Raw genomic sequence first — 54,481 nt, forward strand, 5'->3', positions numbered from 1 at the left:
TGTCTTGATGGACATCCCAAATGCACTGTAGAATGTGAAATTTACCAACTGTAGGATGTGTATTCTCCGGTTCCTAATTGTAACATTTTTAAATGTCAGTTATATATTGATTGTGATGTTCAAATCAGTATTCTTACTAGTTTGGTTTTTTGTTGTTTTGATTTTGGGGGGTGTCTTTTTTTGTTGTTTTTGTTCAGTTCTGTCAATTACTGAGTGATAAGTGGTAAAATCTCCAACTAAAATTTGGATTTGCTCATTTCTTTCTGACAATTTTTGCTTCTTACAATCTGAAGCTCTGTTATTATGTGAATACACATTTACAATTGTTGTATTTTGATGAATGGATTCTTTCATCAATGTTAAATGTCCCTTTTATTTGATGTTAATTTAACCACAGTAGTTTTCTTATGCTTATTGTTTGCCTGGTACATCTTTTTCAGCCCTTTTATTTTTAACCTGTGTCTTTATGCTTAAAGTATGTCTCTTGTAAAAAGCACTTAGCTGGATTTTGCTTCTAATCTACTCTGACATGTTTGTGTTATAACTGAAGTGTTTAGCCGATTGATATTCAGTGTAATTATTGATGTGTTTGGATTTAAACATTCCATCTTGCCCTTTATTTTCTATTTTTTCCATTTCTTCTCTGTTCCTTTCTTATTCTTTTCCTGACTGAATTTGGATTGAGTACTTGTTAGCATTCAGTCTCCTCTTTTGGCTTTTTAGCTGTACTTCTGTTTTCAGTGGTTAATCTTAGTGTTTATAATACATTATCTTTACTTTGAACCAACCTTTTTTTATTTTATATCATTTCATCTAAAATGTAAGAATCATTTTTAAAGTCTTTTGTTTACCTACATATACCATATCCAACAGGCTTTATTATTTCCAGATTTGCACTTTTTCATAGAATATCAAATGTCACATTTTAATTTTTATATGGTAGCTTTCTAATATTTTTAATTTCTTGTTAATAAAAATAGATAATGTGGGTTCACAGTGGTGGCATAAGAGGGATAATTGAGAGTGAGATAGTAGAATGAACTGGCCTTGACAAAGTGCCAGCATACAATGCAAAATCTTTTATAGGAATTTTTGTTAATAGCAAAAAAAGTTTTACAGAACTTACAATATAAGTTGTATGTACTTTTAGTGTCCACTGGTCGAGAAAACACACATAAAGATAAAAGACTCCTTGCACTAGTGAAGCTACACCTGAGGTAGAACTTCCTTGCCAGGGCATTTAAAAATGTCTAGGCGTTTTAGATTGTTACAATGGGGAGGTGGGAATCTACCATGTCTAGTGTAGAATTTTCCTGCCCAAAATGCTCATAGCACCCAGATGAGAGATATTAGAAGAATCTGGCCATGCTTTGGAGCATTAATTATTTTGACTTTTTTATTTTGAGAGAAGATTAAGGAACACATATGAAATTTTCGAATTCTTGATTTCCCCCCCCATCAAACCTATTTCTGACCCACTCATCATCCTCCATCATAGTGACACCATCATGCATACAATTGTTCGTTAAAAGTGTCATTTCTATCCTCCCCTCTGACATCCAATTCATTATTAAATTCTTTGACCATCCTTTAAAAATATACCCCTAATCTTCCCATCTCTCTTCCACCATTGTCACACTAGTCTGGACAGCAACCTCCTAACTCCCTGGGAACATATTTCCACGTGGCAGCCAGAGTGATCTTTTAAAAGCAAAACTCAAATAATTTTACTTCCTTACTTTAAAATCTCCAAAGGTGTCTCACTGCACTTAAAATGAAATTCAGACTCTATGCTGGCTCAGAAAGTGATCTGTGATGTGGCTCCTGCCTGCCCCTCTGGTCTCATGCCACTCCCCCACTCATCCACTGTGCGGCCACCTCACTGCCTTTCCTTTTGTCACTCAGAGTTGCAAAGTTCATCCATGTCTCAGGGACTTTGCACAACTGTTCTCTCTGCCCCAAATGTTCATCATGAGGAGGCTGCTGAAACAATTCAGAATCTCTAAGAGTTAGGACTACTAAGTGGTTACATTAAAAAATAAGTAAACTAAAAAACTCAAATACACTAAAGTTTGAGAAGCAGTGAGCTGAACTTTTTTTCTTTATATCTGTAAGCAAGTTATGAATTTAATGAATGTAGAGAAGAAAAGTATCTGAGTAAACAATTATTTTTCTTGTTTCCCTTAGAAAAATTTCTTTCACGTTTAGTGCATGTATTGGTTAGGATAAGGACCATACTGCTGTAACAGGGACACCCAACAACAGTAAAGAGGCTTAAAAGAGAAGAAGTGTAATATCTTGAGAAGAGAGTTCCAGTTGGCAGCCAGCCCTGTTCATGTCACCACTCAGAGACTTGGGTTTTTGCATCCTGATGCTCTGCCATCCTAGGACATTATCACCTCCGGGTTAAAGTTGCGTTGCCATGGGTTCTAGTTGATAGGAAGGGGAAAGATAATGTGTAAAAGGCATGCTATTTACAGTACTGGTCCAGAAGTGAGACACATCGAACTCTGTTGACAGGAACTTAGTCACATGGTCACGACTAACTACAGGCAGGAACCAAGCAAAGTCCCCAGACAGGTAACCACATGCCAGCTCTAACTAACTGTGGAAGAAGGAAAGAACAGATTTTGATGGACTCTGCCACAGTGTACGAAAGCAAGTTTCATATAACACCTCAAAGCAAGTCACTCGATAACGTCTGTCCCACCAGAGACTGATCCAACAGATCAGAGACAGTTTGTGAACTGACTGCACATCTCTCACACGAAGGTGTTATGGAATCAGAGTTCACTGCTGTAGAAGGAAGGAACCCTAGTTTTACAGACATGAAACAGATTCAGAGTTGAAATAGACTCACCCTCAAGGTCACAATAACCAGTAGTAGAATCAAGGCTATATCTATTTTTCTGATCCTTGTCAGAATGGAAGCAATGAAAGAACCACGTTCTCAATTCCAACAGCTGCCAGCTCTACTAAGCTAATATCAAGGTAGATGTACACATTAAGAAACTATCTATTCACACAACCACCTCTGAACCTCTAAGCTGCTTGTAGGACACAGACGAAATCATTCTATTTTGTTTCTATCCCATATATTGAACGCAGCAGTATGTTCTCATGTTGGACCATAAAAATCTTAACAACAAAAAGTATAACACATTCATTCCCTTCTGTGTTAGTCCTTTTTGTGTTGCTATAACAAAACCACTGACTGGGTAATTCATAAAGAAAAGAAATTTACTTCCCATAGTAGAGGCTGGGAAGCTTAGTATCGAGGTGCCTGCATCCAGTAAGAGGCTTCTTGCTATGTCACCCCACAGCAGGAGAGGGGATAAGAAAGAGCAAGACAGCGCTGAACTCACTTTAATAACTAGCCTACTCTCTATAATAACCCACTTTGTAATAGCGACACTGATCAACTCATAAGAGGAGAGCAGAGCCCTCACCCCCCAACGCCATCACACTGCTGATTAACTTTACGACACAAGAACTTTGGGGACACATTCAAATAGTAACACCTTCCAATAATCTTGCTTTAGGAGAAAAAATACGGTGTGAAGATTTAAAAGTTAAAAACAATACCAAAATGGAATATGAAATAACTATTGTGCAGTAAAGAGTTCTAGTCCTTCTAATATTTCCAAAAGTCTTCTCATTCGTGGATTGATTGTAAAGGGAGAAATCAGTTTCTACAAACTAGAAGGTGGCAATACTGTTTAAAGGCTTTGGAAATAAACCCAGTTCAAATCACGGCCCTGCCATTTATTAACTAATTATGTTACTTTACCTTTCTGAGCCTCACTTTTCTGTTGTTTAAGTGGGGAAAATAATGCCTGTACCTCATCGTGTTTTCAAGATTGAACAATAATAGTGTCTATGAAGTGCTTGGCACAATATGGAACAGGGCAAGTGTTCAGTAAAGGAAAGCAGAACACAAAAGAGTATGGATGCTTTACAAAATAGCTACGGTTTTAATGCTTGAATTGCTTGTCAAAATCAAAACACTAATACCATTCTCTTTTTGTGACAAAATAACTACCAAAATCATTCATTCATCAAGCATTTAATGACTCCAGATTTCTAGAGTCTGAGAAGTCAAAGATAAACACAATCTCTAGGAAATTTACAGTCTTGGAAATGCTAGGCACTGATGTCCCACCTACCTGTAGGAGAGCTTCGTGGCTACCCTACATATCTCTGAGATAATAGATTCTCCTCAGAGAGGCAGATAGATATACATACACAGACACGTATAGGAGGGGACTTCAAAAAGATCGTGAAAGATTTGCATTATCTTTCAATTCTATTTTTCTATGAACATTTTGAAGTACCCTCATGTATCTATATTCATATATACATATACACATGCACACACACATCTGATATGTATTTCTGAGACAGATCTGATCTCTTCAGATATATCTCTCAGATCTCAGAATTGCTGTGCTGCCTTTCTCCTCAAATTGAGCAGGGTAACTCCAGACCAAATTTTTCAGAATAGAAATGTACTTATTATCCTGATGTAAGCATCACATATTGCACACAGGTAATGATATTCAACTCTGTACCCCACAGAAATGTATAATCAACTATGTTATAATAAAATAAATAAGTAAAATAGAATCAGAGAGGAAGTTTTAAAAAAGAAAGTTATGCAATCAGAAAGTCATTTTGATTAGGGCCACTTCACGAGACCATCTAAATCCACCTGCTTCCCATCTTTAGGGACGAGTGGGAAGACTCTCACTGGCAGATTTAGAATGAGGCTGAACTACTGTCGATTCTCATTATTTGCAGTAGTTATATTCTATAAAGTTAACCTGAACACTGAATTAGCAGATATTAAATCATTGCTCCCAGAGAAAAAATAGGGTTAAGTTCCTACAAGCCTCTGGTCATAACATTTTCATCAATTGATCAAATACATAACCTTGTTTTTATGTGTGTTTGTGCTTAAAGGCACTTTGTTTAATATATACTGTTGGTGTTAACACTGAACTCATGACCAACAGCACCATAACTTATGCCTGAACAAAACTTACCTAACACACATATTTTCTCTGTAAGGCACATCACAGCCTTCTTGATCTTAGGATCACTAGACAGCACTTCAGCACTATGCTTGGGGAGACATTTTGAACAGTGAAATCACCAACAGAAAGCACAGAACTGTGAAAGATATAACACTAAATATAATGCAAAAAGGACGCTGGTTTAGGGGAGGAGAGCTGAAACATGAAGACAGGGCATCATCACGTTGTCCAACCTCAGCAAGCAACGTGTACACTGGGCAACTCAAAATTTTGACCATTCTGTACATGGCTATGAATGACTCAAGACACTACAAGTATTGATTTGGGAGTTACAAATAAATTTTATCAAGTAGCAAATTCTCAAATATGAAATAAGCAAATAATGAAGATCAATTGATTATGTTCTTAATTGATTAATCAGTGCCATTTTCAAATCTAAGGCCAACTATCTTTCATTGCCAAGAAAAGTGAGGAAATCTACTTAGAAAGTTCTTTGATTTCTTCTTTTCAAAGATTGAGTATATATTCACTATGTGTGAAGCACAGTGATATGTGATGAGGATTCAGAGTCAAATAAGGTGTGATCTTTGTTATCAATACTGCCCTTATGGTCTACCGGGAGATACACAAATATGATCATGGTGTCTTATGGTAAGTGCTACGAGAAAGGATTTAGAGAGGGGAGGGATACAGGAGCACAGAGGGAGACCACTGAAATCCAGCTGGCATCAGAGAAAGTTTCCCACAGTGGTGACACTCCAGCTAGGTTTTGTTGCTACTGCTGTTTTAAAAATTAATATTAATCACTTAAAGAAGGATGTGTCGAAAACAGACACTCCAGATTGGGAAAAGAGAACACGCAAGATCTCCATAGTGCAAAAACCCAGCTACACAAAGGATGCACATGAGCTGGGAGGCAGGCCCAACCAGGATTATGCAGAGGATGTTGACTATTAAGTTAAATTAAGAACTTTATCTTGCTTACTCTAGGACAACTCACCAGCAATTCACTTCTCTCCTACGGCACCACTTTTTCTGTCTACTGAACTTTCCTTGTCAGCAAACATACTGTTGTTTCTCCCATCTTGAAAAAATCTTTGACTCCTCTTCCCCTTCCAGTAACCACTGTTTCTTTGATCACCTTTGCAGCAAAACTCGTTTTCTCTACTTACCACCCAGTTCCTCTTCTCCAATTCTCTCTTGAACTCACTCCAGTACTCCACTGAAACTATTCATCAAGGTCAACAATGACTTTTATGTTGCTAAATTCTATATTCAATTTTCAGTTCTTATCTTGAGCTATCTGCAGCCTTTGACATAGTTCATCGTGCCCTCCTCCTTGGAACATTATCTTCACTTGGCTTCTAGAACACTCCAGATTTTCTCCCACCTCTCTGGTTGTTCCATCCCAGCTTTTTTTTTGCCTGGTTCCTCCACACCAACCTGATCTCCTAATACTGGCGTGCGTAAAGGCTCGGTCCTTTTTTCTGTCCTTATTGTCTGTTGGTGATCTCATCCTGTCTCATAGCTTTAAATACCATTAATAATCTGATGACTTCCAAATGTATATCAGCAATTACCTCTGCCTTTGTCACCTGATTCATACATCTAAATACGTATCCAAAATTTCACTGGGTCACACAGGCATCATAAACTTGTATCCTGAACTAACCTTCTAATCTTTCCCTCCAAAACCAGTTTCTCTTACAGTCTTCGAAATCTGGGTTAGTAACAATTATATCCCTCCAGTTGCTCAGGCCAAAAACCTTAGAATCATCTTTGAATCCTTTTTTGCTACACTGTGACGACCACTTATATCTAGTTCTTCAGAAAATCAAGTTGATCTACCTTTAAAATATACCCAGTTCTCCCCCACCTGTTACACATGTTCATGGGGAACCTAGTGCTAAACCATTTGTAGACGACCTGCTTCTGGGTCAGGGTTTCAGACGTAGTAGAACAGCTCCCTTCCTGCACTCTATTGAGAACCCTTGACATGAGGGTTTGTAAAATAGAAAGATAAAGGGGAAAAAAAAGAGAAGTAAAAAGAAAAAAATATATCCAGTTCAACTACTTTTTGTCAGTTCCACTGTTATCACCCTGGTCTAAGTCACCATCATCTCTCAGAATAACTGCACTAACTTCTTAACTGACGTATTAGTATTCTACTGCTGCATAACAATTATCCCAAAATTTAGCATCTTAAAACAGTAAGTGTTATCTCACAGTTTCTCCAAATCCAGAATATAGGTGCAGATTATCTTTGTACTTTAGCCTCCAGGTCTTTCACAAGGTTGCAGTCAAGCTGTCAGTCAGAGCTGCAGTCTCATTTGAAGGCTCAACTGAAAGAGGATCTGCTTCCAACCTCATTAATGTGGTTACTGGCAGGATGTAGTTCCTCATCAGTTGTTGGACTGAGGCCCTCAGTTTCTTACTGGCTGTTGGCCAGAAGCTGCCCTCAGTTACTTGTGCTTCTCTAAAAGGCAGCTCATAAACTGGCGGCTGGCTTCTAACAGAGTCAGCAAAAGAGAGCATGCGAGATGGAAGTTATTGTTGTCTCTTTATAACCTAGTCTCAGAAATGATATCCCATCACTTTTACCATATTCTACTCCAGAGAATAGAAGCAAGTCACTAAATCCAGACCACACTGAAAGGGAAGGGATTACACAAGGGTGTGAATCCCAAGAGGCAGGAACCTTTGGGGGCATTTTATAGGCTGCCTACCACAACTGATCTCCTGCTTTCATCTTAGCTCCACTCCACCCCCAAACACAACAGTCTATTCTCAACACATCAGCTAACACAATTTTGTTAAAACTTGAGTCAGGACCTGTTATTCCTATGCTCAGAGCCCTCCAATGACTTCCCACCACGGTGAGTAAATGCCACCGCATTATAATGGCCTACAAATCCACACACAATTTGCTGTTATCTCTGACCTCATCTCCTTACCTGCTCTGCTCCAACCAGCAGCCTCCTTGATATTCCTCAAATATGCCAGGCATATTGCCAATGCAGAGCCTTTACAGTTGCTATTCACTCTGCCCACAAAACTTTCCTCAGATATATGCATGGTTTACTACCTCATTTCTTTAGGCATTTACTCAGATATCTCTGCAAGGCCCTACCTCATCACCCTATTTAAAATTGTACATTCTCCCTACCCCCTTCCCTGCTTTATTTCCCCTGCATAGCAAATCACACTATATATTTTACTAATTTTATTACATCCCCCAAACTAGAATGTAAGCATGATGGCAACAATTTTTGTCTGTTTTGTTCACTGCTGTATTCCCAGAATAATGCCTGACACATTAAGGAATTAGGGACATTTATTTGAATGAATAAGTGAAGAAGTGAATAAATTTTTGAAGTTATGGGAAGTTACCAAGGGATTTTAAACCTTCTAGATAAATCACCCTGACAACATTGAAAACAAGGGTTTGGGAGAGAAGCAGACTAGAGGTGTAGAGAACGTATAGAACCCACTGCAGGCATCCAGGCAATATATGATGAAAATTTAAATGAACACACGACACTAGGAATCAAGAACATCATATGGACACATGAAAGTGAGGCAAAATTTTTGAGTGGTCCCAAAACTGATCTAAAAATTCGACACATCCCTATCAAAATCCCAGCTAGCTTTTTTTGCAGAAGTTGACAAACTGATCTTAGTATTCATATGCAAATGCCAGGGAATCAGAATAGCCAAAACAATCTTGAAAAGGAACAAAGTTGGAAGACTCACACATCCTGCTTCAAAATTTACTAGAGAGTTACAGTAATCTAAACTGTGTGGTTCTGGCATAGGGAAGGACATATAGATCAATACAATATAATTGAGGGTCCAGAAATAAATCCACACATATACCGGCAATTGATTTCCAGCAAGGGTGCCAAGACCATGCAAGGGGGAAAGAACAGTCTTTTCAACAAATTGTGTGAGGACAACTGGATATCCACATGTAAAGAGTTAATTTGGACCCCTTCTTCATTCCTCATATAATATATAAAAGTTAACTCAAAATAGACAAAAACCTAAAGTTAAGAGCCAAAATTATAAAGCTTTCATAAGGAAATGTAAGCTTAAATCTGTCATTGGATTCAGCAACTGTTTCTTAGATTTGACACCTGTAGTGCAGGCAGGCAAAGAAAAAAAACAGATAAACTGGACTCCATCAAAATTAAATTTTTGTGCCCCAAAAGATACTATCAAGAAAGTGGAAAAATAATCCACAGAATAGTAGAAAATATCTGTAAATAATTTATAAATATTTATATTATACATGATAAAAGTCTAGTATCTAGAATATATTAAAGAAAAACTCTCATAACTCAACAATAAAAGACAACCCAATTAAAAAATGGGTGCACAACCTACCAAGACTGAATCAGGAAGAAATAGAAAAGTTGAACAGACCAATAACTAGTAAGGAACTTGAACAAGTAATCAAAAACCTCTCAACAAAGAAAAGTCCAGGACCAGATGGCTTCACTGGATAATTCTACCAAACATTTAAAAAGGAATTAACAAGAGCTGGCCAGTTAGCTCAGTTGGTTAGAGTGTGCTGTTATAAAACCAAGGTCAAGGGTTCGGAAACCCATGTCAGCCAGCCACCAAAAAATAAATAAATAAATAAATAGAGAACAGAACTGTGGTTCTTAGAGGTGGGGGAGGGGGAGGAGGTTGGCAAGAAACTAGTCAAGGGTTACAAAGACTGATGATGTTTTATAAACTTGAGTATAATCATTATCCCGATTTGATCACATATTGTACACATGTATTGATATTCGATTCTGTATCCTACAAATATACTTAATCGATTAAAAAATTGAAAATAAAAATAATTAGCACAAATTGTGTTCAAACTCTTCCAAAAAATTGAAGAAGGAACACTTCCAAACTCATTCTAGGAGGCCAGCATTAGCTTGATAACTAAAGTCAAAGTGGTTAAGAGAACAGAAAACTACAGACCAATATCCCTGATGAATATTGAAGCAAAAAATCCTCAACAAAATACAACTGAATTCAACAGCACATTTTTAAAAATTATACGCCACAACCAAGTGGAAGTTATTCCTGGAATGAAAGGATGGTTCAACATAGAAAACTCAATCATCATATATCACACCACATTAAAAGAATGAAAGACAAAATTCATATGCTCATTTCAATTGATACAAAAACCTAACAAGATTCACCATGGTTTTATGATTAAAAAACATTCAACAAACTAGGAATAGAAAGAAAGTACCTCAAGATAATAAGGGCCATATATAAAAAACCAATAGCTAACATACTCAATAGTGAAAGAAACTTTTTCCTCCAAGATTAGGTAAAAGACAAGGATGCCTTTGTCACCACTTACAGTCAAAAGACTACTAAAGTCCAAGACAGAGCAATTAGGCAAGAAAAACAGATAAAGACATCCAAACTAAAAAAGGAAGAAGGAAGTAAAATTATCTCTGTTCAGAGATGACATAATCATATTGTAGATAACCCTAAATATTCCATAGATGCACATGCATGCAGACATACACACACACACACACACACACACACACACACACACACACACCTATTAGAACTAATAAATGAATTCAACAAAGTTGCAGGATACAAAATCAACCTGCAAAAATTGGTTACATTTCTATACACTAACCATGAACAATCCAGAAAGAAAATTAAGCAAGCAATTCCATTTACAATAGCATCAAAAAGAATAAAATGCCAAGGAATAAACCTAAATAAGGAGAAGAAAGAAACTGCTGAAATAAATTAAAGACATAAATAAATGGAAAGACATCCTGTGTTCATGGATTGGAAGATTTAATATTAAGATGTCAGTACTACCCTAAACAATCTACAGATTCAATATCATCCCTATGAAAATCCCAACAGCTTTTATTGCAGGAGAAGAGAAATCCATTGTAAAATTCATTGGAATCTCAAGAGACCCTGAAGCTAAAACAATTTTTTAAAAGAACAAATTTGGAGACTCACACTTCTTGATTTCAAAACATATTACAAAATCACTGTAATCAAAGCAGCTTGATATTAACTTGAAGACAGACATACAAACCAATGGAATAGAAAAAGCCCAGGAATAAACCCTCACACGTATGGTCAAATGGTCTTCAACAAGGGTGCCAAGATGATTCGATGTGGACCATTCAAAGTTTTTTCAACAAATGATGTTGGGAACCTAGATATCCACAAGCAAAAGAATGAAATTAGACCCTTACTTTACACCATATACAAAAATGAACTCAAAATGGATCAAAGACCTACACGTAAGACCTAAAACTATAAAACTCCTAAAATAAAATGTAAGGGATAAGCTTCATGACATTCGATTTGGCAATGATTTCTTGGACATGACACCAAAAGCAAAAACTAGACAAATGAGACATCAAACCTAAAAACTCTTGTGTATCAAGTGACACAACAGAGTGAAAAGACAACCTATAAAATGGGAGAAAATATCTGTAAATCATATTTTGATAAGGGGTTAGTTAATATCCAAAATATAAAAAAATCTCCTATGACTCAACAACAAAAAAATCAACCTACTTTTAAAAATGGGCAAAGGACTTGAATAGACATTTCTCCAAAGGTGATACTCAAATGGCCAACTAGCATACAGGAAAATATTCATCACTAATCATCAGAGAAAAGCAAGTCAAAACCACAATGAGATATCACCTCATACGCATTAGGATGGCTAATATCCAAGAAAACAGAAAAAAACAAGTGTTTGAGAGGATGAAGAGAAATTAAAACCCTTGTACAATATTGATAGGATGTAAAATGGTAATACCACTACGGAAAACAGTATGGCAGTTCCTCAAAAAATTAAAAATAGAACTACTATATGACCCAGCAATCCCACTTCTGGGTAAACATCCAAAAGAATTGAAAGCAGAGTGTCAAAGAGATATTTGCACACCCATATTCATAGAAGCACTACTCACAATAGTTAAGAAGTAGAAGCAACCCAAATGTCCAAAGACAGATGAATAGATAAAAAAATATATATGGTATATACATACGATAAAAATATTATTCGGCCTTAAAAAGACCTGTCAGATACATCAAAATGAATGAAATTATGCTAAGTAAAGTAAATCAAGAGACGACAAATACTGCATGATTCCACTTATATGAAGTATCTATATTAGTCAAATTCATAGAAAACGAAAGTAGACTGGTGGTTATCAGGGGCTTGGGGAGGGGGAAATGGGGAGTTGTTTAATGGGGATAGAGTTTCAGTTTTTGCAAGATGAAAAAGTTCTGGAGATTTGTTTCAAAACAATGTGAGTATTCAAGCCTGGCTGGTTAATTCAGTTGGTTAGAACACAGCCTTGTAACACCAAGGTCACAGGTTCAGATCTCCATACTGGCCAGCTGCCAGGGGAAAAAAAAATGAATATTCTTAACAGTACTGAATTGTACACTTACAGATGAGTTAGATGGTATGTTTTGTTATTTTTTACCACAATCAAAAAAAAAAAATTAATGGATAAAGATTTGAATAAAGATCCAAAGAAGCTATACAAATGGCCAATAGCACCTGAAAAGATGCTCAACATTATAAGTCATTAGGGAAATGCAAATCAAAACCAAAATGAGATATCACTTCACACCTGCTAGGATTGCTTTAATCAAAAAGAAAATAAATAGGCTGGCCAGTTGGCTCAGTTGGTTAGAGCAAGGTGTTATAACAACAAGGTCTAGGGTTCGGATCCCCATACAGACCAGCTGCAAAAAAACAAAAAACAAAAAAAGACAATAACAAGTGTTAAGAGGTGGAGAAATGAGAACCTTCTGTACATTGCTGGTAGGAATGTAAACCGGTGCAGCTGCTTTGGAAAACGGTTTGGCTGTTCCTCATTTAAAAGTTAAACAGTGAATTACCATGAATTACCATATGACTCAGCAATTCCAATCCTAGGCATGTAACTAAAAGAAGTGAAGACAGAAACTCAAATACTTACACATGAATATTCATAGCACCATTATTCAATATAATAGTAAAAAAATGGGGCTGGCCAGTTAGTTCTGTTGGTTGGAATATAGTGTTGACAGCACTAAAGTCAAGGGTTTGGATCCCCCACCAGCCAGCTGCCAAAAAAAAAAAAAAAAAAAATGAAAATCCAAATGTCCACCAACTAATGAATATATAAATAAAATGTATACCATACAATAAATATTGTTCATATTTTATGACTGAACAATATTTCAGTCATAAAAAGAAATGGAGTACTGAAATATGCTACAACATGGATAAACCTTGAAAACATGCTAAATGAAAGAAGCCAGTCATAAAAGGACACGTATTGTATGATTCCATTTATATGAAATGTCCAGGATAGGCAAATCTATAGAGACAGAAAGCACATTAGTGCTTGTCAGAGACTTGGGGAGAAGGGGGAATGAGGAATGACATCTAATGGGTTACACAGTTTCCTTTTGGAATGATGAAAGTGTTCTGAAATGAGACAGTACTGATCACTGTACAACCTTATAACAATACTAAAAAACCACTGAATTGTATACTTTAAAGGGGTGATTCATGTTATGTGAATATTTCAATTTTTAAAAATTTAGCAAACCAAATCCACAACATATGAAAACAATCATATACCATGACCAAGTGCAATTTGCCCCAGGAATGCAGAGTTGGTTTAACATCCAAAAATCAACTAAAATTATATACCATAACAGAAAAATAAAGGACAAAAACCACATAATTATCTCTCTAGACACAGAAATATCATGTGATAAAAATTCAACACCCATTCATGACTAAAAATCCCTCAACAAACTAGGAAGAAAAGGGAATCTACAGCTAATAAAATATTTAATAGTGAAAAATGTAATGTTTTTCCCCCTAAAATTGGGAAAAAGGCAAAGATGACACCTTCACCACTTCTATTCAACATTGTACTAGCCAGTACAATAAGATAATATGAAATAATAAAAGGCATATAGATTAAAAAGAATTAAACTCTTTATTAACAGATGACATAATCTTGAATGCAGTAAATCTTAAGGAATCAAACAACTGTTAGAACCAATAACAGTGGTTAGCAAAGTCACAGGATCCAAGATCAATATATAAAAATCTACATTAGTTCCATATACTAGCAACAAAAAACTGAACATGAGATTAAGAAAACAAATTCAAACATCATCAAAAAGAATAAAATACTTAAAAAATAAAGTGTAATACCTGTAAACAGAAAATCCTAAAACACTGTTTAGGGAAATTAAAGAAATAAATAAATGGCATATGCTGTTTCTGGATTGTAGGACTCAATATTCTTAAAATGGCAATTGTCACCCAAATTAATCTATAGACTTAATGCAAGGTTTCTAAACTTAGCATTATTGAAATTTGGGACCAGAAAATTCTTTGTTGTATAGGTCTGTCCTGTAGATGTTGCAAAACATTTAGCAACATCCCTGGCCCCACTAGATGCCAGTAAGAGCACACCCACTCCAGCTGTAATAAAAAATATCTCCAGACTTTGCCAATGTCCCTTAGGGGATTATTTGCCCCAGTTATGAACCACTGATTTAATATAATCTCCATCAAAGCCCCAGCAGGATTTTTAGGAAAAGCTTCCTTTTTTTAGGAAAAGCTGATCCTAAAATTCATATGCAAATGCAAAGGACCTAGAGTCAAAAAATTCTGTAAAAGCACAAAGTTGGAGAACTTACAGCACTCAGATCCCCATACCAGCCAGCCACCAAAACAAACAAACATAAAGCTGCAGTAGCCAAAGCAGGGGGGTGGGTACAGGTCTAAGACTCAACATATAAATCAAAGGAACTGAAGAGAGTCCAGAAATAAACCCACATGTAAATGGGTAATTGATTTTTGACATAGGTACCAAGCTAATAAAATGGGGAAAGAATAGTCTTTTCAACCAATGGTGCGGGAAAAATTGGACATCCATTTGTAAAAAAAAAAAACAAGAATCCAGAACCCCCAGATCCTTAATTCAACCACCACATGAAGAAATTACCTCAAATTGACTCATAAATCTAAATTGAAGACCTAAAACTATAATTCTTAAAGAATTGGGGAAAATCTTAGTGACCTTGGATTAGACAAAGACTTCGCAGACACAACACTAAAAACATAATTTGTAGAAGAAAAAATTTGATAAATTGGATTTCATCCTGATTAAACTTTTTTGCTCCTCAAAAAAACACCAATAAGAAAATGAAAAGACAAGCCAGAGACTAAGAGAAAGTAAATGATATATATCTAATAAAAGACTTGATCCAGAATATATTTTTAATTGCCTTCTATAACCCAATAATAAATAGTATTCTAAGACAGACCTTTAATTAACATCTCCAAGGATCTCTAAGTATGAAGATGCATGTTTCTTAACTAACGCAACAACTAAAGCAAACAGATCAGGTCCTCTGCTGTCTCAAAATACTTTTAATAATAAAGTTATCTGTAAAGCACTGGTATGTCCTACCTTCCAGTCAGAAGTCTGGAGAAAGGTTGGTAGATTACAAAAACAAAAGATTCTACTAACCACATGTAAGAGACATATAACCCAGCCTGTTCTAGTCACAGGATATTTGTGAAAGGGATCCACCTTTGGATTAATTGTCATTTTATGGATGACTTCAAACTGAACAGAATCAAAGTGCTTGGCAATGGGGAAATGGTAGGTTGTGATCTCTGAAGTGATAAGGCTCTATTAGAAAGAATAAAAAGACTAATCAGAGAAGATCCCACATATCCTGTTTAAGCAGCTAAATTTATTTAGATTTAGAACTTGTATTCCTCCCTGTCTAACTTTGAGAACTTGCCTTCAGAGCTACATCCTGACACTAGCAGAATGACATTCTGGCCTTGGCATCTTTAGACCTATGAATGGACTCCTTCTCAGCCTGGTTAAAGATGAAGACACTTTCCAAAGCACTTAAGTTATATAAAGTTACTGGGATCTCCCACTCTGAAAGAAACCTACAAATAAAACAGGTTCTCTTAAAGGATCTGGTATAATGCATAAAGTAACCTGCAGAAAACTTTTTAAAGTAACCAATCCCTCAATCCCTTTCTCTCGAGAGAGAAATTTAAAATCTTTTATGAAATGAATTGCAAAAGTTACCCCTCTCTTCTAGAATGTAACATACCTCAAGTTCTGCTACGTTAAATAAACTTTATGGGAGGCCATTGGTTTGGACTGAGCTCCTGCACTAGACTCCAACAGACCCAACCAAAATGGAGTCAGTCATGTTAAAGTTCCAGGTCATTAAACCAAAAGTAGTTGTTTATCTGACCTTCTGAAAAATCAGGAGAGGGATAATAATAGACAAATAGACCCAAACAGGCCTGTTTTAGCCAGCATAATAAGGAAGTCCACTTGCTTTAACCCCTACAAGGAAAGTAACGTGAGGTAACCTGATGTTAACCAATCTGCTTTTTGTATTATGCTGTTTCTTTGTACCTGCTCAAGATACTTAATACTCCTATGAACTGATTGTTCCACCATGCCCACCGTAGCTTCTATTTTTTTACCCAATTTATGAATCACAAATAAAAGTCAATTGGATCATTTAACTAAATTTGTTGAAATTGTCATTTGACAGTTATAAATATCAAGGGTTACTTTTCTCCCTAGAACCTACAGCTCATTGGCTCAAGGAACTAGCTAGAGGTGGAAAACCTAATCTGGCTACCTAGACCCAGGGGAAAAGGGAGTTACACAGATTTATCCCAGCTACAATAGGATTGGCCTAAAGAATACATTTTCCCTTGCATAAAGTCATAGCACTATTAAGGGAAGAAAACCAGGAGTGTTCAAAGTGAAAAAATCAAAGGAAACAGCTCTATTCCATCTGAATGCACACCACAAATTTTTTTGGTGACTAAGTAGAGTATGAATATTTCATGCCACTATTTTCCCAATGAGTAATAGTACACAGAAACCACCAAACACCTCTCCCTTGCTACTTAGTAGAGGTACAAGGAATCCCCAAAACTACCTGTACCCAGTTGAAAGTGGACTTGGCAGTAACCCTCTCAGACAGGAATGCTATGCAGAGCAGCCCTTCACACTCCTGCTAGTAAGAAAACATAGCAAGGTTATAGCCTGCTAGGCCCTAAGCTGCTTTCAAACACCAATGAAAACATATTCCCCCTCATTCCTTCCAGATATGACAACCAGTAGACATATATTTGTACCTTCAATTCTATTAGCTGAATTCCATATGTTATTTACCGAGTTTCTTTCATCAAAGATTAGAAGGTTCAGTTCTTCCTGTTTGGGGACATTTTGAAATAGGAAAATTTAAAGCTACATTTGCATGAAAAAGGAATGCAACAATCCTATGGATAATCAGAAGTTGTATCTATCCAAAATCAGGTGAAATAGGAAAATAAACATTTTCTTGATACCTTCAAAGAATGCCAGTATTATGAAGTTCCACTGCAGTTTCTAGATATGTATACCTGTATTTATTTTTTAAATAACTATGGATATGTAATTCATATGCCATAAGATTGTCTTCAAGCGTAAAATTGTTTTTAGTATATTCACAAAGTTGTGCAACCATCACCACTAATTCCAGAACATTTTCATCATCTCCCAAAGAAACCTGTATCCATTAGCAGTCACTTCCCCTTCTCTACCTCCCTCCCCAGGCCCTGGCAACCACTTTTCTTTTTCTATAAATTTACCTATTGTGGACATGTCATATAAATGGAATCATACAATATGTGCCCCTCTGTGACTGTTTCCTTTCACTGAGCATGTTTTCAAGGTTCATCCATATTATAACATGTATCAGGACTTCAATCCTTTTTATTGCCAAATAATATCTCATTGTATAGATATACATCTTGTTTATCCAGTCATCAGTTAATAAACATCTGGATTATATCCACTTTTTCGCTATTATGAACAATGCTACAAATATTTATGCACAAGTTTTCATATGAACATGTGTTTTCAATTCTCTTGAATATATAAAGGAGTAGAATTGCTAGGTCATACTCACTCTTATCTTTTTCAGGAACAACCAAACTGTTACCCAAAGCAGCTATACCAGCTTACAGTCCCACTAGCAATGTACAAGGGTTCCAATTTTTCCACACCCTCATCAACATGTATTGTCTTTTTGATTAAAGCAATCCTAGTGAGTGTGAAGTGATCTCATTGTGGTTTCGATTGGCATTTCCCTAATGATTAATGGTGTTTAGCATCTTTTTCACGTGCTCATTGGCCATTTGTATGTTTTCTTTGGAGAAATGTCTATTCAAGTCCTTTGCTCATTTGTAAATTGGGTTCTCTTTTCCTTAAGTTGTAAGAGTTCTTTATATATTCTGGACACAAGTCACATTGTATTTTTAAGTTAGAGACTGTTGATACAATAGCTTCTTATATCACACTTCATTAACTTTCAAAATATTTTCTATTCAGAATACCTTTTTTGTTAAGTACATCAAAATTTCACCTTAAGCTTGAAATTACACAGAAGTTTAAAATTTAAACAATCACTGCTTTTTCAAAAATGAATTCCAAGCTGAGGTGTGGGGTGTGGGGACCCACAAGTTAAGAAATTTAAAAAGATACACAGGTACTTCAAAAAGTTCATGGAAAACTAGAATTAAAAGACAACGCTAATCTTTTCATGAACTTTTTGAAGACCCTGCATATATTAATATATTTGAATCCTGACTTGAATTAGGAGAAAAAACAAAACAAACACAAACATGAGACAATTTGGATACTTACTGGATAGTTACTAACATTAACAAATTGTTAACATTTAAGTGCAATAATAGAATTGTGGTTATATTTAAGTCCTTATCTTTTAGACATACATACTGAAATATTTACAAATGAAATGACTTGTTATCTGGAACATACGTCAAAATAAATCGGGGTTCAAAAGATGGGTGACATATAGATAAATCAAAACTGGCCATGAATTCGCCAAGTTAAAATGGGTTCATTATAGGGCTGGCTGGTTAGCTCAGCAGGTTAGAGCACAGCCTTGTAATACCAAGGTCCATGGTTCAGATCCCCATACCGGCCAGCCGCCAAAAAAAAAAAAAAATGGGTTCATCATATTTTCATTACAAATAAAAAAGCATTCACTCCAATGTCTACTATGTGTAAGAGCACAAGTAGCTATAACAACTACATAGTATCAACTAAATTCTTATAAATTTAAAGAATCATTAACACCCAAAGTTATCTCAAAAGTAAAAGCTCTGGGAAACTTCATAATGAGACTGTTACTGCACATTAATTTGTGCAGTTTTTTTTTTTTTTTTTTTTTTTTTGCAGCTGGCCGTTATGGGGATCCAAACTCTTGACCTTGGTGTTACAACATCACGCTCTAACCGAGCTAACCGGTCAGCCCAGCGCAAAGTTTTCATTGCTACCACCAGTCACAGGCTAAATGGGTAGCTACACCAACCATGATACACATGATAACAGAGGCAAAGCAGCAGCCATCAGCACCATTCCTCACCAGAGATCACTGGGGGACTGGAACACCCTTTGGAAGTGTAAAAACTATCCCCGCTGGCTACAGAAAATACCACCTCCAAGTAAGTACCTGTTTATTGTAACTAATTTTACAGCAATTCCTCAGTGCACCTGAAACTCACCCAAATTGCACAGCCAGCAGACACGAGTTAGGATAGCTAGGTATAATACGTACACTTAAAAACATACCCACCAGAATGGCTAAAGTAAAAAATGACAATAACAAGTATTGGCAAGGATGTAGAGAAACTGAAACCTTCATGCATTGTGGTAGAAATATTTCTAAATGGTACAGACACTTTGGAAAAGTTTTAACTTTTTTTTTTTAAGTTAAATATAAATGTATCACACAACCCAACAATTCCAGTGCTACCAATCTACTTTAGATCGATAACATGTCCACACAATGACATATATGTGAATGTTCATAGCATCATCAGCATAATAAAAAAATGTAGACAAGCCAAATGCCTATCAACTGGTGAATGGATAAACAAGGGTAGTTAGTATATCCAAACAATGGAACACTACTCAGCAACTAAAGAAACTAAATACAAGTATATGCCACAACAAGGATGAATGAACCTCAAAAACATACTAAGTACAAAATACTAGATGCAAAAGACTACAAATTATATGATTCTGCTTATGTGAAATTTCTAGAAAAAAAATTTATACAGAAAGCAAATCAATGCAGCTGCCTAAGGCTAGGGGTAGGAGCGGGAATTAACTACAAAAAAGCACAAGGCAGCTTTTTAAGCTGATAGGAATGTTGTAACACTAGATTGTGATGATGACTGCACAACCCTATAAATTTACTAAAACTACTGAATTATACATTTATAATTGGTGAATTTTATGGTGCATATACTATACCTCAATAAAGTTTTGCTTTGGTTTTTTTGGTATGTTTGTTTTTTTTTAAGTATCATTACAACGCAGTCTTAGGAATGACTATTTTAAAGCTCTGGCTGACAGCCCATTCATTTCAAATAATTTCAATACAATGAATCCTAGTATACAATTAGGATTAAGAATATTAGCATTTGCTTGAAAACTAAACATGCTACTTTGAAAGGATTCCAAGTACATCCATATCTAAACCTTACTTGATCAAATATTGCTCTTTCAGTTATGAACAATGTAATTATGTGACAAAATAATTGTCTACTGCTTACATTAGCACTGTCTCTTAGCCAGTTTATTAATTTGTTTTCCCCAACCTATGCCCGACAGTATGTATTCCTTTGTAAAAATCTCTTGCTTGGTATTGCCCACATTTTCCATTAGATTCGAAGTTTTTCTCAGAACATCTAGTAACCTAAAATAAATTTTTAGTATTTATATAAAACATGCATTTAATACATATATACCTTCTAAATATAAAAGACATTTTTGGTTTGTTTTGTTTGCTCATTAAGCCACTTACATGTGGCCCCTGATAAGTTTCAAAAATTTCATTGTTTCAAATCAGGCTTTGTTTTCACTAGTTTGGTTCAAAATTCTTCTGTTTTGAATTATCTGATGAATTCTTCTTTTCAAAGCAATGCTGCCTTCTATGCTCAGGCTGGCTTTAATTTTGGTCAGACTCCATTTCTTTCCATTCCATCAACAGATTTCCCAAAGAGGTAATGTCCCCTTCTAGGCCAGCCATTAAAAAAATTTTAACTGAGTATTTTTCCCCAAACCAAATCTCATATGAAACCCTAATAACCTACAACAGATAACAGTAGAAAGCTACAGATGACGTGGAAGAGGCACCCTACCTGCCATGGCCCAACATAATGCAAAACAGCAGCCCCAAGTTACAGCTTAAAAATTGTATGCTCTAAATTACAATCTACATTATGATTTCGGCGCAGCACAAGTACAAAAAATTACACTGAAATACTTAATCAAACAAAACTTGTAAGAAAAGAGAAACTTGAGATATACTTAAATTGAAAATACTCACTTTGAAAAACATATCTACGAAATGGTTCCCTTAAATAATTTTCCTTTAAAACTCCATAGACATTACTTTTTAGGAATTCCACTTACTACAAAGGCTGTGCATCTCTTATCATAACTCCCTATTTATGACAGATTTTTTAAAAAATCAAACAGAAGTGAAAAGCCACATTAACACAAAACATTGAACCTAGTGGAAAGCTGCCAAACGGATGAGTTGGTCAACAGGAAATACCACTTACACACAGGTGATAAAGAAAATACGATGGCAAGAATGCTCTGATAACACCATTCATGTAATACATCTATTACAAGCTTAAAGAATAGCACTATCTGCCTCTAGAATCAGGTACAAATAAAGGAAATATTCAACCAAAATGACAACAAATAATAAGGATAAACCTAACCAGCCTAAATGTCCATCTGCAGATGAGTGGATAAGGAAACTGTGGTATATCTACACAATGGAATACTACTCTGCTATAAAAAAAGAATGAAATACTACCATTCACAACAACATGGATGGACTTAGAAAAAATTATACTAAGTGAAATTAGTCAGGCAGAGAAACAGAAATACCACGTTCTCACTTTTTTGTGGGAGTTAAAAATAAATAAATAAATACACAAACAAATGGGGGGCGGAGAAGAAGACACAACAATCACAATTCCTTGAACTTGTTAAGACAAGCAAACAGATATGATACTGATGGAGGGGGGAAATAGAGGGGGGAGGGAGGATTCAGTAAAGGGACATGAAAATCAACTACATTGTATATTGATAAAATAAAAATAAATTTTTTAAAAAAGGATAAACCTGGAAAAGTGGGTTTGTACTTTTAGGAATTTTCAAATTTCTCTTTACTACAAAATATAAAGCCCTTCCCCTCAGAAATCAATGGAAAGGTGTCATGATAAATAACTTCACCACATTCCTATGAAATAAAAATAGAAATTATTGCTATGATTATACAAATGGAGGCAATACAAAAGAGTACAGAAATATACTCAAGTTTATAATCAATTAAACGATGAGCCATAATTTCAACCCTAATTATCACATTATGTAGAACTTACAATGCAGGTTTTGTGTCCTCAATTATTGAGATATATGTTAAATAGTTCAATTCACATTTAAAACATTTTATCATTACATTATCAGATTTGATAAAATCTTATCAAAACATCTACGTATTCAATATAAATCATATTGTTAAAAGTATAAGGTGACATTTAAAGAAAACTGCTGAGGTGCCTGATAAGTATTTTCTATTAAATATACACAACTTAATGTTTAGGGCTACAGAAATTAAGTCTTGCTAAAACTTTATTATGTTTTAACAAAAGCATACTTTGTGAACCATAATAAATTTCTCCAGAACCACTACCTTTTTTATTCCAAAGTTATTTCATTAGGTTAAACTTTCTTCTGTCATTCATATGTAAAAATTACAGGTTTACAATACGTACTCTTAACAGTAAAATGTTTTAAAATCTAAGCAAAGTGCACATTAAACTAGCTACAACTACTCAAACTTCTTGATTATCATCAAATAAAAAATAAATGAACACTCATTTTAATCTTTCTGAGGAAAAAAAATAGTATACCTTGCTTTAATAGAATTCCTCGGTAAGGATTTTATGTAAGATTTCTCATGTTATTTTGTTGAGTAAATTTACTTTCTCTCATTAAAACTTTTTAAACATCTAAGGGAGGACACATACTTACAATGCCATATTACATGACTACAGTATTATTAAATAAAGCAGCCCAGTATAGTTGTAAACATTTTAAATGTAGTAAACAAGACGAGGCATGTTTTTTCTCCCCCATATTTGCCATTACAATGCCCTTTCCGTGAATAATTATTCTTCCTGGAAAAGTTTTCAGGTGAATTTTAGTCTTTTAAAAAATTATACACTGAGGCCGAGCCCATGGCGCACTCGGGAGAGCGCGGCGCTGGGAGCGCGGCCACGCTCCTGCCACAGGTTCGGATCCTATATAGGAATGGCCGGTGCACTTCACTGGCTGAGTGCCGGTCACGAAAAAGACAAAAAAAAAATTATACACTGAAATAATATGTGAAAAGATTTAGTCATGGCAATTTCACTGAAGCTTTTATTGCCTCTGTTGGTAATATGACAGGGGTTGTAAGAAACACAATTGAACTTACAGAGATATGCAGATGATATTCACTAAAGATAATCTTGATCTCAAGTATTTTTATATGTGGGCACTTCTAATTTTATACATTTTACTACTTAAAAAGCATTACATTTTAAAATGTGTACCTGTTTTGACATTTGGCAAAAAGGAAACTGTACCTGTGGTTGAGCAATCAGCATGGGGAGTTTACCACAATGAAGACTGAAACACTTATGAATTAAAGCAATTCAAGTGTGTGTGTGTGTGTGTGTGTGTGTGTGTGTGTGTGTGTGTGTGTGTGTGTGTGTGTGTGTGTGTGTGTGTGTGTGTGTGTGTTTCTCTGACAATCTCTCTCTGAGACACATACGCACGCACTCTCTCGCACACACAAACAGCCATATGTGTAAGCATTATTTTAGTACAAAATATTCCCTGTAACCAGACATTTGTCTGCAGAATAAACATACCACATTAAATCACTCTTCTCTTTTCAGCCCTGGTAAGTTTCTTTTAATTTTAAGATGCCATCATAGTGAACAACCTTAACTTTTACGCTACATAATTATACTCGATGCTTTATGTATTTCTGTTTATAATTACATAGTAATTATAAATGTTTAGTACCAAACTGATGACAAACACTATTTTGTTGAAAAGGTCTTGCATTTAAAAGGAAAAATATGTAAAACCCAAGGCACTAGGCCATGAACCCATATCAGACTTTTATGAAAAAGTTTATATTGGGGGGGAAAAAAAAGCTAAAGGGATCTCATTTCAAAACACAGCATACTTGAATTAATCAATCTGAAAACAATACCATAACTCAAAATCTTTAAGACAGGAAACAAAACAGTACATATATATATATATATATATATATATATCTTTTTTAAATTTTTCATAATTGAAGTTCCTCTTTATATTTACAAAAATGAAATCAAGAAATACTAAAAGCAGCAGGATTCTTCTTCTCTTTTCTTTTAATAACCAATTCCAGTAACCTGAATAGAAACTTTCAAATTTTCTTTTCTTGTAGAACTGCATTCTTGAATTAAAGTTATGATTGGAATATTAACATAATATCTAAGGGGAAAGCTTTCTGGTTGATTTTAAAGTAATGCAAATAAAAAGCAATTTTAACATGTCATTGTTTCTTAAAATCATTTCCACATTTGCATAAAATATACTGCTATTCTGAAATACATTCGTTTTTTAATATCAACACTAGACCTCAGAGAGTGCCTGAATATACCAAGCGAAGTCTATTCCTCTTAAAGACCAGTCATCCAACATTTGAAGTTTTACATTTTTAACCTGCCTTACAGAAATGTTTAAGAAAGCAATAAATCCTTCTTCACATGTCAGTAAGTGAACAGAGAAATGAGCATTTTCAGCATGAAAGCAGTTCATGGGTCTTGTAATAATAATAATAATAATAATAATAATAAGACATACAAGACAGCCCTTTGCTTTGATGTGAAAACTGAGCAAATTTGAGTGAAACAAAACAGTAAAGAGACTAAATAATTTATGAAAATAGAAGTCAGATTGGTATTTTGCACCAAATGTATGCTTGTTTGAAAATCTTTGCTCCTGAAGTAAGTATTTGGCAACCACAGTGATTAGCAGTTAAAACAATTTCAACAAAATAAGAAGTCATCAAAAATGGACTATTTGTCTGAAAAAGCAGTACCTATATTATGAAGATTGAACTTCATGGCTCATCACAACCATTTTCAAAATTTAATTCCTACTATATCTTCTTATAAATTAAGAGAATTTCATTTGTGTTCCATAGTACGATGACCAAGAAAACAAACAAAAAAAAATAAACCAAAAAATAAACCCTCATGCCTAAATTTAGATTGTATTGTGTAGCAATCCAAAACATTCAAAACAAATTAAATAGTTTAACTTATTCAACAGGCATATAAGCATTTCAAAAGCATTATGAAATCCAATTATGTAGTGCATAATGTAGACAGGAGGGGAATCTAACATTATGCAAACATTTTCTAAATAAAAGCTCCCTGTAGGACAACTATATATAAACATGGGTTAGATAAGTGCAGACTAGTTCTGTGGAACCTTTTTTGAAATCAAGAGTCTGAAACACAATACATTTTTCTGGTAGGCACCAAGTTATCCTAAAAATTTTTCACGTTGGTTATTTTGACATTTCTTTCATCAGATACTCTACTCATGTCAACAATACATGTGATTTGCCAGAAAAAAAATCCCCCCAAACCAAAACACCATTCCAGATCCGGTACACTTAAATATATCACTCTCATTGGAAGTGCTATCAGCAAAGTCTTTGCAACTAGCCCAAAGCGTATATTTAAGAAGTTTTTATAAATTGTTTGTGATGTTCATATGTTTTAATTCTTATGCCAAACTGTTTTCTGATGAAGACAGCATTGTGCTTTATGCAAGAATGGAAACCTCAAAATAATCACCATAAAGCTTCTAAGACTTATGGGTGAATAAACTAGGATGGTCCACAGAGATAAGATGAAATCCACAACGTTGGAATTATAAATGTTTAGAGCGGCCCAGACTAGAAGACAAGCCCAAACCACCATTAGAAGAATGAAATACGATATGGTCCAAGATGTATCCTTAAAGTTTTGTCTCAACCCTCAGTCTGAATTGTGAGGATTGATCTTCAGTTCAGTCCAGCCAGCAGAAATTGACTGTGCAATTTTCCGTTGTATTTATTGTACAGACTATGTACATTCTAGAAGGTTCCTTTAGTGCTACACTGTTGTACTTTTTGTCCCAGCAATTTGAGGGCGTGCAAATTCCACAAAGTCATCAATAAGAACAGGCCATGCTCCTGGGGAAAAGGAAAAATATGGGAGAAAGGGCAGGAAAAAAAGGCAGAAATAAGGCTAATATTTTAATAGAATCCTTTGTTTTTTTAATACCTTCCTCGTAAGAGTTAAAGTAGATCATTCTTATCTATTCCCACAGGTCTTTCAAAACTCAAGCTTTTTAGAATTACTATGCAAAATATTCCTTGCATTCCCTCTGCTGTATTATTCCAAGATTTGTTTGTTCCTTGAGTGATAAAAGTAACTCTCTGGCAATCAACCAATAATATGGTTTTCCAAAGGCCATCAAAGTCAGGCAATGGAAGTAGTTTGGTCAAAACTGGCAGCCTAAGGGATGGCCATGATATGATGGCATGCTGCTGGCACTGAAAGCACAGTATGGGGGAAGTTTTCAAGCATTTTGGGGCAATCTTACAAAGGAAATTAATAGCAAATGGTAAACACCATCCTATTTCATGACAGTAAATTACTAAAAGATTTAAAATGCATGTATGCATGCCTCTATCACATCCACATTTCAACCTCCAAATCAGGAAGTTCTTCAGTTTTGCGTAAAACCTAACAGAAAGCACAATTATTAGACATACGCAGGATTAAACATTTCTCACTTTTTAGTGAAGACTATAAATGACAATAAAAACAGAAGAAATAACATCCCTGGTTAGTTTAAATGGTTTTAGGACACTTCTAAAGAGGCCAGAGTCACAGGGAATTATACATACATGAAGAAATAGCAGAAAAGTATTCAATCAGTAAATATTTATTGAATGCCAAAAGTACTATACTAGGCAGCTGGAATACATTTCAAATTAGACAAAGTTACTGAACTTAAAAAGTCTACAGGACTGGCCTGTTGGTTAGAACATGGTGCTGATAACACCAAGGTCCAGCGTTCGATCCCTGCACCAGCCAATTTTTTTAAATAAAAATAAATTTTAAAGTTCACAATCAAGCTTACACACAAGACTAATAACAATAAGAAAATTCATACACATAAGCATAAAAGTACATTAAGAAGAGAATAGGTTCCTAAAGTAAACTGAAAATCCAAAAAATGGATGAAAATCACTCATGCCTTTCTGGAAGACATGAACACTGAATTGGAATTTAAATAAACTGAAAAAAAAAAATTGGTAAAGAGGATGAAGGCATTCAGAAGAGCATAAATAAAAGCTCCGAAGAGGGAAATCCAACTCCAAGAAAAACTGGAGTGGATAAGAAGTTCACGAGCGTGTAATAAAAAGAGACAAGAAGGCAGGTTTAAAAAAAAAAACTGGTAAGGCAAAAATTTTCATTACCTTCTTCATCATAATTAGACATGTCATCTGCGATCATCGTACTGAAGTCTAAAAGAAGATTCCAAGTATCTTTTGGTATTGATCGTTTATGATGTTCCTATTTTAAAAAACAAAAATGAAAAACATTCAAATCACTAAAAAGAGTTGGAAAAAAACAGTTCAGACAATGCTAAATACAAGAATGCCAAACAACTGTGCAATAAAATTCTGATGGTCAAATTTCTCATTCTATGTCCATTCTGAGATGAATTAGTCATGCTTCAAAATACATTAATTTATCTTTAAACACAGCAGAATTTTAGAGAAAACATACAGAACTGCAGAAAACATAAACTTACCAACAAAAATTTATTCCATAAGTCTAAGAATTTAAATCTTCCATTAAGCACTAAGTTCCAGTAGGCAATGGCCATTTCTAGATCTGTAACATTAAAAATAAATTATGTATTTCAATGCTATGAATATTTGTCCCTGTAAAAAAAACAGGTAAGACCAAAGAAATCCTAAAAAACAAAAAAGTTTTTATCCTGAATACTTATGTATTAGAAATTTCCTATATAAATAAGTCCAAGGTTGGTATCTTGTCTCCTACCAATCAATGGTCCCTTCAGGGCCTTCAGGGTAAAAATGATACCACTTACCTCACAGGGATGTTCTCAAGTTTAAATTCAGATAATGTAGTTAAGCATATTTGACTAGCTCGTTAAGTATTCAAGTGTTAGTACATGTACACCAGGGTTTTTCAACCTTGGCACTTCTGACAGTTTGGGCCAGATAATTCTTTGTTGTAAGGGGCTCCTATGCATTGTACAAAATTTAGCAGCATCTCTGACCTCTACTCACTAGATGCCAGTAGCAGCTTCATGCCACCCCCAGTGTGGCAAGCAAAAATGTCCCCAGATATTGCCAAAGGTCTCCTGTGGGGCAAAATTGCCCCCAGTTGAGAATCACTGATGTAAAGGTTGGAATGTAAAGGGATACTACTCACAATCCTACCTAATCTTATGCTCTAATTTGTTGAATGACTGGACCTTGACCATGAGGAGATCATTAGGAATATGGATTTAAAAATTAAAATTAATAATAAACTAAGATTTTTTTAAAGTTTGCTGAAGACCACATAGATGGCTTTTTAATTGGACATGGAGCAGAGAAAGATAGAGCAGCAACATTGCCATATGACAAAAAACTACCTGTCATATGAAAGAGAGGAAGAACTATGATCTCTTTCAAGGACCTAAAGTAGTTGTGAAGTATCTAGCTTTTATAAATAAATTTACATCTCCAGGACAAGAAACATTACATGCCCGGTAACCTAAAGTCCTTTTAGATGTGATCTTAAAACTGCTCCTAAAAATCTGATGAAGCATGAGAGACCAGGGAAGGCAAAGAGGGCAAGTGCTGCCCCAATTTTTAAAAACAATAAAAAAGTAAACTTAATGCTGATTCAATAAATAAATTAAAAATAGTAATTGCTAGAAACCTGAAAGAAATAAATTAAAAATAGAAATTGCTAGAAACCTGCAAGGGTTAAGAATAAGTTATATAAAACCAATCTCTCCTCTATGAAAATTCTTAGACTGGTAGAAGAGGGAGGTGTTCAGTATCTCCCTAATGATATAGAGATTTTTCTATGATATCAAGGGAACTTGAAACTAACGAATAGCTAACTGATTAAACAACCATTTCCCCAAGTGTTAATTAAGAGAATAAGGCCAAGCTGGGGGGAAGTCCCTCCAGGAACATTACTATTCTGTTGATATCCCATTCTATTCACAACTTCATCAGTGACTTGAGCAAAGATATACTAAAGCATGCTGATCATACTTCCAGAAAACACAAGGCAGAGGGATGGACGATATTACTAACACAATAAAGCAGCCTCATCATTTTTGCTAGTCTCCCTTCTGAAGGACACTAACCTCACAGAAACTCAATCAAGTGCTCGCTTTAGCAGCACATATACTAAAATTGGAATGATACGGGCTGACCCGTGGCTCACTTGGGGGAGTGTGATGCTGAAAACAACAAGGCCACAGATTTGGATCTCCTATAGAGATGGCCGGTTAGATCACTGGGTGAGCGTGGTGCTGACAACACCAAGCCAAGGGTTAAGATCCCTTTACCAGTCATCGTCATAAAAAAAAAAAAAAAAAAACCTGGAACAATACAGAGAAGATTAGCATGGCCCCTGTGCAAGGATGACACGCAAATTCGTGAAGCATTCTATATTTGGAAAAAAAAAAAAAAAAAAGCTCATTCAACAAGTGACAGAAACAACTTTTATCAGAACTCCATTTAAATTTTGAGGCCAGTTAATCTCATCTATCATCCCTAACTATTACTCAAAATGCAGATACCCTGGTTATCTTCTAACTCTCATCCCAATCTCCATCACTGATTTTTTTTCCTGATTTTATTATCCCTGTTTTCCCTCCTTCCTGACCCTACTATACTCCTGGAATGTCCATTACAACACAACTAACTTCCCCGTATCTTGAATTTCTTCATAGACCGCTCCTTCAACCTCTCTGTGCTACCTGAAGCCTGGCACTATCCAAAAGACACTAACTTCTGGCATTACTCAAGTGGCAGCTGCTAATTATCCCTCCTACAGGAGCATGGACAACTTTCTTAGATCACCATCGCCACGTCCAAATCATTGCTCTACCATCATGGAAGTACCCATCTGCTCTATGAAACACATACCAGCTGGCTCTATCACTTTATCACTCCTCATCTCTATCATCCCATTTAAACCCACCACATTCACCAGTGTTTTTGGCCCTTGGTTCACAGTTCCTCTTGACCTCAAGTTCTGCCATTGTCCTGAAGGTCTTCAATGTCCATGTGAAAAATCATACAAACACTGTAGCCTATTAGGATTGTACTCACCTCTACTCTAGTACAAAACCAACCATATCTTAAACTTTAATTTTTGTCTCACCCCAAACTGTTCTGACTCTTAAGCTTTAAACTTCAACATCTCACATATACTCTTTACCACTGCAGTTCTCTTTCTATTCCCACTACATCTGTTCTTTAATTTCATCAAGATCTGGTTCCCCTCATGCTCTTTACTTCAGCCATACCCTTCCCATAATCCTTATAACTTTTCCTTTGTCAATCTTTCAAATACAACTGCTCTGCAAAATTCGAATCCTGGATGAATATAATCTTCAATCTTCCAGGGAAATATATGATTTCAACACTGGCACCATCAAATTAATAACCTACAACTTTAGCAAGGCTCTCCATTGTTTTACCTATTAAAATGGCCACCCCTTCAATTTCTCTCAGCAGATTTTTCCAATTTTCTTAACTCCCTATTCCACTTTCCTAAGCAGATAACCTCACCTCCTACCTCAAAGAAAAATATATAGGCTATAAGGCAGAAAATCTCCCATCTTCACTGGACCATGAAGAGGTTCGAGTATAGGAACTACATATCCTCAAATTAGCAGACTGAAACACACAGTAGGCATTCAGAAACTGCTGAAAGAATGAACTTGCCATAGTTTCACAAACAAATATACTTACCTTTGACTCTATTATCATCACCTTCCTTTAAACTCAATGAAAAAGGTGCCTCTTCCTTCTTCTATCTAAGGATAAGCCCCTTACACCTTTATTCTGGATCTAATGCCATCCTGCCGCTTCAAGGAATCTTACCTATTGACTAACTTTCCTCTCTCTCTACACCTTCAACTTTGCCCTATCCTCTGGCTTTTTGCACTCCCCAAAGAAACATGCTCAGGTTATCACCTATTTTTTAAAAATCTTTCTTGGATCTCTTATCCCCTTTACTAGCTACCCTCTTTTTCATTCCCTTCACAGATAATCTTGAAATAGTACATGGAGTCTTCTACTTTTATACATAATTTGTTCCTGAAAACATGTTAAAAGTCAAATTCAGATCCCCATGTTTTAAGAGAACTAAAAAAATGTGACATTAATTCCTAATCGCACTTCCTTTTTAGTCTTTGCAGTCTTTAAAGCTCTATATCCAATATTCCTTTCAGGTTGTTTAATTCTGTTCTTTTCTTTACCAACTCAACATACAATAATTTAGATTAAATGTTCAATTAAGACTAAAGATGTGCCATTATTAGCATGCCTAATTCACTTCAAAGGCATTAAATTTAAGAAAACTAAGCTTATTACTAGTGTTGGCATTTTTTTCGTTTTCAACTAACTTTTATAAAATAAGGATGACAAACAATGAAATATTCAAAAAACTACAAACCATGAGACCTAAAAATGCCCATTTGTCAACTGATACACTAAAATAGGAATCTGACAAGAGTAAGAGTATACATGTACAGTGTTTGAAAGTTCAGGTTGTGGAAGAAGATAACTTCTTGTAGTCTAGATTGAATGCCCCATTTCTTCACCTCCCCCACACTCTAATCCTATTAACCAATGTCTACCTCCATCATCCACCCCACTGAAATTAATCTCTAAAAGGTCAGCAGAATCTTCTGGTTGTCAAACACACACTTTTATGTCCTTAATTTACTTGGCTCTCTGCCATATTTGACAGAACTGAGCACACCTTGTGGTTGGAACTGTCACTTCCTTTGGCTTCAATGACAGCACTCTATTGATTTTCCTCTGTCCTGTCTGGCCTTCTCATTCTCTTTTACTGGCTCTTCTTCCTCCATTCATCCATTAAATGTTGGTGTTCTGTAACAGTGTGTGTCAACAATAACTACTACTCCTGCTTCCCTCAGTTTTTCAAACCTATACCATTTCTCATGTTATACATTCATCCACCTGTAACAACTCCTAAATCTAAAACCTATCTGTGTATTCTAGATTCATATGCATATCTAATGGCCTAAGGACATCTTCAACTGGGTATCCACAAACAACTCAAACTCAGCAGGGCTCAAACTGAACTCATTATCTTAACTTCTTTTTTTTTTGGGGGGGGGGGGGCTGGCCTCTACGGATGCGAACCCTTGACCTTGATGTTATAACTTATGTCTACAGACCTGCTATCCCTTCCCTCTCTCAATGACTGCCACACCCCCTACACAGTGTTTCTCAATGAAACACAATTTCTCATTGTGAGGAACTGTCCCATGCACTGTAGGACATTTAGCAACCCCCTAAAGCCAGTAGAAACCCTCAGTCATTATGACAACCAAAAAACACCATGACAGATTTCCAAATGTCCCCAAAATGTGCTGAGAATTGCTGGGGAAGACTCCGTTTCTTCCTCATTATACACATCCAATCAAAACTCTCTCATTTTGCCTTCAAAGTACCTTTTAAATCTATCTCTTCTCTATCCCCCGTCAGGGCCTATGTTAGGGTACTCTTCATTTCTAACTAAATCACTGTGACAGGTTCCATAACTAATCTCTCTCTTTGTAATCCTGCCTCTCCTCCTTTAAAAGAACCACAAGGCTGTGAGACAGACCTTTCAGGCATGAATTTGGTGTCACTTCCATGATAAAATTCTTCAATGATTTCCCGTTGCTTTCAGACAAATGAACTTACTTGCAGTTCTTCAAGGTGTGATGTTCTCTCACCTCTGAGCAAATGAACATGCTAATCCCTCCACCAGGAATGGCAGCTTCTTTTTTCTTTTGGCCTTGAAAAAGGGCATTCATTCAAGGCTCAAAAATTGTAACCTTTTTGAAGATATCGCAAACTTCCCCAGACAGACTTAAGATGCTCCTGACTCCATGCTCTCAGAGTAAGCAGTCAATAAATGTTTTTGAATAAAAAAGGAAAACTCGAAAAGATCAATGTTATAACTAAGAAGTGAAATACATAAGATTAAATTGCACAAGAAAAAAATGTCAATTGCCACAGGTACAGGAAAACTGCCCTTTAGAGCGAAATGTTTCAGTGACAGTGAGAACAGCCTAGCTAGAAAGAGGTGGTTTTTGTTTGTTTTTGGCTGGCCAGTACAGGGATAGAGGTGGTTTAACACAGTAGTGTTAAACTCTCTTAAACCCCAACTCTACCTATCACTAGTTAAGTGGCCTTGGGCAACTTAGCTGACCTCTCTGTGATTCAGGTTTTTTGTTGTTTTTTTTTTTTTAAAAAAACACGGAACACTTCACAAATTTGTGTGTCATCCTTGCGTGGGGGCCATGCTAATCTTCTCTGTTATCACTCCAATTTTAGTATATGTGCTGCCAAAGTGAAGCAAGCACTGTGATTCGGTTTAAAATGAAGATAACATTACCTACCCTTACTGAGTTCTTGTAAGGATTAAGTGACTTAATAATACACATAAAGCATTTACACAATGCCTGATAAATAATCCATGCATCCTTACTATTATTTATTTTAAATAATTCTTTAAATTATTATTATAGATTCTGAAGTAGTTTTAGAAAACCGAGCAAATTCAGTGATAAGGAAGAAATAAGAGCATTTAGAATAAATGAAAGAAAGAGACAAGCAAGTCCTAGAAACAGTATTGCCTAAAACTGAGAAACCTTCCAAATGAATCCTTAAGGCCTTACAGTAAAATTTAAAATGCAAACAGAGATACTCCCAATATCATTCTTTCAAACAGAATCAACAAGGGCAACATGGATTTTCCTAAAAGATTATCAATTGAATGCAGGATGAACATGGAAATTAGTTGAGACTAGACCTAAACATAGTCCCTAAGGTAAATAAAATGTTGCCAACTCACTAGGGAGGATGGAATGGTAATTAAAAATCCTATTCCCAATGTCTTAATTTACTCAAAAATATCTACAGTTAACACAACACAATATAACAAAAAGAACAGAGACTGTGAAGTCTTAATACCTGAGGTCTAGTCCCAGTTCCACCAACTCTATAGTTATGTGACCTTACTAAGTCTCTCCAGCTATGAGTTTCTTCATCAGTATGATGAAGAACATGCTTTTTACCTAGCTCAAAGGGTTGTGATGAGAACTAAATGAGATTATATGTATGAAAATGCTCTTTAAAACACTATAAAATTATGTCTAAATATTAAATGTTTAACAAATAACAATATCTTTTAAACCACCTGCACAGGTAAAAGATTCAAGGTGAAACACAATTCTCAACAAAATGACCTACAGACTTTAGTCTAATAAAAGCTCAGTATGGCTCTAAAAATAACATGGCTGTCCAAAAACCTATGTAATATTTGACCAAATTAATAGACTGAACAGTCTAACAAAAAATAACAGATCTACAGTGTTCTACATTAAACAGCCTCCTTTTGGAATATTATGTCCAGTATTAAAAAACTCTGTTTGGAGAGAAACTGAAAAATTGGAAATGTGTTTGGGGGGACAATAAGAGTAATAACAAATGTCTCCTCTAATGAAGAATAGTTAAAATATTTGGAATCCTGGCTTGGAAAAAAAGGACAAGGGATGAGTGATAGTGATCTTTAAATGGTTAGACTTAAACTCTGTATTGCACTGGAGGACATAGAACAAGGGTGGAAGTTATAAAGACAAAGATGTAGCTTAATAAGAAAGAACTATGTAATAATAATAATAATATTCTATAACGGGAATGGACAACTTCCTAAAACGAAGTGTGTCCAGTCCCTGTATGTTCAAAAGTAGAAGCTAAATCAGGTAGGCATGTTACTTTGGGTAGGTTAGATTTTACAGAGGTCTTATGAAATCCCTTTCAGATAAGATTCAGACAACTACCAGAAATGGCAGCTGATAGGGCTGGCCGGTTGGCTCAGTTGGTTAGAGCACGGTGCTCATAACACCAAAGTCCTGGGTTCGATCCCTGTACCAGCCAGCCGCCAAAAAAAGCAAAGAAAAGAAATGGCAGGTGCCTAAGGCAGATGTTGGTAGATGTAGCACCCTATCCTGGTACCACAGGAAATAAGGTTATAGAAAGTGAAAAAATATGGAAACACCAACTCTCATTGTAACTAGTACAGCTATTTATAAACAAACCACAGTGTTGTCACTGTCACTCTCTGCCACTGTGTTTTGGGCCTCACCTCTTCTCCTATGATCTAATCCTTCTCTGCCAAATCTTGTAACTTAAGAGCCCTGTGAACCCTTTAAGGCTGTCAGGGAAACTGTTTTCTTTTTAATCACTCTTCAACTAAGCAAGTCATTACATTTCCTGACACCTAACACCAATGCAAGACAAAAAAAACACAATAATTTGTCTTTTATATTTTTCTTTTATTTCTTTTAATTAATAGACTTTATTTTTTAGTTTTAGGTTTACAGAAAAATTGAGTAGAAAGTACAGAGGTTCCCAAATACCCTCTTCTTTCCTGCCTTCCCCTCAGTTTCCACCATTTTTAACATCTTGCTTTAGTGTGGTATATTTTTCATAACTGATGAATCATTATGGATACATTATTATTAACTAAAAGTCCACATTTTACATCAGGGTTCACTCTTTGTACTGTACATTCTATACTTTTAGCGGTTTTTCTAAAATAATTTTTTTTTATTGTGGTTCAATACACATAACATAAAATTTACCATCTTAGACTTTAAGTGTACAGTTCAGCACTGTTAAGTACATTCACACTGCTGTGCAACCAATCTCCAGAATTCTCTTCTTACAAAACAGAAACTCTACATCCATTAAGCAATATATTTTTTCTTAAGCATACTTATGTAATTTTAAAATCTAATGCTCTCACATAATCTTTTTGTCAATTTTTTCCTGGAATCAAAATTCCAACTTACCATCATGTTAATATATCCAATAGCTATAAAAATTTAATTTTGCTTTATTTCACCACATATAATAAAAACTAAGATTCAATACCAAAACATACATTCACCCCAAACACTATTAATTTTGTGCTTCAGTAAGGAGTAGGGATATAACTAAGAAATACGTTAAGTCCCTTTAAATCAACATTTGACATTCACATCATGTTTAATCTGATCTAAATATTGTGCTACATTTTGAAATACCACAAAATAATTAATTCCATTAATGTATATATGCAAATTCAAAGACTTAAACAGACTTTTATTTGTGGAAAGGAGAGGAAACTGGAAAAATTAGCCCAGTTAACTGCTGGCCACAGAGAAACTAACCCTAGGTATCCCAGCTTATTTTGCCAACAAATGAGGATTTTCCCTATAAGAATAAAACCCAACCTACATTGAACAATCAGCTGGAAAAGAAACTTCATTATTTAGAATTTTGCTGTACAAATATTTTGAAAATCTTTAATCAATTCATTCATGTTTAAGTCACTCTGTAGGCCAATTCTCCATTTTAAATATTGTATACTTATCCATTCCCCTCTAGCTTTCAATCACATCCTCAGTCTAATCCCTATTCTTATAATCCATTTCTCAATGCTTTTTTTTTTTTTGGTGGCTGGCCAAGTATAGGGATCCGAACCCTTGACCTTGGTGTTATTACATCAATGCTTTTTTTCCCCTCTAATCTAACCTATAAAGAAGGATTAGTACAACAGGCCCCAGTTAGCCTCTCCAACTACTATATCTTCAAAAACAAAAAGTCACTTCCATCATTGGGCAAGTTATTTAACCTTGCTATGCCTAAGTTTCCTCATATGTAAATTAAGGATAAAAAAGGGCTAGCATTCTATTACTGTGTATCTGGCACACAGGAGGCAGTAAATTATTAAATGACTAACTCATAAAACTGTTAAACATTAAATGAGGCAGTGTATGTAAAGTACTTAGCACATTTCCAGGCACACTGAAAGCTTACATTAAAATTTTTAATCTAATGTAGATTAAATCAAAATTTCAGTGGGTCCCCATTTCCCCCAAATTCCAATTTAAACCTTTCTGTCCTGTTTTAGAAGAATCCTGTGGTTATAAATAAGACTTTTGTGTCTCACCAATTTAATTTCCCAACAACCATTCCCACTAAAATCAAAGGAATGTCCTCTTTCTTCTACAAAGAAATCAAGCTTATTTCTTTAAATCTTCATTCAGAACTATCCTTTCCCTAGAACTCTTTTTATCGACCCCTGCCCAACCAAATACCAAATCCTTCAGTTCATATCTCACCTTGCCCTGGAAGCATTTCCCAACCACTCCCACTTTTAATCATTTGTCCTTTTCTCCAAAACCCTTACACACATTTATTACTTTGTATTATCTACTACAATCAAATCTTTTAAGGTAATTCGTAAATTAACTGTATCTTTTATTTCCATATCCCCTATTAGCCCCCAAAGCAAATGTATGGATATTACATTTAGTATGAGTTGATTGATCTAAACTAACAGTGGTTATTTCTGAATAATAAGATTATGAATAATAATCATTTTCTTTTTCTTCCTTTCTTACAGTTTTCGAATTAATCATAACCAAAAAGAATAAATTTATCTGGCATTCTATGACTCAGAAATCTTATAATGGTATTTCTATAGATCCTAAGATTCTAAAATATCTTCTGGATCACAAATGAATGCATGCATAAAAAAAGTCAGTGGAATTTTAACTATTTTCTGTACTGTAGTTTTTATTAAAAAGAAAATCAGTGGCTAGTTGGTTAAGTTGAGCATGGTGCTGATAAAACTAAGGTCAAAGGTTTGGAACCCCGGCCAGTTGCCAAACAAATTAAATAATTAAAAAATTTTTTTAAATCAGTGGCTCATATATGGTACCCAAGGCAACCCTATTATTCAATGTACATGGTATTTTCTGGTTAAAATTTCACTGTTTCTCATTGTTTTTCAATAATTGGTATTTTCAATTTTAGTATATGTGCTGCCGAAGCGAGCACAATAATTGGTATTTTCATGATGACTTTATGCTCAAAACATTTAACTTTCTATTACAACACAAAAGTGATACTGTCAATGTATTTGCATATATTTGAAACACCAAATACAATTTTATAAAATTCTTACCTAATCCTTTTTGTCCTGGATTCTTTGCAAAATTAAAAGTAAACTGGTAAAAATCCTTAAATCGTCCTGGTTCTTTCAATTCTTGTTCCATCTTGGGTATCTGGGCCTTTAGTTTTTCTATGCTGTCACATCTACATTATAAAATTAAGTTCATAAAAGATTAAATTTTTCACTACAAATTAAGATCTTATTTACTCCTATGAGGACTTATATTTATTTCCTAGAACTTCTTTTTTAAAAAGTCAGATAGGCAGAATTTCATCTTTTTACATTACTTAGATATAAACAAGTATGGAGTTAGCGGAAGAGGAGGTCTGGAGTCATTAAACGTTAGAAATAATTACTATTTTTAAAAGAAATGGGCTATTATTTTCAATTACATAATACACGGGACTAAAAACATCAACTTGTAGAAGTGCATTTCAGTGAATAAGAATGTACAGCAGTCAGCATAACAATCACCAGTTTAAACTGTTATTAGATACTGCTTACATGTTAATCACATGTTTAGCTTCCAAACTAATTGAAAGCATGGTCTCTTGCTTAGGTGAGGAAGCATTTTTCTTAAAAACTTGCTTCTTGTGAAATGCAAAGTATAATAATAAAAAATATCAACTGAAGCCCCATCACCTCCAGTTGAATTATCTCAAATCAATATAAAGTTTTTTCTATATCTGCAAACTATTCAACTTTCAGAGTTGAAAAGGTCCAAGTACCAAGCCTTACTTTCCTCATAATAGTCGTGAGATAGAAATATTCTATTTCTTATAGATTCCACAAACCAATCCACTTTTTTTTTCTTCTAATTATTTTTGCTTTTATTTTCCTTCTATATTCTTTGTAACACCTTCCAGATCATTAGTCTCTAAATTAAAATTTTGATTTGGAAGTTTATTACATTTTACATGAATTCAGTTTCAAATGAAAAAGTAAAGCATTGTTTCCTTAAATTCTAATAAAACTTGTACTAGCATAGAAAATTCTAGCAAGTTCAGGATGAGGCTGGTTTTGGCTGTACAACATGGTGTCCAGGCCAATTATTAATTTAATTTATTGCCTCTCAGCTTTAAACCCACCCTTCTTTGCCCTACTTTGTGATACTGGACTACAAACCTTAAGTCTTCATTTCTCTTGCCAACTGGCTCAATGTTAGGTTCTACCAAGAGAAGGCAATGAAAAGTCAGAAGAGGAAGAACGAACTTTTCTTACTGCAATTTGTTTTCTGCAGAGGGCAAGGGTTTCAGTGTCCACCAATAATGGCAACTGTCACAGCTCGGCAACAGGTGGCCTCTAACCAGTTATTCCTCCACCACATTGGAAACAAAGCAGGCATCCTTTTCCTGCAGCAGCCACGCCCTCTCCTCCAAGGTCTGAATCTCAGCCTATGGGGATCTCTTACGTTTCTAAATTCCTTCCTTGTTTGTTCACTTTCCTAAACCCAAGGAGTGGTAGCAGCTTCCTTGAACTGCTACCTGTTACACCTTAGAGTTTTATTTTACTCCTTTTTCATAGTAAAACAAACTCTTTAAACCTTCCCTGGTGTGGTTTTTGTGTCCTGATTATGATGTCCTTAGGGCTCAAGAGTCATGATACCTGGGTTCAACTCCTGACTCTACTACTACCTAATTCTATAATTTCTCTATACCTCAGTTTCCTCATCTCTAAAATGCAGATATAAACACTACTACTCTCACAAAGTTATTGTGAAAAGATAGTTACTGAAATAAAATAATGCTCAATAAATGTTAGCTATTATTCAACAATGGCCCACTAAAAACAGAGGAGGCAGTCTACCCACAGACTGAATCCTTTGCAGCCTCATTAACTATAGACAACTAGAGGTCATAGGTAAACCTCTGCCCATGACTTTTCATCTATTTATTCAGATATTCAGTTAATCAGCTGTCAAGGCATAAGTGGAACAAAAACCAATTAGTGTCAAAGGACAAAAATACAACAATCTTAAAGATCTCAATTGGCTTTATTGCAATTCTAGAATCAGGCAACACTTCATTCCATAAAACAGAATAAATATTCCAATGAGCCAGGCAGAGGCGGCTGGTTTTATAGACAGAAAAAAGGTTGAAGAAAATAGAAAGTAAAAAACAAAAAAAACCAAACTGGTCATTTCAAATTATCTTCCTTACAGGGAAGGGACTGGGAGACAGAACAATACAAAAGTAACTGATTATTTAACATTAGGTTATTCAGTCTATCCTTTTTGTGTAAAGATTACAGTAGAGAAATTTCATTATCATGCCTATTGAAGATTTAAACTGGCCTCTTCAAGAAATGGGCTGTTATCCCTCTCTTTCCTGATTTCTCTCTCTCCTACGTTCCACAACACCAAACCTAAACTAAGTTGTGGTCAGGGGTAACTCCATTTTGATTTTTAGTATGGTCTTTTGGGGCCTAGTGCAGGAACTTAATCTAGAACAATGGCCTCCTATAATTTTTATTTAATATTAGTAACTTCTAAGGTACCTTCCAGTTTTCATATTCTAGAGTTCACAGCCGTACATTAGGAAATAACTTACAAACCTCATTTCACTTTTCCATTCCATGTTAAATATTAATGCATAATAACTTTATTCTAACTCCCTTAGAAACAAAGATAAAAGTATAATGCAAATAGGCTGAGCTAACTATGCAGATTCGTTGACAAACTAACTTGACAAACTCAGAAATCTGTATAACATGGGAACTAGGCACATTAGTCCATTTCTAGCTTATACCGATGTTTGTGGGCCAGTGAATTTTTAAATTTACCTGACCTAACTCAGTTCCACAGTAATTCTCAGTGATGTATCTCATTTCCTATGGTAACTATATACTCACCCCAATTCTGTCATGCCATCCATGAACTCCTGTTTGGAGAACTCACACTGTGTTGCTGCTCTGAACTTCCACGCAATGATCAACACACTAATGCTGGCTGGATCGAGGGCCAGGTCATCACAAAACTGCTGTATACCATCTATTCCAATTTTATTTTCATCTTGAGGATCTTTAAAAATAACAATGCAATATTAAATTAGTGCCATACTTTACTATGCTACATTCCTAAAAGTGAAAAGGTAATGCTTTATGTTCCATTAAAAAAAAAATCAAAATATACTAAATATATGAAGCAATATTACTCTAGCAGATATTCTGCCCATATAATATTTAAAGCCACTCTGCCCCCTAAACAGCATTCTGCAATTGTACAGGAGGGTACATACGCAGGTAGACACTTAATTTTTAAAAGTCTCATTTATTCATGTGAAAAATGTCCCATACTTACACACATTCAGAAAATCAGACATTCCTAGTGACAAGGGATTCTAATTCAACATATTCGTATTTTGTTTAAGTAGGCATTCTAAATTAACAGTATTACATACAGAAATTCTTTTTTTCTTAAAACAAGGTTCATTTTACCACAGCAATCACTTCTTAAGAGTACCAGAAAAATTATAAACTATGCAATTCAATTCTAATGATATAAACATCTGTTGTATAAAGGAAAAAAGATCAGCATTTACTTAGAAGGGAAATTAAATAATGACAAATACAAGGAGAAAGAGGTATTCATACACTGCTATCAAATATGACTTGCTAACACCTTTGTATTATATTCTGGCATTATCTCTAGCAATAAAAAACATACACATCCTTTGACTCTGGTGCATGAGTTACGCATAAAATATAATCTCATTTTTGAGAAGGTTTTGAAAGAAACTGTATATATTTCTGCATAAACATAAAAGACATGGAAGGATCCACACTGGGCTATTAAATATTCATTACCTCAGGAAAATAAATAAGGAAAAGATGGAGAAACGATTAACCTTTTCTTTATTCACCTATTATGTACAGTTCAACTTTTTACAAGTATGCATTACTCTATAATTCCTGAAAATGTTATTATGCAGGTTTTCTTAAAATCTGGTTCAGCTGAGTTTTATAAAAATGAGGGGAGAAAACAGTCCCTCATCCCCCATTCTCAAATTGGATAATGGAGAAGGAAAATAAGAACAAGGAAAAAAATAAAGAGGCCAGGAAGAAATTTTCGTGAAAAGAGGAAAATAATTTCTCTTCTCACATCTCTTAAAATAAATTAATTCCAAGACACACTCACCCAATTTATGTTCTATGTGGTATCTGATTTCTCACAAGCCCATAACTTTGAAAAACCTTGTTCAAAATATTTAAAGTCACAAGTAAACACTCACCTTTGTATCTATTGTATAGTTGTTCTAACTTCTTCCTGTCCAATGATCCTTTTACACTCTCTCGTATATAAAGTTCAGGATTTTGGAAAAAATTATCTGTTGCAACATCTAACTTCCAGTCATTTTGAGACAGACAACTTACTGCTGTTTTTTCACTAGATTGTGTGAAGATCATAAACTGACGAACTTTATCCTTCTGCGATGATTTCAACTTGTTCTATTGAAACCAGAAAATAAACTCTATGTAAACATTACATAAGACTAAGTATTTCTATATGACTGTCTTAGTAATACTTTTTCCTCATAAGACTTTAAAACATTTTAGCTTGAGACTTATTTTTATCACTAATCAGAAAGAAATTGTTTACAATTCTGAAACACAAATGTGGTATAGTTCTGGGAAGAAATAACTAGAACAGAGGCAAAGGAAGCTCAACCACCCTGCATTTCTCCTAAAAGCGGGTCCTGAAAGCATATGTAAAGGCTCTAGAAGGAAAGTGCAGCTGCTCTCAAAACACTGATCAAGCACGAAGCTCCAAGGGGATGCATAAGGAATAGTGGGGAAGAAGGCGACATCTAACCAGTCTGTCAAATAATCCTGGGGAACAATGAGGTTAATAGGTGTTTGCTGCAGTCCTAATAACCAATATAAAGAACATAGGGTGTCATTCCCCCCAAAACCATCTCTACCTTGTTTTCTTGTATTTTTTACCAAATGGGAGAAAGCAATAGAATATGAGTATCCTACATTTCTCCTTGTGGTATTCAGTAACCAAGATAATCATCAATAGAATGACCTCATATTTTCACTCAAATTGGAAAAAGCACCCTGGCCTAACAATTTTTTTTTTTTTTCTGGCAGCTGGCTGGTATGGGGATTCAAACCCTGCATATCTTGGTGTTACCAGCACCATGCTGTAACCAAGTGAGCTAACCAGTCAGTCACTGAGGTAATTTTTAATAGGATTCTCCCTCTTCTCTTTCCCCTAAAAGAATCATCTCTTTCCCTTAGCCTGAGCCTAGCAGAGGCCCTTGCTCTCTTCACCTCTTCTCACCTGCCCAACGTTGACAAGAATTCATTTCTCATCTGACCTGAACCCAAAGTAACATGAGGCAAGGCAATTAGGCCCTCCACTCTCTCCCAGTATAAAGGACCCTGTTCTCCCTCCACTCCCACGCAAGCTGGTCTCCTGTACAACTTCAGCCTCCTCCCTGTCATTCTTCCCACTCCCAAGTTCCAGTACCACCTCTCAGAAAAACATCTGAGTTCTTCCTGAGCTACTATTGCAAAGGAAAAAGTACTTGAGTAGGGAACCCATTAATAGATACAGTATTCTGTGGTTTAAACAACACATCTGAGAACCCCAGAATCTCTGATCTGGCCCTAACCAACAGATCACAAACCTCAACCCCCTGACTGAACGGATGAAAAAACAGACCCAGAAGGCTAAGGCATTTGTTAAAAAATCACCCAGGCTGTTATTAATAGAAATGAGACAAGAATAAAAAGGTCTTAATGAATATGAATCTTAGTAATCTTTCCATAAACCACACTGCTTGCTGTACATATTTATAAGACTTTTGAGATTTTTCAAGAAAAAGACAAGCAAAGATATAAATACTTCCATATATCACAGAGTGAAAACAAGATTATGCAAAATCAAATATGAAAACCAACCCTATCTCTTGCAAATGAAAAATGTCTATGCCCTGGAGTCTAATCTGTCAGCCATGCTCTTCTTTCTCTGTAAATATGTTACTGTTTAGGATTACAGATTAAAATCTCAACCTCTGTTCTCCATTAACATTGAGAAACTATAAATCCATGAACCTTCTGCTACTTCACTAATAACTTTACCACCTCTAGATACAAATAAGTCCTACCCCATTATACAACACATCTCTCAAATATCTAGGATTCTTCCCTTTTGAAAACTCTCTCCTCCTCAAGATTCATTATTCAATGACAACTCGCAGTGATAGCAAATGCTAAGATAACTGTCCTAACTTATTTTTCTGTTTAACTGAAAGTTAACAAGGAAACCATTTTGACTTTGTTTTTGAAAAGTATTTTAAAATAGTATACTCTTTTCCCTTGAACTATACAGTATGATGATACAGTATACTGACATATGTTTTACTCCTCCTTTGAAGGACAAGGAAGTACCTGTGGGTCACTGTGATTAAAATGACCACTGTACAATGTTGTGCAAAGTATTGGAGATTAACCTGGAAGTACACCAAACACAGGCAACACTCTAGAAATTATTTTTTAATTAAACCTGGTATAACTTCTAGGCATAACTTTCCCCCAGTCTCCTAAAAGTTGGAGGTGGGAAAACAAGTTTATTTGGAGTTTTATCATACAATATTAAATCTAGTGGTCTGTTCTCTGTAGCTTTAATCATATTTGTTGAAGAAAGGAAGGGAAAAATGACAGCTAAAGTCACTTCCGCAAGCCAAAAAGAGCTGTTCACTCTATTAATGACTTCCTGTCAGAAAGAAAGGCATTAAAAAAACTGGGGGAACAAAGATAAAAAATGGTCTTACCACACAAACTAATAACAAAATTATATAAATGAGTTATTTAATTCCATGTCATATCTTATTTTTTAAAAGTATATGTAATGAACAACATATATGTACATGTAGATTATTTTAACTGGTTTTTCTAGTGTACGGGCCAATATCAATATATTTCAAGAAAAAGGCTGCAGTTACCCATTTCCAATACCATAGAGACTATTGATTGATACCAGGCAAAAAACTGATAGCATGGTTTCCTGCTAGGCCAAGTGGATATGGGCAATCCCATTCTGCAAAGTCTGATAAGTGCCTAGAATAAATTTTAACACTTGTTTCCCTACTAGGGAGGATATACTCAATTCCACAGTCTCAAAGGCTGCCCTAAAGTAAAACTGGAGTGGATTAAATATACTTGTGCTTTTCCTAGGCCTACTTAAGGCAGTGAGCTACCTCATTCCCACCCTCTATTCCCAAGACACATGGGCGGGTGCACCAGGCAAGGTGTTCTGATTTTAAGAGTATGGCATCAAAGGTTTAAGTTTTTATGAACCTAAGAAATAGGAAAAGGGTGACTAACCAGAGAAGAATTATTTTACAGGGAATGAGAGAGTGGATAAAAAAACTGAGGGGGAAGAAAAAGGAGATGGATTTTCTCTATTTCTACTACAAACCCAGTGATGATCTTCTCAAGAGCAAAAACATGTGACAGCTACAATGATTCAGCACTCAAATGTAGTATATGCCATTTACTTTAATACTTATTTAAAATAAACAAACTAGAGTGGTCATTAAATAAGACTAGGCAACACAATCTTCAGCACTTAATGTTAAAACTATCCAGATATTATCAAGTTTTCAAGGAAATTCAAGAGAGGTATATAAAATGTATAAAACAGAAGATATATTTTGATTATTTTTAATTCTGCCCAAAAAGGGGGAGGGGAGGGGATTAGGAGAGTGGGAGAGAAATGCTATCTCTTGTAATAGAAAGCTAATTACAATTGTATCAAAGATTACCAAAGTTAGAAATACTATCACAAGCTGGACAGTAAAATACACTTATTTGCATTTTAAACCAGTCTTCAAACCAGACTGGCAGGCTTTTAATCCTACCTATTCTTACTTTCCAAAATAAAAATTGGCTAGGTTATTAACACATATTATTTTATCCTTAAATCTAGCACATTTGCATTTTTTTTCCACTCAAGAAATATAAGAATCACATTTAAAATAGTTTATCCGAAAAAAGTTTCAGACAAATACTCTGGATGTAGCCAAGTATCATACAGTCAAGTATATTGTACCACTAAATCTACAAAGTCTACTGTGAGTAGAAGAATGAGGGCTCAAAAAGGCTCCACAGTAAAAAATAATAATGATAATAAAGTTAAAGTCTTCCTAGTAAAAGTATTTCCCTCAAGAAAAACGATAAGCATGTAAAATGACTTTCTAATCAACTAAGTCCTAACAATTTGAAAATAGAAATAATTTCAATGAGAAAGCATTATTTTTAAAAGCAAAAAAAGATCCATTTTATTATCCTGAATTTTTATCTTCTTGCCCTTAAATTTCAGCTCGTCTGAACTCCAGAAACACTTAAGATTTTTTATTTTTAAAGGAATTAATTTTCTAATTTAATTCTAGTTATCTCAGGATTTGATGACTCTAGCTCATAAAAGTCAATGTTTTAAAAGTCAAAGCACTTTAATGATCACTTACTAAAAGCTCTGTATGTTGATTCTCATGTTATTGCCACATGGCTAACAGTTTAACTTCATCTGTAACTTAGAAGAGCTAGTTTTAATCTAGAAAATCATACTTTATGTGATATACAGCATTCAGCAGATATAGCCAAATGTTACCACTATCCAAAAAACACTCATCTACATTAGGCCTTCCCATCGATTATAGGTCTGAGGTCAAAAGTGCAGGAAAAATCAATTTAATTGAGACTACTCCTAGAAGACTTTCACCTAGGGGCAAAGTTCTACTCCAGGAAAGTCAGGCTAGGAGTAGCTCTTTTCCCCTCTATCTGCACAGAGAGAATATAATATGACTGGCTTAGAGTACAGACTTCAAACCAGACTGGCAGGATTTTAATCCTACCTGTGCCTCTTAATTGCTGTGTGATTTTGACAGAATTACTTAATCTCTCTGTGCTTCAATTTCTTCAACTGTACAAAGGGTGTTAAGGCTACATGAATTAATTCAGGTTAAACTCTTACAACTGTTAACTAGCACATAGTAAGGACTCTTTACAAGTCCATAAAGGAAGGACAAACACTCCAAAGAAAAAAGTAAATGTATTTAAATGGTGAAGTTAGGAAGAATAACAACTCATAATCAGAAAACTAGCAGCAAACATTTATTTGAGCTCCTACTGTGTACCAGGCTAGATATTTAATTATTAACAATTCTGCAAGATGGTATCATTGATTGCATTTTACTAGTGAGGAAACCAAGCCTCTGAGCGCAATTTACCTACTTAACCAAAAAGTAGCAGAGCCAGGAACGAAACCCTGGTGCCCAGGATGCAGTCTTTACATTTATTCTACATTGTCTTCAAGTGAAAGGAAAAACAAAAAGGGAAAAAGTGCAACCACTAACTATTTGTGTGTTGGGGGGAGGAGGGGAATTTTGAGCAATATTTCTTTACCTATTTTTATGGAAAAGTTAAGTAGTCAACTGATCTTTCCCTTTTCAAATGTAAGCAATTTGCATTCTGATTAAAAATTCCTCATTAAGCATTCCCTCACAACCTAACTAAAGGGATAATTTAGGCATGGAACTTCTCTTTGTGAGGGGGGAGGGGGAAGAATGGGTGGGGAAGAAGAAAAGGGAGTAGGTTATTTTTAAGACGAGCTTTAAATGTACAGAAGTAGAAAAATCATGGGGCACTGGAAGTCAGGGTTTCTTTTTCCAAGGAGAAGGCTTGAAAACCAGAGATAATAGAAACAAACACATGTACAGGTTATGACTAGAAAATATAAGGAAACATGTACAATTTAAAATATTAAGCAAAAAACCCAAAAAACCCTTATAGTATTCCTTTAAACTATAATCTGTAGTTTAGAATATTAACTTAGGATTAGGACTGTGCCTCTCATCATTAAGCTAATTCCTGATTACCTTTAATAAAGAATAGAAATAACCTCCTTAAAATACGTGTTAGCAATCATATTGCCAAAGATTCTCCCAAACTTACTGCTTGAACTTCTAACAAGCGAAGTAGCCAATTTAAATCTGCTTTCCTCTCTCCATAAACATTTTTTTCTGAAGAAATCTTGAATTAACAAAAAGATTATTGAGGCAAAAAACAAAACAAAGAATTAATGCACCATGACAATGGAAAAAAAAAACAAAAAATTAAATGAGATTTTTAAAGTTCCATAACTTATAATAATGGCTCATATTCAAGAGTCATGCTATACTTGTTTCATAAAAAGAAGAAATAATCCTTGAAAAATAAAATCTTGTAATTATAAGATTTGTTATCCACTCAAATCCTAACTCAAGAAATATTAGAATCCTATGAATAATAAGCACTCTAAATGTTTATTAAAATGAAAATACCCCAATATAACAAGGTAATGGGCTCTGTATGTACTTCAGCAATTCATCTATGTGTTCACTGTTCAGGTATTCAAAAGTATAATTCAACAGAACTCTTTAGAAAAGAACTATTTAAAAGTAACTCTCAAAATTTTACAATGCAGACAAGCAGCTTAAAATCACTCTCTGTTATAAGGTACTAATTACCTAAAACAAATTCAACAAAGTAATGAAAGACAATTATAGTGGCATTTTTTTCCCTTCTGATTTTGCTTTTTCTTAGGTGGGGGGGGGGATACATCTAAAGTAGCTAGGTAAACTAGACAGTCAACTGGCTATTCAAGAGCTTGTTTCTGTCCACAAGGCAATTGAAACCTATTTGGAACTATTTCTCTTCATCAAATGTCATGGCTAATACTACCACAACTTGTACAACACATAATGAAATTTAAAAGGGGGCTTTCTCTCAGATTTTCCTTATGCTTGGCCCAACCTATAAGACCATAATCAAAATGGCCACTTGACTCAAATGACTGTCTGCTCTTTAAAACTTAAAAAAAATCCATCAACACTGAATTAATTTTACTTCCAACTTTTGTACTATATGCCCCTCAAAAGAATTTTAACTTTTCAATTACTTAATGTTTAATCAGATCATTCGAATTGATATGCAAACAACTAGGTCACTATTCGATATGGTAAGAAACCAGAGTGAAACTATGTAATCCAAGATTCCACACCTATACCAAAAGGGTGCTTGCTTGGTTTTAAAAAAGAAAAATAGGAATAGGTGGATGGATAAAACGTAGAACCAGAGACTAGGCTTCTAACCCCTGCTCCATCACACACTAGCTCTTTAACTTGGTCATATCATTTAGAACACTAAGTTAGTAATAATGCCTACTTCACAACTGGGAGTGTAGATTAAATAATAATTATACATTATCTGACTAGTTGTGTTCTAAATAAGTGTTAATTTCCTTTCTTTCTTCCCAAAGGCCCAATTTTCTTCACATAGTCATTAAACTACATACAAACCACTAGAACATATTCAACAATCTATGAAAGAGGTTTTGTTGTGCTGTTTTTATTAACCCCAGCATGGTGAGGTAAACTCGATGGCCATCTAGTTTTTATTGAACATTAAACAGTCATCTTAAGGGCCGAGCCCGTGGCGCACTTGGTAGAGTGCTGCCTGCGCTGGCAGCGCGGCGACGCTCCCGCCGCGGGTTCGGATCCTATATAGGACTGACCGGTGCACTCACTGGCTGAGTGCCGGTCACGAAAACACGACAAAAAAAAAAAAAAAAAAAAAAAAACAGTCATCTTAAACAGAATTCAAAACTCTTCACACAGAAGCTGCATGGTAAACTGTAATACCAGTCTTGTCTTTAAAAATAATTATCTGTAATACTGTAATAGAACACCACGGCACAGAAGAAATAGGGTGTATCATACCACTCGGAATCCTTCAGTGGCTTCTCATTTCTTTTGGAGTAAAACCCCAATATCCTTACAATGCCCACCCATGCCCATCCCCACTCCTTACCGCCCAGACCTAATCTGCTCCAACGACCTTTTCTCTCTCTCTCTCTCTTTCTCACTCCCTCCCTCCCTCCTCTCTCTTTCCTCCTGCAACACGGGTCTCACTGTTCCTTAAACTCTCTCTCCATCGTATCTGTCTGCATGGCTTATTCCCTCATCTCCCATGCTGAAATCATTTTGCAACCGCACTTCCACCATGCCCCATCACTCCCCATCCCCTTCCCTAACACTGCTTTTTTTCCCACAGCACTTAACTTCTAACACACACACACACACACACACACACACACACACACACACACACACACACACACACACACACACACACACACACACACACACACACACACACACACACACACACACACACACACACACACACACACACACACACACACACACACACACACACACACACACCCCCCAATGCCTAGAACAGTGTCTGGCAACTGCCAGAATTGCTGAAATTAATTAAGGCCCTCCTTTAATTTACTTGTGGATATGCAAAAATGTACAAGTTCTGAAGAGACACCCTTGAACAGGCCTACATTCATCTGAATTAAACTCTGGTACTTGTTGAAAATATAACTTTTCAAAAGCCATTAAAAACATAGTAATTAACATCTTAATCCTCCATTAATCTGAATTTTGTTACTTAACATATTTATTAACAACACTTTTTTCTTCTGTTTAAGTAATATAATTTAATTTCGAATGCAATTTTCAACCATTTCTCTAGATTTCAAACAAGTTAAAAGATTTACTTGTACCACAATACGGGGGGAAATGGTAGACCAGGAAAAAACATTTTCAGTTCTGCAACAAACAATCTTGCAAATCTGAACTGCAAAATCTCCTTGATGATCCTCAGTTTCTTTTTCTGTCAAAGGGAGGAGTAAATGTGATGATCTCTTAGGCCATTTCAAGTCTAAAAATGCTACTATGCTATGAGCCTACACAAACCTAGTAGGTTATACAGTCTACCTACATACCTCTCCCACATTTAATAAAAATAAGCAGAATCATAAAATTTTTAAGCTGGATGGAACTTCAGAAATCACCAAACTAGTGCTGTCATCTTTCAAATAAGAAAACAACCCACAAGTTTTGAACACTTTTTAGAGAATTTTCAAAAGTAAGAGAATCTTGTCTAGTGTTAGAATCATGTTTGGTCTTTCTGACCAACTATTTTTCTCCTTATACAAAATATTTCAAATATCCAATCACTTAAATTGGCCCTAAAATTGACAATAACATGTGCTCTAGAAATGAGCTACACACACCCTAAAACCGTATCAAGAAACAGCTATAAGTTTACAATAAAACAACTTAACTATAAACTTCTTAAGGCCTAACTTCTACTAAGTTCCATGGTGAGTTTCTACACCAAGAGCATACCAAGACAATTCTAGTGACATGAATAGAGGTTAGCCACAAGAAAGTGTTTTAAGTTAATGATATCTTGCCATCCTGGTATAATTACATGAGTTATGGCTAAGTTCCAAAACTAGCTAATTTAATAGTAACTAAAAGGATAGAAACTTACAAGCTCCAACCCAAGCTGAACACTTATAAGAACCACATGAATCCCGAATTACTGAACAGGTGATAAGCACTACATTTCATTACATCAAGCTTCCTATGCTCACCTAAATGCCAAAAGTCTGGAAACTGTAGCAGTAATGTCTATGACATTACTTAAGAAATTAGAAACTATTTAGACTCCCTAGTGGATCTCTGAACACTGTAGTATCAATCCAAACATTAACCTGTACTTTATAGAAAAGTTTCCTTACAAATACAAATGGTAAATTTTTATGGAACTTACCGAAGAACATAAATCTTGAATATGTGGCAAATTAAACCACATATCCATACATGACATCAACATTATGCCAAGTTGGAGGCTAGGATTAGCTAAGTATCATTCAGAGAATAATAAGACTAACTAAAAACAAAGACACTGGGGCATTCCCTTATCACAGGCACACACATACACCCCCCTCAAAGAGGCCTTTATGTTCCCCCTGTGCAAAAGACAACAATATCATTTTTACTATTCATACAGTAACCTGCATGGAATTTAACTCATGCTCAGACTGAATAATGCCAAACATCGCTTCTGAAAAACAGTATCCAACAGTCAGGTACATAATTACCAAAGTAAACAACTTGACTACAAGGGTTTTCAAGCTTGAAGACTTTTTTCCCCAAACAAAAAAAGGAGTAACTTGACAAACTGTTTTTTAAAAATCACAAATGGTCCTTAACTGCTATAATAAAGCAATTACTCCTCCCACCCCAAGCAAATAAAATAGATGCTCAGAAGGCAGCAAGTCTGTGTTCCCTAATTTTATGAAATGAGAACAGGTTGCACTTCCGTAACCCCCTCCCCCAAGCTCAGCAGTCTCCCACGTTTTCAGCAGAGAGGTAAATAAAACCTCGACCAACTAGCCAGTGAAACTCTAAATTTCCCCAAAGCATGGGACGCACTGAGAGGTGATGGAGAAAGGCTCATACCCCGCCCCAAGCAAAACTGCCCGGGAGACTTGAGGGGTGTTGGAGCCGGGAGCGGAACACCGGGAAAGTCTCTCCTTCTCCCCAGCCGGGCGGAGAGGGAAGCCCCGGCTCCGGGGCGGGAGGAGGCTCCTCACCCGGAACCCCGGACCCCGGCCCCGGCCAGACACAATGGAGCCGGCGAGGGGCAGGGCCGTTGCCCCATCCCTTCCCCCCGGCCCAACGCCTCCCCCACCCGCGCCGGGCCCGGGCCCGGGGCACCGGGGGCGGCTCCCCGCGCCCCAAACTCTCTGGGGCTCCCGACTAGGCCCGGCTCCGCTCCGCCTCCTCGGCTCTCGCGTAGCGGCAGCGCCCGGGCGGGAAGGGGCGAAGGAGGAAGGGAGAGGCGGGGAAGAGAGCCCCCGCCGGGCAGCGGGACGGAGGCCGAGGCTCGGGGCGGCGGGGTCGCCGCGGGGCGGCGGGCGGCCGGGACGAGGGTGCGCGGCAGCGCCGGCCCCCAGCCGGCGGGGCGGGCGGGCGGCCGGCCGCAGTGCCTCACCATGTTGGTGTCCTCCAGGCCTCTCCCCTCCTCCTCCGGCTCCGCAGCGAATGGACGGCGGCGGCGGCGGCGGCTCCTCTCACGGGCTCGCCGGGCTCCTGCTCATGCGCAGTGCGGGGCGGCCCCGGCGCGGCCCGAGGAGGCAGCCCCGGGCCTCGGGGAGGCGGAGGGACGGGGGCGGGCGGAGGGCGCCCCGCGCGGGGCTTCCCCCGGGCGCGGGGTCCCCCCGGGGCGGGGGGCGCGGGAGGGGGAGGGGCGGCGACGCACGCTCTCCGCGCGCCGACATCCTCCCGTGGCGCCTGGCGGTCTCCGGCGCGGAGGGGTGGGGTGCCGGGGACACCCACCTCCACTTCCTACGCGGCTCCTTCTGCCGGCGGACGGCCCCCGCCGTGCTTCCACCGGCTCGAGGAGGGGGCGAGCGGTGGCCGAGAAGTGGAGCACCAGGGGGCGACGGAAGGGGATGATTGAGGCTCTAGATCCATCCCGAACCGCCCCTCCCCGTCGGTACCAAAAAAAAAAAAAGACGAAGAGGGAAACAGTGAGAACAGCTCCGCTCTGTTCTTCTCGCTCCCGGTTCTGGTGTCTGGACTGCATCAGTTCTCCACGTGGACGTGCCAGGGGAGACCTTAGTCTATCCCTGTGGGAGCCGTCACGTTCTTCAGTCGGCACAGACTCTTCCCAGACCTAAGTGTCTGCAGGGAGACAGTGGGACAGCCGCAGAGTCCCCGGAGAGGAGAACTGAGGACTCAAGGCCCCATGCATGTCGCAGTTCCAGAAGTTGCAGTATTCAGCGCTTGCCTACTGCTTTCTCTAATTATCCCCTCAGTTCAGCCTCCTCAGGATGAGTTTTGAGAGGTGCCAATGGGACATTTCTTCGCTGAGGGTTTTTGTCACACCAGGTGGGCAGTCCAAGCTTGACCAACCCTGGATTCAAAGTCTGCTGAGTCTGAGG

The 54,481-nt window shown here is 36.2% G+C and overlaps 1 protein-coding gene, 1 non-coding gene and 1 pseudogene across 3 annotated transcripts; 1 reads left to right on the forward strand and 2 right to left on the reverse strand.

Annotated features, from left to right (window-relative positions):
- Positions 1–24,584: 24,584 nt before the first annotated feature.
- Positions 24,585–53,639, reverse strand: DCUN1D1 (defective in cullin neddylation 1 domain containing 1). 2 transcript variants are annotated; one of them, XM_063097360.1, is made up of 7 exons: positions 53,530–53,639; positions 42,852–43,068; positions 41,473–41,641; positions 38,635–38,765; positions 28,145–28,227; positions 27,807–27,903; positions 24,585–26,510 (listed from the first exon to the last, which is right to left on the reverse strand). In XM_063097360.1, the coding sequence occupies exons 1-7, from the start codon at positions 53,530–53,532 to the stop codon at positions 26,431–26,433; spliced, it is 780 nt and encodes a 259-aa protein (XP_062953430.1). In that variant the 5' UTR covers positions 53,533–53,639; the 3' UTR covers positions 24,585–26,430. The 2 variants fall into 2 exon arrangements, with proteins under 2 accessions (XP_062953430.1, XP_062953440.1); XM_063097370.1 differs by lacking the exon at positions 53,530–53,639 and adding an exon at positions 48,583–48,659.
- On the forward strand, positions 29,928–30,042 carry LOC134365261 (U6 spliceosomal RNA; annotated as a pseudogene).
- LOC134365196 (U6 spliceosomal RNA) lies at positions 33,867–33,975 on the reverse strand. Its single transcript, XR_010021955.1, has one exon. It is a non-coding gene; the product is annotated as a U6 spliceosomal RNA (small nuclear RNA).
- Positions 53,640–54,481: the final 842 nt, after the last annotated feature.

Source organism: Cynocephalus volans, chromosome 1, assembly GCF_027409185.1.
Source record: "Cynocephalus volans isolate mCynVol1 chromosome 1, mCynVol1.pri, whole genome shotgun sequence".
Classification (NCBI taxonomy): domain Eukaryota; kingdom Metazoa; phylum Chordata; class Mammalia; order Dermoptera; family Cynocephalidae; genus Cynocephalus; species Cynocephalus volans.

What these genes read in the sequence shown, in the direction of transcription:
- DCUN1D1 (XM_063097360.1), bottom strand. An exon ending in ACTATACAATAGATACAAAG is followed by an intron (nt 41,642 to 42,851) that starts GTGAGTGTTTAC and finishes TTATTTTTAAAG; the next exon opens with ATCCTCAAGATGAAAATAAA. An exon ending in GATGGCATGACAGAATTGGG is followed by an intron (nt 38,766 to 41,472) that starts GTGAGTATATAG and finishes TTTATAATGTAG; the next exon opens with ATGTGACAGCATAGAAAAAC.